Source organism: Micropterus salmoides, unplaced genomic scaffold (genome assembly GCF_014851395.1).
Source record: "Micropterus salmoides isolate LMB-PRFRI ecotype aquatic unplaced genomic scaffold, ASM1485139v1 Ms_hic_scaffold_4, whole genome shotgun sequence".
NCBI lineage: Eukaryota > Metazoa > Chordata > Actinopteri > Centrarchiformes > Centrarchidae > Micropterus > Micropterus salmoides.
The window spans coordinates 16,153,776-16,225,864 of NW_024043372.1; the positions used below are offsets into that span (position 1 = coordinate 16,153,776).

A 72,089-nucleotide genomic window follows, 5' to 3' on the forward strand; every position below is an offset into this window, starting at 1 on the left:
TGAGGTGAAGATTCAATTAGCATCGACTGTGTGCTTTCTAATGAAATTCTGAGCGGCATTATCATCAGATCAAAAGTGTGGAGAGCAAAGACACAACAACTCTGCACTGAAAGAGTAAAAAGGGTAGTTTGTGACCAAGGAAGAAGAGAGACAGTGTGAGATAGTCAGAAAGCGGAGGTGTTCGGGGAGTGCTTGTTTAATTTAATCAAGGAAAAGGTGGGTGGGTTGATTTATGTGTTCAGTTTCAACCTCTAATCTTGATGCACGAATAAATATATTTTTAGCAATAGTGACGCTACCTTGCTTCATTTTTTCCATAAGCTCATATTTTAGGCAAAAAGATAGAAAGTAAATATTATTAGGTAGCTGAGATTATAACAGTGGCACCAGTAATACAGCAGTCAATAGAATGTGAGGAAGCCACCTGGAGGTTTGGATGCAAATGAAACATGTTTGCTCAGATGTGCAATTCTTCCTTTGCTTGCATGATCAAACAATCTGTCAGTCATATTAACTCCCATACAGTAGTTATTTTTCTTTTCAGTTTCGGGGTAAATGTAATCAAAAATTATGTCAGATAGGGATTCTATTATTTTACCAACGTACCAACTCCCTCAAAAGTAGCCCAACATTATCATCTTAAGAATGTTTCACAGCTGGTTTTCATGTTATAATTGAATCCATAACCAACTTCCCTTCAATATATTTTAAATTACATATCTTCACAGAAAGCTTCCCAATCAGAGTGAAATGTAACTTAGTTCATTATAGTGTCCTTGCCGAGTTAGATAGCTAGAATTATGCTGCACAACTTGTGCCCTGCTATTGTGCTTCTAGCTCTAAAGGAAAACATTCACCCAGTAAAAGACAAGACAGTTTAAGAGATTTTAATGTGCTTTTTCATACAGTATATTGTATGCATATCCAGCATAGCATTTCTCATACATATAGCTCTCTCATATCCAGGTTTGAAACGTAGAGCTGAGAGCATGATTAACAGTCAGTCTACCATAACATTACGTCCGCCATACAGTGATGGCACAGCCGTCTCAGAGGCTCCCTTTGTACTCGGAGGGCATAATACTGATTCCGGCTGTTTTCAACTGAATTCTCCAAATGCAAAAAGTAATTACACTGAGAAACAAATATCTAAAAACAGTAGGTGTGCTGAGGTTAAGTACATTATTTACAGAAAAGAAAATCAAATAAAAACAGAAGTTAACAAATACAAAGTTGGAAAATAAGTCAGAGAAATCAGCCATATCCTAACCATCCATAATTCTGATTATACTTTAAATCCATGATTCACAGCAGTTTAGAGGCAAAAAACTGTCCCCTGCTTCTTCATCATAATCAATATGACTATCATTTCCATCATCATTGTTATAATCGTCATCATCGTCATTAACATTGTCTCTTAATTTTTTCTCTTTTCAGTTCAGTCTCACGTACTTATCCAAAGTAAGGGTGCTCACTTTGGAAGTTGTAGTCTGGACACACTTTCTGAACCAGCTTGTAATCGATGCTAAAGAAAGAGATGAAGATGCAGATCACCTTGAAGGGTTTGGCACAGAGCCAGGCAGCATGGGACTGGGTGTGCTCTGTGAAGCAGGTTTGAGATGGATCGTACAGGCAGGGTTTGGGCTTCTTGGATCTGTTGGTTTTCTCATACTCCACCCGACAGTTAAAGGTCTTTGCCTCTTTGGGGTCGACAGTGGACTGCTGGGTCTCCTGGATCTGGACATCCTGCTGGGTGTGGGGGTGCAGCTGCTGCTGCTGGAGGACCTCAAACTCCACCACTTTGGTTGGAGGCACAATACTGACCGACACGTTACCCAGGCTGGATGAGTTGTGGCGGAAGTAAACAGTGAACGTCCCGTTGATGTGGTCCACAATCTTCCCTGTCACCAACAAACTGAACTTCATGGTCTTGACGTTAAAGTAGAAGTCTCCCCAGCCGAAGATCTTCTTAGTCTTCATGGCGGTCTTTAGTGAGGGCTTGCGCTTAGAGCGGTAGCCTGTCTGGTCCAGAAGCAGGGACTGGTTCCGGGCCGAGTCATATGGGTTAAAGAAACTGTAGGTGGGTGGCTTGGATTTCATGGGTGTCTGGTCAATTGAAGTGGAAAAGATACGTGTTTGGTATGGAGGTTTCACCACTCCCCCTGACGTTCCACCCACTGTGCCTTCACCCATGCCATATGGAAGAGTCTTCATCACTGACCCCACTGGGCCCAGGTCTGAGAAGTCCACTTGCTTCTCCAACCCTTGGACCTGCAGAAAAAGGAAACAGAAGAAGAAGAAAACTTTATTGACACAGTCCCAAAGGCTTTTAACTTTGTATTTTCACACATTCTCCAGGAGACTGTCCTCCCAAGAAAGACGACAGCGTCAATCATTTTTACAAATGCCAAAAAACAACATATATTTACGTTCCGGTGACAGAGCCTGAAGGAGTTAAGACTCTTGTTCATCTGGAGCAAAGCAGGAAGTGTGATATTGTTATAGAGGAGGTTGCGGTGGATGGAGTGCATGGAGGGGTCAACAAAACATCAGACATCGGCACAGGAGATCGCTGTTTCTTTCCTATTTCCTACTGACAGTAAACGTTGGTTTCTTTTAACCATGACCACAATTCTTCCCTAACCATAACCAAGTGTTTATTATTGTAACCATGGCGATGAAGGTCCCCTTACCATAACAAAGTATTAATTTTAACCCAAATTATAATCTTCACTGAAACTATCAAAGTCGTTTTTGAGTTTTAATCGGCCTTTCAACACAAACTAAATGTATTACTTCTATTCTTTGTCAAGACTACAGTCAGTCACAACATGTAAAATACAACTCCAATAATATTAAAACAAGCTTGCCATAGTTTATTAAATGGATTTTTTTTAACAGTAGCCATGTTGCCATGACTATTCATTGTTTGGGAAATTTATCAGGTGATGGTACCTGGCGGAAAATTAATGTGAAGGGATCTGGTGGAAATTTGGGCTAGTCGGGTTCCGCCAATTCGGGATTAAAATCCGTCTTAATACATACATCCATGGAGCAGTTAAAGGGTTCTTCCCCTTGCTCAAGGGCACTTAACATAAAATAGTGCAATCCATACAGTAGATGGATTACTGTACCAGCTGCCTTTCAAGCCAGAATACACTACTCTCACTACTAGGAGTTGAACCAACAACCTGCAACCACTTCTTGGTTCTTTACTTCTAAGCAAATCTAATTTATCTACAAATTTAAACTAATTCCAGTCCAATCTTGCAACAATCTAGGCAAAACCTAATATGGAGAAGATAATCCATTATGTCCCATTTCAGTTTACACACATTATCATAATCTTACATGTTGTACAGGTCACCCTTTTGCAGAGATCGTTTTACCTCATATGATTTTTATTTCTACGAGCCTCCAAGTTGTTACATGTTGCCATGTTTCATCTCTTGAATTCAAGAAAACAAAACCATCTATTTTTGTTAACACACTTTAATTTTGTTGTCAGTGTTGCTCCAGAGAGAAAAACAACTCGGCATGTAAGGTAATGGATGTGAGCCTTTGTTAGTTCAGACAGCTTTCTGCCTTTAATCCACAGCCTAGTTGGTTATTCACAGGGCTGATTGACTAGAACTCTTCCTCTGCTCTCTTTCATGTCTCATCAATCACATCACTGCCATGCTCCCATCCTTACGCATATATGTACACACACACACGCACGCACTTTTTAACACTTGAGCACACAGACACATTCGCACATGTGCAAACATCAAGCTTGAAGCTGTCATGAAGTGACAACGAGAAATATTACAACTGTTCAGAGGGGTTACATTTGCTTCCCCCAAGGACACGTTTGGATGGAGTTTTAAAACCATTCTCCTACTAGATAAACAAACCACAAAATAAAAAATATATAAATGAAAACACGATTTCAAAACAAGTACAGGATCAGATCTTTGTGTCTACTCATGCGAGGACAGTTTCTGTCTCCCTTCATTCCTATCCAGGGCAGTGGAACCGACAGGTTTGTGCCAAAGCTCTCCTCATCTTTCATCAATCACCGAACCTAATAATAACTCCATACTGCTATTCGTAGAGGCAACAGTTTAGCGCTCAATACAGCTCCTAATGTATTCAGCCATTCAATTAATGTATCTATGTCGGTTGGCCATTCATTAACATGCCCTCAGAGGTGATTTCTAAATAGATTGACTGAGGGTAAAATAACTGAAAGTTTATTGACCACTGGAGGAATGAATTGCCAAAAAAAGAAAGGTGTTGATAAATGACCAGTGACTGGGATAATGACCCACTGAAGATCATTAACAGACCCCGTCTCCTATTGGTGCCATGACAAGAGGCCTGTGTAGTGGCCTTGTGATTTTTAAGCTGGTGAATTGGTGATGTAAGCTGACTTTGGTGGTGACGGGTAGGAAAAAGTTACAGTTGATGGCAGAAAAACATCAGAATACGGACAGCAACAAACAGTGTGTACAGCGCATACAAGATGGGGACTTCCTATGAATGCGCTGTCAGCAGTGCTGTCAGCTAACTCCATGTGTTGCCATCTGTCAGGCTAACACTCTGCTGGTGCAGTTCTAATCATTTCTCTTGCTGATGGCACAGAGCTCGAACTAGCACCATCATCATAATCCTTAACCATCTTCCGCAGTAACATCACGCTATGAACTGCAACCTAACCTTCAGGGTCAACTGTATGAAGCTCAAAAATGATTGTATGATGGGGTCTGAGGTCAGCGTGAGTCTTTCTGAGGGGGAAAAAGCAACTGTAAAGTCAGCAGCTTTAACAAACATCGATTGAGTGGAAAAAGATAAGTATGGAGAGAGGGCTTCTTCTATGGTACGAAAGTAATAAAATGCCAAGAGAAACCAATAAATAGATGGACTTTCTATTAGCATAAATATGAAATTTCTTGTGCTTGACAGTAAATCCATTTAAAGGGTGAGAATTTGTTATAAGAAATATCAGATTTTTTCTCTTGACATGAAATCTATAAGCTATAGACTTTCTGCAAAACAGCGGATGTTTGCTATAAGGTCATATCAGGCTGCCGTAACCAGCGAAAGATGCTTGAAAACTACAGCTTCATGCTTTTCTTCATCCTTAGCCTCTTTTCAGTTAGGTTACAACACAGTGAGAAGTAACTTGTAGAGCAATAGCCAGAGGGATATTGTCGGGGTGATCAAGAGGTGATGAAGCAAGGTGCGCACAGGTGCAAACACACACACACACACACACACACACACACCCAGTAGACACATTAGATTTTCACACTGAGCAACTCAACTAGAGAGGCTTGTAGGTTAAAGTTGAAAGGAACTTGAACAGTAAATCAAATATGGTCACTAACATTATCACAAGGAATAACAATAATACATATTATGATATAAGCTTTTTGGAGGATGGTATTACCCAAAGCACATTTTAGTCATACATGCTAGGCTTTAACCCCTTGACGGCGAATTCGCATCATACCTCTTCCTTGCAGACTGCAAGCCAAGATAGCACATGGATTCCCCCAGTGCCTGTTGGTGCATATTCGATACGTAGCTAGGAACCTTTTGCAAGCCCTGGTTTCTCATTTATGCCTGTTGTCGCTAATTTGCATCATACCTACACATACCTGAATTTATATCTTTTCTATGTTCTATAGACAAATTAACAATCTTCCCTTAATTTAACATCAGCTTGAAAGCAAATGAAAACACAAATAATTTTTTTTATTTTTTATTATTAAAAGAATTCAGGCGTTAAAGGGTTAATTTACATCAGTTACTTTAACCTAAATTTACTGTAATTCTGGGAAAGCCTAAATTAGCAGGTAAAGCTTTATTTTCTTTTACACTCTGCTAATTTCTGTATAGATTTGACATTAATATGACATCTGGTTTTGGTGTGATCTTTATGTTAAATTTAAAAATGCTGAATATAAGCTATGTGTGAATTATGTGTTCTTCAAGAATGCTTTTCCTCCAATACTAGAGGCTCTGTGAGCTAAATGCTAACATCAGCATATTAACATGGTCACAATGATACTGTTAACATACTGATGTTTAGCAGGCATGTTTACTATGTTCACCAACATTTGCTAATTAGCACTATACATATATACATATATATATACATACTATACATTTATATATATAAAAGTACAGTTGAGGCTGATGGAAATGTCATTAGTTTTGCAACTGTTTTGTCACAAACCAAAGTGCTAGATAAATAAAAAGTTCATGATGGCTCTATATAAAAAGTCTGGGACAAAAGTTATTACAATTCATCCTGAGCGGAACATACAAAATTACATGGCAATCCATCCTATATTTTTGTTGAGACATTTCACTCAAAACCACAAAAGTGAACCTCATGGTGCTACTAGAGGAAAAGTAAGGGAATCCCAAAAGTCATTAGGAATCATCCTCTGTGCACCATGAACGTACTTGTATTAATATACTTTACAGGAAAAATAGATGTAACCTGCCATGCTCCCGTAAAGAAGCTACACAACACCAAGGCTTTACCTTCCTACTCTCCTACTAACACATGAATTAACAGCTCTTTTAACAAACCATCTCAGGAAAATATAACTTTCAACCTATTCAGCCCACTCGAAATTACTTAAAGTAAAGGACAGAGAAAACTTGACTTGTGCGGATGCTATGGGTTCCCTCTTGTGGCTATTTGGGGCTCCCAACCTGCAAAGTTCCCTACATAGTAAAACTTTACACGTGTCAACAAGGAATTAGTGTTTCCTCCATTTAGGAATGATATCCTTGTTTGGCAGGATGCTGGGGGAAATTGCAGCAGAAGATGGAATAAGTATTGTGGTGGACTTATACATATGTATGATACAGACAACTCAATAACAGCACAATCATAGAAAGAACAATCAGATTAGTGAGCTTGGGAAATAGAGGAAGATAGTGAAGAAAATGTTATTAGTGGAAAAGTGAGATGAGAAGAGGACAGAGTAAGGAGAGCTTGTACATTTTCTAGGAATGGAGAACATTAATCATCTTTAACTTCATTTGGAGGTTCATATGAGCAAAAAGCATCTTTAGTTGCTGGTCAGTTGGGAGCCGTATAACCAGGGACGTGCACAGGGGGGTTGCTCTGGTTGCCCGGGCAACTGCCCGTTTGCCTTTCCTGACTCAAGTTGCCCTTCCGAGAAAAAAATAAAAAATAAAAAAATAATCGCGATCGCAAAGCCTCATTCACTTCCATTCAGCAGGGGAAGAGCAAACTCTGTTTAAGTGGCTGCACTGCTGCAGCGCTGCCTGCACGTCAGTCGATTCTGTTCCCTACCGGAATTCCTGTTTCCTTCCTTTATGCAATCATACTACAACAAATCATGCGTAGTTTTGCCCAGTTACCATACGTGATACGTACCAACAGAAGTGAATACGAGCTAGAAGCGCAACTGAATGTACGGGAAGCCAAAAGGTTAAAAAAGGATTGTATTTTTTTCCGAAATCTAAGCGTTTTTTTATTTAATATTTTATTAGAAGCGAGTTTTCCCCATCTGTCAATTCAATCTAGATTATTTATTTTCAAATAAAAAAAAAAAAGGAAAAAAAATAAAAAATAATAATGATTAAAAAAAACAATAAACAATAATATAAGGAACTCTTTTTCTCATATGTATTTTGGTGACATTTATATTGTTAATACATTTTGGATACTGTGTTTAGTGCCTTTTTTCAGGTCAGAGCAACTGCCCTTCAAAATTCCTGTGCACGTCCCTGCGTATAACCTACCAGGAAATACATGCAAGAATGAAATGTAGAGATTGTTCAATGAGGAGATTATCAGTGTAGCTGAGACAGCGAGAGACCATGAGTTACAGAAAAAAGAAGATGAGAAACATGGCAGACAGAAAAGCGTTTAGAGAGATCGACAGATAGACTGTGTGGTGAAGGGCTACACACTAACTTATTAAAGGTCAGATGAGCTCTAGAATTGACTGCTGAAACCTGATATATCACATGCCACCACAATTAAGATCTCTTTTCATCATTAAGGAAGCTTTGGATCAATCATAACACCTCTGTCTACTGTCTACTCTCTCTTTCTTTCACACTCTATTGGGTATCTGATCCTCTGTCTGCAGTCCGCTCACTCCCACATTCACCCATAACTTCCACACCACCTTGATAGCGAGAGTATTCGGAGTAAATGGACATCGCTCACCGGTGCCCCAGCAGCACACATCTGACTCCCTCTCGTTGTCTCCCGCCCTCCCGTCCTTCCCCAGAGGACTGATGAGAAGATGAGGGCTGCTTGTCTCAGAGCTCTCTCCCAGGCTTGTCCCTTTGTTTAATTGGAGTTTTATTAGTGACAATCAATTCATTTCTATCTGTGCTCCAGGCTGCATTGATCTGCTGTCACAGAGAAGAGTCAAATGTACAGTTCCACTCCCACCACACTACAAACCACAGGCTCTGATGCCAGCTGCTGATAGCTAAAAAAAAAAACTTTCCGTATCGACTTCTTTAGTGCTTGTTGTGATTAGAAGCAATGAGTTGGCTTTTTTGTTTGTCTTTTTTGAAATTTTTTATTTTTTATTTATTTACATTTTTCAGGTTTAACTCATATTTAAGTTGTTTAAGTTGTTAAACATCATTGATATTGAGGTATGAGTTGTGAAAAAGACCCTGACATTTCAATGACTTTCATTTCAGCTATTACAGGTATTTGCATAATACTGAGATCCAGATTGCCTTTAAGTGACAAATAGGTGAAAAGGTCTTTATTTTATTTTAAATCTCCATAGGACTTTATCTCTGCTTTCTCTCCATGATGTAGTTATGTTGGCTTTACTGGGCTGTGACATCCAGTGGACGCTGGGACATTTTGGAGGTGATGGTCAGCAGTTCCAAGTCAATGCACTGTTGGAAAACAGTGGATAGGCCTCTTCAGGTTGGGAGAAAGTAGCTGCCCCAAGTGAAGGTGGTCAAGTATCTCGGAGTCTCTGTGACAATTGAAGCTAGAGTGCAAGATCAACAGGTAGACTTGCACCATCCATCCAGTCATGCAGACTGTTGCGGTGAAGACCGAGCACGGCCTGAAGGTGAAGCTCTCAGTTTGCCAGTCAATCTATGTTGCAGCTCCTACCTGCTCATGAGTTCTAAGACTTAATTTCCACTTGATGCATCTTAAGGAGATAACTATGCAATCTCAAAAAAGCTGTGTGTAAAAACATCCAAAAAGCATTTGAGATGGATTAATATCCGATTGCTTAAACCACCGTGTGAGATAGCTGGTGATTGCAATGGTGAGGAAGCAGCGTGAATGAAAGCCTGGAAGGATGATAAAACTCTTGTCGCCCCGACTCCATAAATGTGATTAATCTGTGTGTGATAGTTGTAGCTCACCATCTTAATTGTTACTGTTGCAACTAACTTGCTAAAATGTACAAGTTGTTCTTTTGGAATTAGCAAACAGCTTCAGGTGCAATACCACCACCCTGTGGGCTGGAGTAGGGTCAACCTGTGTCTGCATGTAGGCCACTGTATCCCAGGAAGGATTGCAATTCTGCAACGCCGCAGTGTCTGGTAGACAAAGTGGGGACCCAAAGGCAGACTTCATTTGGCAACCTATAGGCAGGTCTGGAACAGGTAAACAAACAGAATCAAGCAGCGGACATCTGCAGCAGTTAATCCACTCAAGAAAACATGTTTAGGTAGCAGGTAACAGGCAGCAGGTGGGCAGAAATGACTTTAAAGACACTAAGGCAAGACAGAAGACATGACCTAAGAGCAAAATGAAGAACAAGCTGCACTCTAGATAAACTGACGCTGAGGACTGATAAGATGTAGCTGGGCGTGTGATCTCGCTGAGGGGTAAGGACCTAAGACATCCAGAAGGAGCTTGAAGTACAGACGCTGTTACTTGCATTGAAAGGGGCCAGGTGAGGTGTGTTGGGCATTTACAGCTGTTTTAACGTCATAGGCGCCTCCCTGTAGCACCTCGGGGCTGACACATAGGTCTCATCCCAGGGATAACAAATCCCATCTGCCTTATGAACATGACAAGATACCCCTTGTTATATATTGTTATAGGACGTGGGTGAAAAGAAGAATGTCTGGGATACTTTTCCTAGCTTGCTGCCACCACGATCTAGAGCTCAATAAGCGATGAAAATAGATGGATGTGTTTGAACAGAGCAGTCAAAGGACACATTAATAGAAGCTGAAACTGTGTCAATCTGGTTAAAGGACATTTCATAATTTTACAAAGAGCTCGTTGCTGCTGTAATAATGGAACTAATTTGTAAGGCAAATAACATATTTTGGTGCTGGTAGTGTGGTACTGTGGCTCAGGTTCAATTTTACCAAAAGAGACTCCACTCTGTTTTGACAACGATCATATAATAAAAGAAACTTTTCTTCCTTCTCCCCCAAAAAATGGGAGTACTGAAAATGACATTTAATTACAAAAAGCAAAATAAAGCCAGGAGGAAAAAGATAAACCAGTAGGGGGAAAATGGAGAGAGGGAGAGAGAGGAAAAAAGGAGAAAAAGAAAAGGCAGTAAAAGCGATTTCGCAGTCCAGTGGTGTCGCTGGATTATCATGAAAATGAAAGCTACTGAGTCAGGGAGTATCAGGGAGCAAGGAAATGGAGCCGAGACAGATAACACAGTAAAGGAGAAGAAGAAAACGAATAAGAGAACTAGTGTAGAGAAAGCAGAAAGGTCTGTAAGACAATATGAAAAGAAAGTGAAAAGAAAGAAAAGGTAAAAAGACAATATATATACGACACACAGTGAGATTATGAGTGCAATAAGCCAAAAATGAGAATCACTTCACCCCATAGAGAATAATCAGAGGTTTCTTGAGAAGTAATATCTGTAATATTGTTTCGAGAAGACCAGCTCAGCTCTGAAATAATTTTTAGTTAGAGAATGCATGACTTTCCCCCCCATGTATCAGGCAACATCATGAGCAAAAGTTTCACAGAGAAGAATCTGTACTTTCTGTATAGGTTAACATTCTAACATCTTGTAGAAAGAAAGAAAGAAAGAAAGAAAGAAAGAAAGAAAGACAGAAAGAAAGAAAGAAAGAAAGAAAAAAAGAAAGACAGAAAGACAGAAAGATTTATTGAGGTAGTGTATGCCAGTTTAAGTTTTATATGCTGACAATATTGCAAAATATTGCAGATGCCACTGGGCTGAGATGGAAATGAAGACATTCACAGTTGTGGCAGGCAATTGCCGTTGCATTGCTTTTAGCATTTTTATGATTCTTTATGGTTTTATGTTTTGCTGCTCTGGCTCTGTTTCATTAGCATCTTAAATTAATTTTGAGTGTTGAGGAAAAGCTAGATAAACATCGTTGTTACCTATCACTATAACCAGTTAAGCCACAAGAGACAGCTTGTTGAGACAAGCCCAATTGCCCTATAAAAGATAACAGGGGGAAACAACTAGCCAGACTCCATCTGAAGGTAACAAAAAAACCTACCAGCAACTTTAAAACTCACTAATTAACACATATCTTTTTGTTCAATCAGTAAAAACCTAAGAGCAAAACAAAACAAAGTGTGGGTTTTAGATACTGGACTGTTTCTTGGCTGGGTGCAGTAACTTCCTGAAGTCTCTGCAGGATGCCTGCCAACCTCATGGTAACAACAAAAACTAGACTAGCTAGCTGTTTTTCTTTATGCTGGCCTAAGATAACTGGCTGCTGGCTGTAGCCAATGTTATCGATCTTCTCACCTAACTCTCAGCATGTGAGTGTATTTCCTGAAATGTCTAGCTATTCCTTAAAAACACTGAACTAGTAAAGTCCCATAATGCTGCCCAGGGTCTACAGCAGACAGCACAGCTATAGTATGTTGCAATCATGGTCTGAATTCAGAAACATATTGCCATAATCTAACAATCACTTTTACCAATACTCATTAATATCAACGCAGCTTCTTTCTTGTCTTAAACTGTCCCAACTGTCTCAATCTGTTGTAAAATACTCCAGTGCACATTGGGATCGCAGCAGTGGTGGTTCTAGACCAATTTTATTGAGGGGGCCAGACTGGGGCCAGTTGTTTTGTCAGAGGGGCACATTCAATCAGACAAAGGCAAAGTCCAAGCTTTCAAAATGTCCTGTTTAGTATATAATGTAATGTTTTAGTATGTTTCAGTAACTTACAGTTATTTGTTTCAGTAACAGGATCTTTTCAGTAACTTTATATAGTTATATATTATTATATTACATTATACAAAACAAAAATTTCCTGTTAGACCAGTAGGCTACTGTTATCGCTTTTTGTGTATGAAAAGTGCTGTTTAAATGCAATTTCCAGCAATATCCAAAGGCTATCCATGCCATGGAAACATGGATTACAAGGACAAAATATTGTCTACAATGCTGCATTCAGTTTAATTTCGTCACAAGAAGATACATTACTAAGATTACTGTAGACCAGGGCTATTCAATTACAAATTCAATTGGGCTGGATTTTAAAACCAGGACACAGAGACCGGACATTTTCTAAGGAGTTGAGATCTTTATTGATGCTCTTATCAGTCCTATTTATTACTAAATAATCCATCCATCCATCCATCGTCAACCGCTTATCCTGTACAGGGTCGCAGGGTATTACTAAATAATTGCATATATTATTTAATTTTTTTTTTTAACTACATGTTGTTTCTAGAGCAGCAACAGGATTTACAGCAGCAAAGTCACTAATATCTCACTGGAAACAAATTTAACATGTAAGTAAAATAAATATTACATATTCCTGACAACATACTGTGTGAAGTTTAGAAATTATGAACAACTCAGTCCCTCCCTCCCTGTCCTCCTCCTCCCTCTGCTGCTGCTGGTAGAGAGGAGGGCTGGTTTGTCTCAGCCACCAGCTGAGTTTATAATGTGCCATATTTTAATGTATGTGGCAAACTAAGCTGAATAGTTACTAAAGACAGACAGCTTTCAGTTCAGCTTGTTTTTAACATGAAGCTATTAGCTGAACTAGGGCTGTGCTTGTGTAAAACCAAAACACAGCTGCAGTGGATGAGAGACTGAGCAGATTAAAATGTCGCATTTTGCGTATTATGCTTATCAAAAAGGTGTGTTGGTAAAGTAGTGGCTTTTTTACTCACCAAGTTTTTATTGAACCCACGTACTTACACTAACGAGAGGAGTAGTATTCAATGTCGGTAATGTACACTGACCAGCTGGCTGACTTCGCTCCGTGTGTTCACACACGGAGCGAAGTCATGCTAGGCACTGATTCCTTAAAATGTTGGCCGTCTTAGCCTTTGATAGTAAGACTCATATGGGCATCCTATAAAACTGGAAATGAGTCCCGCCTCACACTTTGAAAACCCCTGTGTTAGATTAAGATGATGTGTACCAATGAGGTTATGGTTGCTAACTATGTATGTGTCTCCCTTGGTTGTTATATGAAACAAGTATTACTGCAGAATATCAACCTTGTCCGTGTTAATGACAACACTAATAAACAACTAGAGTATAACTCTATTAAAACAAAACAAAATTTACAAAATAGAACATTTAATTAAAAAAAAGATAATTGGTGCTTGGTGACTTTAATTCTTACAACTTTTAGTATTTACCCTAACCCTATAATATTTAAAAAAAAAAATCAATTCCAAAACAGGACTGAGAAAACAGAGCTAATGTCTCATATCCTGCATACATCTTCTCTAACATTTCTATGCCGAAAAAGGTAGACACGGGCGGCAGTGAATACAAACCGCAGTATGCTTTATCTATAAAGTCATTAGAAGATTTTGCTCTCAGGAGCCTGACTTCAGTGGCCATAGATCAACTGTGTGCAGTAGTCCTCCCTTGTTTCTCATATCTTACTGATCACATCAGATCAGCATGCCGCAGTGTTGCTGGGTGGGCAGACTTCCCACATGTCTCCAGTGATGCTGTGGCACCTGATCAATCACTCGAGGCAACTCTTTGGGGACCCATCGGAGAGGCGGGGAGGGACGCAGGAGCGGGAAGGCATTGGTGGAGTGAGGGTGTCTCCTTTGCATGCAGGATGGCAGGCAATGCATCAAAAGATGACAGCTATCCCATTCTTTCTTAAATAAGAGTGGTGAGACTCTTGCTGGCTGTGCTTTAATCATTCATCTAAATAACTGTTCCAGAAGTCTGCTACTGAAGGGGGCCCCAGCGCCAGGAAGGCTGCCATGGGCGTGGGGGAATATGAAAACTGACGTTGCGCTCCTGGATTTCTCATTTGTAAATGTGTAAACATATATTTGACTCAGATTGCAAAAGCAAAAAAGCTCTTGTCCTCATCACCCACAACCCCCCCCCCCCCCCCTCTCTCTCATAGATTTATGTATTGAAAGACTTTGAAATTCATCGAGGTTAGACTAAGCAAGAAAGGAGGAGGTGAAGGGTACTCTGGCAGCTACTACGGCTCTGGCAGCATGAGCGACGTGTTGAGCAGCTAAGTGACAGTGATTGATGCCCTCTGTGTTTCGCAACTTATCAAGCGCGTATACACGCTCACTCTGCAAACAGATAAACAGCAGAAACATTCGAGATAAATAAAGAATCAAATAAACACGAGGGACTGGCAAAGTAAAAAAAACAACTATCTGCATAATGAATAGAAGAGATGTAAAGGAGGAGGGAGAAGAGAGGCAGAAATTCCCAGCGGGTGAAACTGAGCCTTGGAGACGTCAGTTTGGGAGGGATACAGGGACACATGGGCCTGTGACGACTCCGACAAGTCACCCAGGCGGCAAAATAAAGCCCGGCTTCCTCAGATTTGTTTCCAGTACTCATCAGTAGGAGAGCTGGATGACGGATGGACTGGCACTGGGCGCAACACGAGCGTGTCAAAGTTACTCACCATAATAAAGACCTGTTCTTTTTCCCCCCATTCGCTTTCCTTTTTTTCCAGCCACCTGCAATCCCACTGCTTACAACCCATTTCATTTCATTTTGTTTGTGTCTTCCTTCACCCCCAATTCCTCCACTCTTCCTTTGCTCCATGATCTGTTTCCCATCCCTCCATTTTCCCCTTTCTTCCTTTATTTCCTCTTTCTTGTATCCTTCCATGTCTTTATCCTTCCAACCATCCATGACTATAACATGACTAGAATAATGACTAGCTCTGGATTTTTCCTTCCTTTATTCTTTCCTCATTCTTCATCCTTCCTTTTCTCCATCCTTCTATCGGTCTAACAAACCCATTCATGACATAAGTAGGAATTGTGACCTCACCCTGACACTTCATCCCTTCTCAAATATTCTATCTCATCTGTCCTACAACCCTCTATTATTGCTTGTTTCTTCCTTTATTTGCCCTTACTCGTGTCCTTCCAGTATCCATCCTTCCACCCAACCATGACAAACATTGTGATTAACTCCTGATGCTTCCTTCTCTAAGTCATCCCTCATTCTCTCTCCACCTCTCCATCCTTTCTTCCTTTAATTCCTCCTTTTATATCATACCATTCATCATGACTAGAACTGTACCTTGTTTCATACCTTCTTCCTGAAAACTTTGATTACCCATCATTGTTTCTTCCTTGACGTTCTCCATTGCTGCCATTATGTCGTCCTTCCTTGCGTCTTCTCCATCCTTCTATCCCTCTATCCATCCACGACTACTACAATTGGGATTAGCTCCTGATGCTTCTGCCCCTAATTCAAAAGCTAGCTCCTAATAATTTCCATCCTTTCCTTAATTTCTTCCAACCATCTCCCTTAATTCATCTCTCAGTTATTTCTCTCTTCATTTATTTTCTCATCCCATCCTTCCTTCCTTTATCTCCTCCTATCTTCTAACGCTCAAGAGTTCTCCCTCCTGTTATTCATCCATGACTCGACTACAGCTTGTTTCTGATTGTTTCTTCCTTATTAACTTTGTTCCATCTTTACTTCCGCCCTTCATTTTTGCATCCTTCTTTGCTTTATTTCCTCTTTCCTTTCACCCACACACCACACATGACTATGACATGACTACAGTTACAAAAACCTTTCATTCCCAAATGTCTTTTGTCCCTCATCTCTCCCCCATCCCTGTCTACCTTCATGTTCTCATCTTTTAATTTTTCCTTCACCTATTTCCACTTTCCTTATTTTCCCGCATGCATCCATCCATCTGTCCCTCCACCCATCCATGTTCACATTGCCAGAACTGTGACTAGTCCCTGATAATTCCTCACGTAATTTCTTCAATCCCTTGTCCTTAATTTGATCCCTTCATTCTTCCTTCCCACTTTCTTTCATCCTACTGCCAGAGCCCAAGCCTCCCAGTCTCTCTCCCCGGTTTGTCGACTTTTGGGATGTAATAGTTTGATTAGACAAAGATGAAAAGACTAAGAATGCACTCTGTGCACTCCAATGTCGAGTGGGGATGAGTGGGGCTGAGTGGGGCTGAGTGGAGGCAAAGCTCAAACCTGCGTGGGGATACATGGGGATCCAGCTTAGGGCAGACTTTCCTCACCGGGACTGATGGCTGAGTTAATTGGAGAGAAAACAGTGGGAGGTGCCAATGAATAAAACCCCTCAGAGATGCTGGCAGCAGGGCACGGCGACATTCCCCTGTTCACTTCAAGGTTATGCACACACACGCACACGAAAACACACACCTGCTACTGAGGCTAAAAACCACAAGCCTCTTGCAGTAGTATTTGCATAGAAAGCACAAGCTCCGGCATGAATTTATTCTGTGAGTAATTTGATTAAAAGGAACTGAAAATGACACGATAGATAAGATAGAAGAAGATAAGACAAAACATTCGTGCACACAATGTATAGCAAGTTTTCTCCTCTCCTGCCTTTTGGATGCCTTTGCCAGTGTATAAATCACCCGGCTTCAAGGACGCAGCATCGGGACCCCTAACTGGGATCTTTCACATCCACCATCTGGACGCAGAAAACCAGAGTGCTGACCAGCGGCCCTGCTCTCATTCTGTTCCTCAGGACGAACCACAAGATAGGGGGTGGGGGGTGTATACTGTAGACAGAAAAGTAATCAATCCAGTGACTGCTTAATGTGTGCTGGACTTCATAGAAAATCCTCTCTGGAGATGAAGAAGAGTCACAGAGACCGGAAATGATATTTTGAGGGGAAAGAGAGAGAGAGAGAGAGAGAGAGAGAAGCTGTCAGCCTCTTTGCTCATCCAGAACTATCCAAAGTATTCATTCATATACTCCTCACACACCTCCCTCTCTCTTTCCGCTCGCCCTCCTCCAGAGACGGCATCCTTCCATCACACTCCGAGACCCAATATCAAAGTAGATATCTTTCCACAGACAATTGTCTCCACTGCGGTTATTTGTGTCATGCTATCCACTAGTGTAAGTAGGCCTCTATCTCTACTGAGGACAGCAGTATTCCTCTCTCTGTCCCTCTCTACCTGATAGGACAGTCGCTTTGTTTTAGCTCAGGTCATTTCACCTGCAGGGTGCTGCCCAGTGGCTGATCGCTTGGTCACTGTCAACACCCAGATGTGCACACATATACACACACACACACACACACGTATATGTGCACACATGGACATCATCCTTGAACGCAGATGCCCTCATGCACACGTTCAAAAATCTATGCATTCTATGGAGAGATGCTCAGAAGACTCACACACATATGTGGTGATAATGCTGAAGCCTTTTCTTTAAATGTTGAAACCAATGAATTAAATATCTGACAATGAAGTTACTTTATCATGGTGATAAAAGATTTTTTTTTATTACGAACAATCTGCAGGTTATTGTCTTGATTAAACGTTCTACAAAATGTTCAAAATGCCTGTCACTATTTCTTGAAACACAAGGTGAAGCCATCAAAGTGCTTGTTTTTACTGACCAACAGTGCATAACCTAAAGATATTTAGGTTCCAGAGTAACAGCAAATCATTGATTGATGATTTTTTATCTTTTAATCGACTGATCATTTCAACTCAAGATGAAAATATCCTGATATTCCAGTGAGGCCATAACGCAGTCTTGGTAACTGATTCACAACATTGTCCAGAGATATATAAGGTAATTTGTTTCTATAACTTTTTTCTCGCTTTGGTTTTTGTTTCGGTTCTGATAACATTAGCTGCTATTGATATCTTACAGTTTAACAAATCTGAATGTGACATATCGGGAGATAGTAATCTGTTCTTAATTTCTTATTAACAGATAAACATAAACATGTAATTTTAATATTAATCCCTTATTACACAGGAAAACAGTGTGCGTGCACAGCTACAGCAAGCAGGCAGAACGCAGAAGTCAATCGGGGAACTGTGATGGAACTTTGCAACAGACAATTTGAACAATATTTTTACTGTTCACCTTACTTTTGAGATAAAAACTGTGTAATCATCTCCCCAGTTTTATGGCTTAGATCAAATTAATCTAATCTAATCTCAGACTTCAGATAGACGTATAAATTTGTCTGTTTCACAAAGCTGTCTAGTTCTTAAATGTCTCAGTCAGGACTAGTTTGCTAGGACTTCTGGGTAAATTAGGACATTTTTTTAAACTAAAAAACATGGCTGACTCAGCGCCATTCACTCTAGAAAACTGTGTGTTAAAACACTTCTAGTAGCAAAACATTTCAGCACAGTTCAGACCTGTAGCAGAGCTCAGATGCTGTGGCTTCTTAATGTGACGGGGCTTAATTAGTACTGCATTGCATTTTTTTGTCTCAGGACAGTTTCCTTGGACAAATGAAATTGACTGAAGAGGTCCCCCATGCTTTATATTTCCAACGGGTTACTGAGGTCTATAAAAACGTTCTCCCTTCTCATTGCTCGCCCCACAGCACTGTTAACAAACCACGAATTATGAGCCGTGGTTTCCTCTTTTGTTGTTTTGTCTTTTGCTGTCAATGATTGTTACCATGGAAACATCAGTCTTAGTTCTGAGTTAGCCCAGGGGTAGGGTGGCTAATTTACTAAGCTTAAAATATGTCAGCCTTTATTTTTGTGAAACTATCTAACTCGCATTAGACTATTCTAAAAGCAAAATTAAGACTGGCCTAACACTATAGACCAGTCTCTAATATCTTTGTGAAACTGGCCCCTGAGCACTTGTTTCTTGACTTCTTCATTTGCTACAGGGGAAAAAACTCCCAATAGCAAACGATGGCAAAACCTACAAAAATGACATGCATGTTGTAATTAATCCAAATTTATTCTTTAAATGGATCACTTTGTATAAAAAAAGATATGGTAAAATCTGACGATTGACAATTTGTTATCATCTCATTGCCACCAACCGTGTATGATTTCTGCAAAAACAGTTTTCTGAGGTACTGAAAATCTATTGCAGAAGATTTGTATAAAGGAAAATTGTGGCGCTGTGACTGTATGAAAGCTACATTTGTGTTGACGACCTGCTCTCATTCACACTGCTTGTGTTGATTCTACAGCGATTAAAGGCTCTGGACAGACCAAGACTTGTAACTAATAGTCCAGCAGGATCTGTGGTTCAATTACTGTGTGGGGCAGCTCTCCTCTGTCCCTGGGCTAGATGCTTTACTGGAATAGCTTCAGTAAACAAACGCAAACACAGAAGCATGCGCCAGAGCCCACGCACACACACGCGCACATCCTTTATAAATGTGATGTCACTGACCAAAGGATATCAACACTGATACATTTCTCTCCATCGTTTTTTCCTTAAAGATATGTCCAGAAGAAACGTATTGGAAGATTGGATATTGGCACTATCTAAATGAATGTTTTCAGGCCCCTGGGGAGGCAAGGTTCACTGCACCGCCTGGGCGTTTAAAAACCAGGGGACAGCTGATGAAAAGCTTGGCTGAAGCAGTTTATCCACAATGAGAGAGAAAACACAGGAAATGAATAGTGACCTATGAAGTCAATTTCAGCTCTTTCACATAACTCTTTTGACAGTTAGTGGATGGGAATATTAACCAGTTTTAGCTGAATGCATTCTTTCACTCGGCTGGCAACCAGTCTTTTGTAAGTTTGAATCCAAAGCATCTTCAGCAAACAAACTTGATTTACTGAAAGATCTCAGTGCTGTTCTGTGAAGAACAGCCTCAGTTTGGACAATATGTGCTTAAAATATCAACAAAACCAGCTCAGCCTTGGCATTCACATCATTTGTGAATGCAACAAAAGCATGACTAGAAATCTCTTGAGCTCCCCCACAGGTCCTACCAGACCTACAGCGACAAAACTGAACTAACTAACACATGTGCGCACACACAAACACCCGCATGGCGTAAACACAACACGAGTCCAAGGATCTGGCTTGTTTCCAGAGCAGATGGGTGGGTTGGGTTGGGTTCGGGAGTGGGTGGGCTTGGTGGGTGGGGGGGTGCAGGAGAGCGTCAATCTGTCATTTCTAACAAGCCAGGAGACTTGGAGCCAGGGCAGGTCACACACTCTTCGTCCTTAAGCAGACGTCACATTCCAACTGTGGCATTCCTGCTAATTAGAACACAAATTAATGATCCAAGCAAGTGAGACAGGCTGACTCTCCCTCCATCCAGTCAACATTTAGCCTCCCTCCCGGTTGCATCTTCATCTGCATAGGCTTCTCATTCTTATTCCTTTTCTCTTTTGTTTTGTGTTTTTAAAAAGCCCTTTTTCTCTTCCTCTGTTTATGCACTTTCTCGTCCTCCACGGCAGGTGATAGAAACACTCTGGGAATGTTGTGAAAACACAACCTGTTTCTAATGCAATTAAGAAAAAAAGTAATTTGCATACTCAGGTTTTGTTCTAATCTGACTACATAGGTAGGCAATCTCAGTATCCTCTTTTAAATCTTTTTTTGCTATATAAACAAAGTTATTATTATTATAGGAATCCATGTTGTAGGTGGAGGTAAACAAGATACCATTTGTAACAGACTGCTGTTATCAGCTCCAGCAACAATATGAGACTCTGATAAAGAACATGAAGTAAAAGCCACAAGCCTCTCTTCCATGTAATAAATTCCACTTTTATAAATCTCCATTAAATTGCTGGCATGCTGATAAAGGACCAACCAGGGAAACCTAATGACTGAACGGTCTGCCTACATGGGGTCGGTGGCGAGCCACCACTCCACATATCTCTTAACAATTTTAATTAGCTACTCCATACAGCACTTTGACATCTAGAATGGGAAGGTCAGACAGAAGCCATAATGTTATGTTAATGTTATTTCCCCCCCCAGTTCTCTGTGTTTGACTAGTGCTTTGACATTGAATAACTTCCACATTCATAAAGACTACCTTTAACATATCTGCTTTCACTAGTAGTGTAAATGTGTTCAGTGGAACTCTGCATAATGGCATCAGTTTTTGACAGGATGGAACATAAATTGGCAGCTGGATCTGTCTAAACATTTGGAGGAAGTTTTCATGTTGCTACAATGCGAGAAGAAAAATACTATAAGTATAGCTAGCCAGGTAGTTAAATCACAACTTGCTCTGTCTCTTTGAAAATCCAGCATGCTTTGTCTTTATTATTTTTCCATTAGTATGATATAGAAATTATCAGAGCATACCTTTGCGAAAGAATGAAAATCCAGGTGAGTAACTTGCAGAACAAGTGCTGGTAGTTCCTTTCAGAGCCGCACTGCTGAATAAATTGCTTGTTCTGTGATTGTATCTGTTATTCTTTCAGGGAGAACAGTGATACATTCTGGGACAAAGTCACAGAAAACCACAACAACAACAAACTCAATCTGGCAGTGCTCCTCCGCGGTCCAGGACACCTTGCCTACCATGAATCAGTGGAGGGCTGACCTTGAGTGCTAGGCATTAAGGTCAGGACACATCATTAGTCCTGCTTCCCCACTGCAAAGCTAAGAATAGGAACACGAACACCATCACTCACACATCATCTCCATATATCATTCCCTTCGTGCTTTGTTCTTTCTCTAATTCATTATTTTTGGTCAGGGTTTTCTGGAAAGACTAAAACAATGAAACATCCTACAGTAGTACAGTAGTCCTGTGTGGGATTAAATGAGCAGTAGAAGAGCTCTGAATTAAGCATCACTAAATTATGAGCATTATCCACAATGTCAAATCAAACTGGAACATGTGTCTAATGTGTCTCCTTTCGTCACATCAACTAAAATAAAATAATCACTTTCCCTGTTCTGTCATTCTCTCTCAGGTTGCCTCTTTCAGATAATATTACAGGTGTATTTTTCTAGCATTCATTGGTCATGTTGCTTTGTGCACCACACACCAATTGTTACTGTTAGATTGTCTCTACATGCCAGGTCTTTTTACAAAAAATGTCAGGAACCGAAGTACAGTAGCTTCGTTTTATTCAAATAAATAAGTGCACCCCGCTTGTTTGAGTAAAGTGCTCTGGAAAACAACACCTTACATGACGGAGAAAGAGCATGTTTTTTTAAACACCTACAAATCACCTGCTGGTAACAGCCCACACCCTCCATCTCTAGTTTCCTTCTCTTCAGTCCCAGTTGGGGCTCTGGCTCACAATCAATACCTTTCACTGCTAAGCCAATCTGCAATAATAAAGGCATTACAGACAGGGAAAAATAACACCAATCTTATTAAATATAGGAGATGGTTTCTTCGCTTCTGTGTCTTCCTGTCTCGCGTTGCCTAGGTGAACAACATTGGACAGATCGCAGCGGTTGCCTTGATCCCTAAATGTTCTGGGATGATCAGCGGGCTCAGGATCAGGGCCGGTATTGTGGGTTACAGGTACAGTTTGGAGCTTAACATTCTGCTCAACTCTCCTACCAGCCATGTATATTTCACAGGATTGTCTTTTATATTCAGTCTGTGGCTCAGTGGAGCACTCATCTTTATTTCATTTTGTGGCATTTTTTTTAATTTTGTGAGTTTTTTTTAGCACCCTCCTCCTCCTACACTCCCTCCATCCTTCCTGACAACCCCCTCTGCTGACTGAATCAGTAATAACATTATGGAGCTTGCACTTTAAGCTTTCAGCAAAGCAAACACTAACTTCTTCTGTAGCAGTCTGATTTCTACCCTTACTGCATCATGCTTGAAAAGGGAAATATTCACACTGTCAAAAAAACACCTATGCTCAGTTTTTCTCCCCACAATGAGCAAAAACAACCATCTAGCAAACTCACTTCTTTAATTTATCATCAATGTAATTTAGAAATTACACTTTATTAGTAAATTGTGATATTTCAATGTGATATTTCATTTAAAGCCAGTTTACCAAAATCACATAGTTTTGGTTTCATTTGCTCAGGTTTTGAGATTTCTGCTGCTGAGATGTCCCTCCACCAATAAACGGACTTTTGTTTATTGTGTTCAAAGCATCAAAAAACAATCTTTTCAGAAACAGTGTTCTAGGTTCTATTGAGTACCATTATAAAAAGAGTCCTGAAAATGACTACTATAATAACACTATTTGCATGGTTTGATACCATTAAAGGTATAATATTATTTGGGAAAATATATGTAGTATACATGCCAAAAGGTGAATATCTGGAGTGGTGAAGGACCAGATACTTTACCTTTGTAGAAGAAGCAAAATCACTCTGTACAAATACTCCATTACAAGTAAAGGTCCTGCATTTAAAACTCAAATTAGGTAAAAGTATTGACAAAATATACCAAGTCCATTAAAGGTACTAGATAACCTTGTTCACAGTGCTAATGTTACATATTATAATATCGAGTGATCATTTTGGATGCATTTTAATGTTAGCTAATTCTAGTTATTCTACTGTTGGGTACTTTACTGTTTAACAATGCTGCATATTTTATACACTCATTATAGATTTTTAAAATATGAATATGAAGCTGTCAAATAAATGTAGTGGTAGTACAACATTTCTCTCTTACAAGTATAAAAAAGCAAATAAAAGACTCTAGTGAAGCACATATACCTCAGAATTGTACACAACTTGAGTAAATGTTACTTTCTACCACAGGTTAAGAGTGACAGTAGAGTAACGAGCAATGACAACCATATTGTTTTGTCTCCCCTTTTAATCCTAAACACATGAATCTAAAACATTCTGTTGGGTCTCCAGCGACTTCTGAATGACTAGTGAGGACGACAGAGCTTTTCAGATGGTCTCATTTCAGTTGGCTTTGGCATTACAGTTTGTCTGTGGTCTTGGTAAAGCGGCTGCAAGGCCCACCGGACTATCCCCTACCACTAGCTGGTAATTGAAAGCTAAACTGAAATCTAGGATTCTTGATAGTGCCAGAATGATTACAAATCCACACACAAGTCAGTTTACTATAAAAGAGCTAACATCACACACATACTGTGTGTTCAAGCTGATCCATTCATCACCCCCCCCAAAATTTGGAGAATTCTGCAAAATAAAAGGCAGCGTGGATTATTTTTTCTACCGCTGTTGGTCCACCTCAACCTTTTCTCTTCGATGTTAAAAAAGGACACTAGTAAATCGTCCAAATGTTAACAAACGACTAGCTTTTCTCCATTTTTAAAACACAGATTTTGGTTCTGAGTCCTGATTGAGCGAAACTCCTTGTCAGCTGTTAAGACGCCGAAACAACACATCACAAACAACCCTCATTTGTACTAAAGCAGTATTGCTGGGCAGAGAAAACCTTTAGTAGTATTGGCAATTTATTTCAGAAGCATTTTTTGTTGTATTTCTTGAAATGCTCTTTACATTCCAACAACATTGAAAAGGGTGGCGATAGAACAGTGGGTAAGACACGTGCCTTTGGTGTTAGAGACCAGGGTTCGATTCCCTCTGTGACCCATGCATCCACCGTTGTCTCCCTGAGCAAGACACTTAACCCATTGTTGCTCCAGAGGCGTGCGACATCAGACATGTTTAGCAACTTTAAGTCGCTTTGGATAAAAGCATCAGCTAAATGAATAAAATATAATGTAATGTAATGAATCAAATGCTCTGACACAAAAATGAAAAGAATCTGGTACGTGGGGCTGTTGCAGCCCTGTAATGAACATTCAGTCTGAATTCTTGCCTACCTACTGTACTTGATTGTCAACTTGCCTTACTACCTGCCTTCTTGCACGCACTCTGTCCGTGCTCTCACTGCACATGAACATGTGTTTTGGGAGGGAGGCCTGAAGGGAGTGGATGCTTTTCAGTCGGATACTTTCCACATCTAGCTGTCTCTTGCTGGTTTCTCCAACGTTGCCCACCTTTAAGTTGTAAAAGGAAATCACAGCCTCTTGTGACATACTGCTTTCAGTTATTTTGCATTTTATACCATAACAAAAAAGAAAAAACTATGGAAAAAGAAAAGTAGAGTTCTTCTACCAAATTCTACTATTCTACTATTTTAGAATGTATCCTACATACTGTATGTCATACAGTATTTCTGAATAAAAAACTATGAATAACTTCACTAATAAGTCACACTACTTTTTCTACAAAACAAATAAAGACTTGTTCTGAGGGCTCGGGGCACATAACATCAACAAACCGAACTTTGAAAAAAAAAGCAAATGGCTGAATTTAAATGAATGACAAACATCACTGATAAAAATGTCAGCCGAGCCAGTTGCTGCATAATGATAGTGAAACCACCTGTGATGACAAGGTAATTTTATTATCACAGAACACTACAGGATATTTTCTCTCACATCTTCTTTAACACAAATGAATGATAAAATAAAAATTGATTGAAAAATGTATCGTTAAGGGTGTGTGTATGTATAGTTAATTAAAGAGACAGTTTTGGTTTTTTGAAGTGAGGTTATACGAGGTTCTTACTCCTTCAAAAAACTCAAACTACCCCTTTAAGCTCAAAAGTATCATAGAGAGTTTACAGAAAACAGGATTTTAACACTAACTATATTGCTAAATTATGACAGCAATATTTAATAATTAGCATTCCTTAAGAAATCCTACAAAATTAAATACATGTAGTTCAAAAATGACTAAAGCACAAAGGTTTCGTAGTACAGTCCCTCAAGAACAAGCCGATTAATTTCTTTAACAGGGTAAAAACAAAATAATACATTTACTTTGTTGTTGATTTTGTTTCCACATACTGACGTTGACATTCCCGTGTGTTATGGTCATCTCAAACATCATATCTACTTCATTAACTTGATTAAGATTGCATATTTTACATGCACCATAAATGCATTGTACAGTTCTGTCATTCAATTACCTACATGCCCTAAAAGTGAAAGAAAAAAAAATCTCATGCAAATGTGTAGCACAAATCCACAGCTGCATGTACATGTAGAAAAACATCTGAGATTAAGGATTGACATCTCTGTATCTAACATGACATTCAGTCTGATCTATAAAACAATTATGAAATTATTTGGCAACAGATTGTAATCTCCAATGCTACAATGAAAAATGAGACGCTTGGGTTTGATATCTCAATGAAGAACAGGAATGAAATCATTAACTGAACCATTTGGCAACAAAATCCAATCTTTGCTACATCAGATGTGGTAAATGAAAATGGGAAGATGGGTTGATATCTCAACAAAGAACATTTGTTGTCACAGATGAAAATCAATTCTTACCAAAATAGAAATCATTGTAGAGGCAATATGTATAAAGACACCAGAGGTGTTTGAGCAAGACCCTAGAAATGTTTACATATTAGATACATACAAAGCCTTTTGTAATCTACGTCCTACAAAAGATAATAACTAGAGCAGGTAGTGTATCTGCTTTAAAAATGCTAAAAATCGTGGGGGAGGAATGTGAATTACAGAATTGATGGGTGATACTGGTGGAAGTACTGACCTTGTGGATTAAACATCTGAGAAAATTACAGAAAACATTTATCAGCAAAATTCATTTGTAAATCTCATGTTAATCTCTGTTTAGTGGATGTGGCAATCTCCAAATAATGCACATCCAGTTAAATACAAATTGCTTGCGTGATGCGATTTCGTATGATGTGATGAACCTTGAGGCACACAATAAAGTAGGAGAAAAATTTGTGCACACATAATTTTTTGATATTGCTCTAAGGTTAAGTCCTCAAGTCTATCTCAAGAATGATGTTCAGCTAGTAAACTACGCCATAAATTGTGGGTGAGTCGCTCTTAAAGCGAGGGTTTACTCATTCAAGGTCTACACAGGGATTTTTGATAACAGACTACTGCACAGGTACATATATACTGTGATATGTACTTTTTTTAATTTTTTTTTTTTTACTTTTGGCAGTTCCATTTTACAAGGCAACAGGGTAGTCAATCTCACACTGATATCTTTTTTAATCTCTTTCTTTCTGTCCTTGTGTGTGCATGTGTTTGATTTATGTGGCTCAGCAGGCCATCAGGACACAGTGCTGGCCTCTCAATACTCTGCTGTCTGATGTAGCAAGACATGTGAGATCACACTGGCCTCCTTATCTAAAGTACAAGAAAACATCCAACCACACAGAGTGATAGAGAAAAAATGTAAAGGAAATGAATACCTAGAGAACAAGAAGAGTCGGGATAAAGTTGAAGACTTGAGAAGTTAGTAGTAGAGGTGGTGAGGGACAGAAAGTGCTATAGTTTCCTATTTAGCACTGAACATGGAGTGCAGAAAAATTTAAATGCTGACCAGATGGTGGCCCTAGATACAAATTTAAGGGAACACCAAAATCGTTACAATTCATCTTAAGCGGAATGTCTGTACCAAATTTCACATCACTCCATCCAAGAGTTATTTCATGGAATTTAATGGCAAACCGTCCAGTTATTGTTGAGATATTCAATCTGCACCAAAGAGGTGGACCAACTGACATGCCACACCTAGAGCCTCCCTGCTAGCGTGGCCAGTGTCCATGTTTGACTGGGGAATGGAGAGACAATATCAACAAACATGCATTAGCTATAGCTAACAAGCTAAGGGCGAACAGTGTTTTGCTAGCAATGGTACTGAAGAATAAGGACAACAGCATTTAGCATCTAAACTGACCCATATTGACAGTTGCGGTTACGTTTTTAAGCTGTTCAATGCGCTACAGCGGACTAGCTAATAAGCTATCTAACTGTTCAACCCGTTCGGCAAGGCAAGATATGTCTCTATGCTCGTGAGCGAACAATGGCAAATACATAGGAAAGCTTTGTGAGTTGTGGTTCAAAGTCTGACTCTTTTGTGTTGTGTTTATCAGTGTTTGTCGACACCTACTGAAGTTAATAATCTTTAAGTGTTTTTGATAATTTACTGAATGGGGCTTTAAAGTTCTGTCACCCCCCACAAGTATTGTTTTTTTGGGGAATGGTTGATTGCTTGATCCCTAGGATTGGTTGTTGTTTCACGTAGACAAAGTAATAACTGCCTTCTAACTGAATGGATGTGCAAACAGTCATAAAACCCAAAATATTCAATTTAAATCGTTTCCTTTCTGGGAGTGGTCAGATATCTTTCTGAACAAATAACACAGGGCATGTAATTTACAGAGAAAATCTTTATTCTGTGGCAGAACGGACTGAAAAGTCTGCTATAAAAAAAGAGCATGAAAGAAATAACTTGTATAGTTCCTGTAGTGTTAACAGGCTCACAGAGCTTGCAAATGAACTTGATTCATTCAAGCGATCACTGTTCATCCCTAAACTGTTAGTTGAACTTCATGCAGTCAGTCAAGCAACATATTTAACTACAGCTGACATGCACTGACAGTTTACGGTTATACCATTGCCAACTTCACCTCCCAAAGTCATGAGTAGAGGAAGAAGAGTTTGATCAGCATTCCCCGGGTTGGTCCTTCAGGGGTTACACTGTTCTGCTGCTGCCCTCTTTGCCTACGCTGTATTACATTGTTCACACTCTCCTTACCCGAACATACAGAAGCACAGCCCTCCGCAGTGTGATGTCCGGCCTCTCGCTGGTAGAACATACGTGTCCGTTTCTCCGTCTGTCTCTCTGTCTGTCACTTCCTAGTCCTCATTTTCTCTCTGTCTCCTTCTCTAGGTGCCAAATTATGTCACTGTCACTGACTGGTCATGTCGCTACATGCAGATTGGGGTCTGGTCCAAGTGTTTACCGAGGGGAGGGTGACATCTGGTGAGCAAAGTGCACTGAGGCTTCAGGAAACTGGTTCCATCTGTGGTTTTCTGACCACAACCCACAGAGAGGAAGCAATTTTTGTTGGGATATGGGTATGTGTGATCCAGCTGTGACTCAGAATGAAAGACAAGGACGGCAGTTCCATCTTTATTAAGGCCACATTTTGAATTTGCGTCGTAACCTGAAGTTTCATCCACTCGATTTGATTCAAAAGTGTTGAGTTCTTGTTAGCTAGCTAGTTCTGGCAAATAAAGGTTTTTAAAGGGAAAGGAAATTTATTTTAAGATACATTTCTGCGGTGACCCTGTGATTTTGGTGGATTGTGATTACCACTTAAAAAATGTGCCTAAATCTCACAAACTCCATTGTTGCCATGATATTATAATCTTAAAACATTCACTGAGAATCAAGTCTTGACTGTGGACTAATGACTGACCTAAGAGAAGTTGTTTCGGTTATGAAGACAAGTAGAGCTTGTATTTTGAAGAGTATTTTGAAGCAGAACCGATCACCACCTACCTGCTCCCAGCTTCTGAATCTACAGTAGGCTTTAATCTTAAATCAAATATGATTTAGTGACTCCATTGCCTATATTTATAATTACCAAAGATTATCCAGAAGACAGTTTTGTTAAATAACAAGTCATATAGACGTTTTCTGCCCCGGCCCCCCTCACATAAACTTTTTTCAGTGCCTCACAAAATTACCACTATGCCTGTAAGAAAAACTAAATTGGCCTTTACCTCACCGTCAAGGAGTTATTGTCACTGTTGGCTTAAAAGTTGAAATGGAAGGTGGATCAAATCATCAGCTGACTATGCCTCTGACTCAAGCAAACACAAGCCTTGTCAGAAGGTAGTGAGCGAACAAAGTTTTCTACACATAATAGTAACTTCCTCACAGACTGCTTCAGCCCTTCAATACATAATTTACTTGTTCAGAATCTGTAATAACATCAGTGGCATAAAGTGGTAACATGCATGTCAAAGTTATCTAACACACGCTGACAGTTAAGCCTCCGCATGATGATCTGATCTTCCTATTTGCTTACAGCCTCAAGTTCAGTTTGCTCTACACTCTCTCCTTCCTAAGCCCTGACCTAGACTCCCTCCCCAGCAACCTCCTCTGGGCCAACTTGGACCACGTTAAAGGAGGGAAAGTCTACCCTCGCCGCCTACGCACACACCATTCCTTCCCTCTTGCCATCAATCTCCCCAGACCCCCCGCCCGCTTCTTCATTGCTCTGGCTAATTAACTAAAAACCAAGCAGAGATTTTATATAATTCAGCATCAAGAACTGCCATGTCTTGATCCAGAAACACCCAGAGAGAAACATGGGGAATCGAGCCAGAACCACCAGGAGAGGAAAAGGAAGACTAAAACGCAAATGTCGTCTCCACCAGCACAAGCTATCAGAGCACAAGGAGCTGGAAGCTGAAACTGTGAAATTCTCCTCACATATTTTGTTTCTTCCAGGGCTACATTTTAATCAGACACACTGGTAAAGTAGTTGCAGGCCAGGCATGACCAGTATCAAGGTGGGGGAGCCGGGGAGAGAGGAGGAAGTGGAAAGAGCATGAAAGAGGAGAAATGGGGCGATGCAGGGCAAGATAGAGGCTCGATTGTGAAGGTTTTGACAGGCAGGTGGCAGGTGAGAGAGGTGTGAGATGAAAGACAGTGAGAGAGAAAGACAATGAAATAGACTGAGAGAGCTGTGAGGGATCTGTGACCAAGTGGTTCTGCGGAGTGCTCGCTTCTCCACTGAAATCTCATGACCACTCTACATTAAGCTCGAGTCCAGGAAACGATAGATAAGGAAAGTTTTGACGTTGGAAAACAGTCCGCAGGGAGCAAATCCAAAAAAAGAGAACAGCTTGTACGAGCATATTGTCCTGCTTTCATCTCAATAATGCATCCTATGTAGCTTCTGAAATCCTGAAAGGACAAACAAGACTCCTTTATTGGATTCTTCTTTCAAAAAAAAACCCACCAACAACATCAAATCCTTGAGATTCTTGCATGTCCAACGGATCTCCGCATGATGTTTTATTTATTAAGATAGTGTTATTGTAGAGGTTCATCACATACTGAGGCTAACCAGAAGGGTCATCCCTCTAGCTGGGTTACCTATGTATGTGTTTTTTTCCCCTCTCACCCTGCCTCAGTTCTTCAATAAATTCAATGCATCTCTAAATTAATGCATTACAAGACCCGCTGGAGATATTAAAAAAATGATAAAAACTAATCCCTCCTCCACAGTCCCATCTGTGGCAGGGTCCTCACACTGAGCTGACCCTGAGCATTTTCTGCCGTCTGCACCGTGAGTTATGATATTTGGTGTTGCTCGGATTACACTTTAATATTTCATTACATGCACAAAATCCTTTTCCATATATCTCCCCCAGGTGTGTCACTATTAATCATGAGATGTTGTGAAAACCCAAGGCTGTCTAATACCTTCTAACTATGTGCGTTACACACATATACAAATATTGTGTGCATGCATGGAACAAAAGGTGCACCTTCAGTATATGCAGAGGTAATTACAAATTGCACACATAAACAGCCGCACACCAACACACACATACACAACATGTCATTTTCGGCAACAATTCAGCGCTCAGTGTGAGCCCGTGCTCAGTTCACATGCCTGTCTCTCGCATCAGTACACACACGTGAAGGCATCAGAATACACACTGCTATATCAAAGAGCAAAAGTATGAAGCACAGCGTGTGCTTTCACCAAGGGGGAGCTGAGACCAGGCACCACTGTGACCACAGGCAGCGGCGTTATGCCATAACTGGTGGCCCCCGCCGAGAGCTGAGCTACTCAGCATGCATGTATGAAACAAACACAGTGCCCATCATCAGGAGCCAAGCGTCCATTCTGATGTGACTTATTTCTGCTCCACACAGCCAGGAAAAAGAGAGAGACGGGGGGGGGGGGGGGGGGGATTTACACACTGCTCACATCACGAAGATGACTGGGGACCTCTCAAAGTGGAGCAACACCAGTAGAGCAAACCAAAGTAGGGCTGACCACTTCACGTCCAGAGTCTCCCTCTGCTGCTTTATTTATTAAGTCATGCAAAAGAGGACAACAACAAAACTCCAGCAGAGATTCAGAAAAACTAATGGTTGAATACATTACTAAAGAAAAACAAAAAACACTGCCTATAAAAAAAGATGTACTGTTTTGATTGACAAATTTTTGTAGCCAACATTGAGAAATATAAGCATGTTTTTCTACAAAACCCTGATTTAACAAAAGACTTCAAAGTTTTCAAATATTAAATGTTGTCTAACAAGACTATAAGAGGCTCTACAGGAGCTGTGCCAGGGCCTCTTAGACTTCACTTAGAGTGGTGCGTTGTACTAAATGCTAACGTCAGGATGCTCACATTGACAGTGCTAACTTGCTGATGTTTAGCAGTTGGCAACATGCTAACATTTGCTAATTAGCACTCTACACAAAGTACAACTGAGGCTGAAGGGAATGTGTTTTTTTAATTTAATTTGCAGGTAAATATTCATAAACCAAAGTGCTTGAAACTATTTTGATCTGAGGATGGAGTAAGATGAAAAGTTAAGGGATCACAAAAATGATTAATTCATCCTGAGGGGGGCATGAATGTGTTTTTATGACAGTTCACCTGGTAATTGTCAAGACATTTTACTCAAACCCAAATATGTTAACCTCATGTTAGTGAAGCTAAAGTCAGGGGATCACCAAAGTCAGTAGGATTCTTCTTCTGGGGACCATGAATGTCTCTACGAAATTTCAGGTCAATCCATGCTCCAGTTGTTGAGTTATTCTGGTTTGGACCAAATGGTGGACCGACCGACCGACACTGTCATCCATAGAGCCATGCAGCTATGCTGCTTTACCATGGCGAAAAACAAAGATGCATGCCTAAATAAAATACTGTCTGAAATTGGAAAAACATGTTTTTAAATAAGGAAGTATCTGTTCCAACAATTACTAAACAAAGACTACAAATCTGAATAGACATCCACTGATAACTGTTGTAAAACTGATTTAATTAAGAAACTCAAATACTCAAAACAATGGACTCAAAGATGTTGGTCTCAATCAACATTTAAAAAGTGAGAATGGATGAAGTTGTGGAGCTCCCCCCTGCCCCTGCCTCTGTTCAGGATAGGGTGCAGTGATGGACGTCTGCCCTCTTAGCAGACAGTGTTACAGTGCCATCACACACCCAGCTGTAATGTCCCTTCATTGGCTTCAGCTAAATGTTCATTTTCTCCCCTCTGCCATCATGGCTTGAAAACCTCAGTGGTAATTGCTGTGTAATAGATAAGCTCTTCGTCACACCTTAGACATGACAACATGAACAGTCAGGAACTTGTGTGCCCTGCATTTTCAAATTGTACCTCTTGGTTGTATACGTGAGTTTATGCCTGTGCTTGGGGATAATTCATTTTATCATAGCTCCATTCTATGCATTCACGTCTATGTCACATATCTTTGTGGCAAACAGATTACGAGTAATATTTTCAAATTGATTTCTTTCAGCCGTTATCGTCTCCTCAGACATTCCCTATTTTTGCCCCCCACAACTCCTCTCAGGGAGCAATTTTCCACAGTCGCTCCATAAGGCTTGGTGAGTCATACACAGTGCTATTGTAATAATGGTAGCGCATCCATTGAGGTAGGCGGGGATGCATTAAAATGCTGTGTGAGTATGTGTTCTGCAGTGTGGGTAGCGCTCTGAGTTCAAGACAGATCAGGTGTGGTGATCTTGACCTGGACCTCCATATGTGCTTTGCCTGCTCTGCCTTCATCCCCCTTTCCTTCACTCAGGTAGAGAGGTCAGACAGACAGACAGACAGAGCAAACAAAGGATGCAGAAAAAAACAGAGAGTCAGTTTGAAGGCCTGCGCAGAAAAATGATAGAAAAGGACCGTGATAACAAAACTAGAACAACGAGAAACATGGAGTTCCACAGAGTTCGACTTCCTGTTTGGGCTCCATGATCCCACCAAAAATCTCCATCAGCGCCACTTCCTCCTTCACCGCACAAGCTGGCAGTAACATCGAGAGATGTGTCGGGGGCTGGGTGGCGGATCAGGCCATGAGAAGTGAGGCCCTCTTGGGGTTGAGGCAACAGCTGTCCGCAGGCCCTCTTATCCAGATTGTCCTGGCAGTGAAACCAGGGTTGCACGGTATGATGTGGAGCCCAGTGTTCTGCTTCTTTCTCTGTCCTGCCGTGTTTTCACTGAAGCTCAAGAACTAATTTTTCCAACAACAGGTCAGGGATATTTTGTGCTTATGTTTTCCCTAATGTGTTTGTCTCCACAGTGCTCGACAGAATTAAGAACAACCAGTCAGACCGACCTTTGACTGTACTGTGCATGCATTTTGACATGTCGTCAACTCAGCTGCTGCCTGTGCTCAGTTCATTCATTAAGTGGCTGAAACTTCCAGCGTATTCTTATTATTGTTCCATTCAGACATTATATTTTAAAGTTGGAGTTCACCATCTGCAAGTCTTTCAGCAGTGGTGGAAAGTAACCAAGTGCATTTCAGCAAGTGCTGTACCCACTTGCATTTTACTGTATGCTACTTTATTCTTCTACTCCACTACATTTTACAAACAATATTGTACTTTTCAATCCACTAAGTTTATTTGACAGCTATAGTAACTAGCTACTTTACAGACTGTACAGATTGTTTAACTTATAAAATACGATGCATTGTTTACTATTAAACTACCCCATTATATATAAAGTAGTACAAAATGAGCTTCTCCATGAGTGTGCAACTTCAAACGAATACTTGTACTTTTGTTTTCTGATTATACTTTTGGACATATGAATAGGTATTATTCTGAATTACATTTATTTGTAACGGAATATTTCCACACTCGGGTATTACTACTTGCACTAAAGTTAAGGATCAAAATACTGTAATTATACTTTGACATGTCAGGGAGTGTGCGGAACATTTTTTTCTAAGTTAAAAGGAAATCGTTTTAAGAAAGAGAGAGCCGTAACTTTTTAAGAAGTGAAACCTAAGGTTAAGCCTCCCACCCCAATCCAATAATTTTGACACAGTCCCCAAGTGCTACACAATTTATTCACCTTATTAATTTATTTAACGTGACTTGTCTTTTGAAAGGTATTTTGGGGTGGTGATAGTGCAGTGGATAAGACTATACCTTTGGTGTGAGAGACCCGAGTTCAATCCCCCACTGTGACCCATCCACCATTGTGTCCCTGAGCAAGACACTTAACCCCTAGTTGCTCCAGAGGCTTGCAACCTCTGACATGTATAGCGATAGTAAGTCTCTTTGGATAAAAGCGTCGGATAAATGTAAATGAAAGATATTAACTTTATCCACATCGTGATATGACAGACTTGACATTACGCAACAGAGTTTATGGCTTTAATGCAAAATATAAGCCCATAAATTGCCCAAACAACACGAAAAAAAGTAATTTGACATTGAGATATTCTGATAAGCCTTTGTATACCTGGAATGGTATTATATGAAAGACATTTTGCTTACCATTTTATATTAACTTGAGCTTTCTGGAACAGCACAAGAGCGTTTTATTCAAGTTGTTTGCTTCTGCTTCTCTGATTTCCATATTTTTATTTCCAACATAAAAGCTTCTACCAATTGCCAACGTTATTTGCAGTTATGTGAAAGCCCACCATCTGGCATTCACAAACCTAGTCGATCCAAACCAAAGCAAGATTCTTCTGACAGCTGGAGGCTAGTTTGTAAAATTAAACAGAAACATTGACTTTATTTTTCACAAAATCCTGTCCTGTCTTTCTTACTGTGAATACCTTGTTATATTTTTAAAAAATCAGTAATTTAAAAGTAACGATGAATCACAGCCAAGTTGAATGGAGAGCAAATACCTCAAAAGATAATTAGAGCACTGTAAAACATTCAGGTGATGTTGAGTAAGAGTAAGTGGCAGACTGCAGATATTTATGAAGTGACCGGGCCTTCATGGTCAGTAGCTTATTCATATTGCTTGTATTTTTAGCCATGCGAGCCGTGTGACACTATGGATGCTGTCTGTCGGTCGGTCAGTTGATCTATTGGCAGATTGCCATGACTTTTTGTACAGATCTTCATGTCACCCAGTCGTTGAATCATCGTGACATTGGAGATCCTCTGACCCTTCCTGTAGTGCCACTAGCTGGTTGAAATTTTAATTTGTCAGATACTTTTATCAAAAACTGTTAAAACGAATTTACTTTTCATACAATTCTAAACATGAATTGTTTGACGTTTACCTCAACAAATACCAACTGATTAATCATATTTTTAAAAGGTGGACACAGGACCTTAGTCACCTTATTGCTGCTATGATTGTTTCTGTCATTTTTATAGACAAAGATATCAAATGGCCAAAATGATCTCAGATGAACAAGAAAAGCTCCCATGTGCATATCACAACCGACGTAATGTCATAATCTGAGTTGATCTAATCTGTACTGATTTAATATATAGAGGACCACTTTTAATTACCAAGAAAAAAAAGCAAAAAGGTGTTTTATTAGATCTGTAATGTTTGTGGAAATCATGATTGAAATTCTAGGTTAGACCTTTATATTTTGCTGGACGTTTACAAAAGTGTTTAGATCACCAATGAAGATGAGTATACTACTTCAATAAAACAGTGTCATGACAGTGACTGTGGACCTGTATTTTTGACTTGTTTCATCACCATGGACCTAAAAGGTGTAACACTTGATTATACTGGAAACAGCTTTGGTGTGCCTGTAAAGTGTGACAGCATCCAAAATGTAGCACAAAAAGACATATTTCGGGTGGGTCAGTGGGCCCAGACTGGGCCTAAATTTTAAATTTTGGTCTTTATTTTAAGATGTTTCAATACATAACCCTAAAATTAGTTCCAAAGCCAGTTGCATATGTGACAGAGAAAACACCACCAAAGCCCCTTTTCCCAGCTGCTTCCTGTCTGCCCGAAGGAGTGTGATGTGTCTCAGCATTTAAACTTGAGACACATCTGCTCTGCTCCAGACTGGCTTAGAAAGGAGGTGGTTATAGAAGCTGAAATGAGAAGAAGATCTGGAATTTGGCAAATGAGTTAATGTGTCATGTTTATTTTCAAGAGTGCATGAAAAGTCCACTCCTTCATTTTCCTCACCATACCCTCATATACGTGTGTTTCTCACACACAAAGCCTGTGCTTTTTAAAAATTAATGAATGTACTTTGGACATGAATATGATCCTATACTCAGGATTCACTATCCTCTTGTCTTTCTCCCAGCTACAAGCTCTGGTTATTAGCAGTTAGGCTCCACAGAGAAGAGTGGTGGGTTGTAGATGATACGAGGCCAGAATACATTTTGTTCACCTTACATGTTGTTTCCTCTCCACTGAAAGTGACAGAAAATACAAAACCCTTGAAATTAATTAAGCCTGAGAACTGTTGCGTTACACTGTTTGAATGCAAATTCCCATGCTGTGGGGACGGTACAAGGCCATCACATGAAACACAAACAACACAAAAAATGGGACTTATGCAGTAAAATGTCTAAGTACCAGGTAATGTGCATGCCTCTAAAAACGTACTGCAGCTCATTTTGTGTGGCAGCTACCTCAGAGAGAGAGAATCGTTGGTGGAATGTAACTAAGCTCATTTACAATTGTACTGTGCTCAAGTACGAATTTAAGTATTTAGCATTAATTTAGTATTTCCATTTAATGCTGTTTTATACTTCTGCTTGCCTCCATGTCAGAGGGAAATGGTGTACTTTTTAATCCACAACAATACAATTTCAGATTTCACACATCAGTTTATAAAATATGATATACTGTCATAGATTAAACAACCCAAATGTATATAAAATTTAAATGAACTTTTTCATATGAATGTATCAGTGAAAATAATCTAATATATAATAGAGTAATGCTCACAGGGGTAAGTCTTCTACATTATTAATCCTTTTTCTTTTGAAATTTTATGTACATTTTGCCAATCATACTTAACTAATAGTTTAATGCAGGAATTTAACTTGTAGTAGAGTATTTTCACAGTGTGGCATTGCTACTTTTACTCAAGTAAAGGATCTAAATACTCCCAACACTGGTGTGGATTCATTCTGAAATCACAATTGAGATTAATTAAAAAATAGTGATAAAACTATTACTATGCATGAATAGTAGCTGAGTCTCTGACCCAGGAACACATTTAACATCCGCATATCAAACATGAACAGGTGGCCCCAACAGGAAGAGAAGAGAACCAAACACCCGCAACAGGCCCGTTAGGCAGTGAGAGCAGCAGCAGCTCCTGAATATGTTCTGGGTTTCTCTTCCTTTGTGCCTTAAAAATAATACCATCGCCTTATCAATAATTTCAGACATAATGCTCCCTTCCTTGGAACTTCAGGTGCAGTCAAGCTGTCAGTCAAACAGTGTGCGCACATGTTGTTTGTAATTGAGTTTTGGCACCATAGTATTCATTTTTGTGTCTGCTGTTTGTCTCCATTATTATAACAGGATCTAGAAATAGCAGAATAGTTGTGGGGTTATGAGACAGTTTTATACATATCAAACTTGGTCTTTAAAATTACAAAAAGCAATTATGTTTAAGTTTGCGGTCCTACATATCCTCATGCTTGTACAATTATTTTACATTAGTCTAAAATTTATGACATCATCATACAGTAAAATTAAATTCCCCTCTCCTTAAGGCTGATACAAAGCCTGAGGTGGAACTGTTCACTGCACCACGCAAGTGATAGCTCATTTTAAAAGTAATGGGTTGTCAAAATGGGGCATAGGGCTGTTGAAAGGGGAGAAAACAAATTAAATAAAAATGGATCGTTGCTTAACCTTAAGCAAACCATGTTAGAATCCATAAAAAAACTGCATGAATCTGTGCCATTTTTTTTAGGTTAAAGAACGCTTTGATCTCTGGGAACAATTTCAGAGGCAGTAGATATAACAGTAATGTGATTGCTTCTGTCATCATGATTCAACAGATTACATATCTAATCGGTTTGCGAACAGAGAATATAATTTGCACAGATTACAGACCACTCCTGCTTGTTGAAACTGGGCCGGTTTACAGTTGAGATGATCCATGGACGTACGGATGAACAAAAAGACAATGAGTGGGAGGGGAACCCACCAACCACCTTGTTAAATCCGTGGTGGGAAAAAAAATCTGATCCCGCTATTGTGATGGCTCAGTTTTTTGCCACAATGGCGTGAATAAGTGCATAACATGTGAGCACGAACATGAGGCATGCAAGCACACACAGTTGTACTTCTCACACACATTTTTACCAGGACAAAGACTGTACTGAAATGCAAAGATATGCAGAATATATGAGACATGATTGCAAAGGAAGTGGGACTATATGTAATGAAATTAAAGTGGCTCCGTTGCTGTAATATCCCTGGGGTATATAGCTAGTTGTTTTATGGGGGGAGATAAGAGGATTTTGTCAGGTTGAGATGGCGACTAATGCTATTGTTCCTACTGGGAGCATAGAACAGCAAAGAAGCTTTTCACACATCTTTTCTTCTTTTGTAGTGCTGTTAGTGTAGATATCGTTTCAAAGCACAAGGTGGAAAAAATTACAATATTGCAGCATTGGACATCATATGCAGGAAAAGCAATTTCTTTCATTCTTTTTTTTTATCCAAATCTGAGAACCCGCCCACAAAATGTTCTCATCCAAGTATGTAAACACACATTTGTTTTTAAAAAGCACATATGGAAAACAATCGATAAAATAAATTTTACATTTTTAATGCAGTCAGAAAATATGAATGATAGAGTTTGAAGATATTATGCAAGGATTCTCGTCCTTTCTCACTTTGCCTCTCTGTCTCCACCTCTTCTCTCACTTATGCTCTTACATATGTACTTGAACAGGCCTCTAAGTTACTGTAAATGGTTACTAAGGGTGGGTTTTGCTCAAAGAGACCATGGTATTAAGTTAGACAGTTGACTGATGTTATCTTTCATTCCTTCTCCTCCGCTGATTTCTGTTTCACCGTCTCCTCTCTTCTCTCTTTCCTCCCCTCTGTGCGAATGTTTCACCTGCCTTTACTTCTTCACCGCCTCCTTTACCTCTTCACTTATTAATCCCTCAAGCTAATAGTGCTCCCAAGGATGTACCTTGTCATATTATGTCTGCCAAATCACTGTGTCATCTACACCCCACTGAAAACAAACAAGACTCTTGTCCCCACTTACTCCTCGAAAAAAAATAAAGATCTAACACAATTTCAAATGGCACATTAAAGCATGATCTAAATACTGTACTTGGACCCGAGCTGCACTCTCATGCAGAAAAGGCATAGCAGTTCCACTTTGGAGCAGGAACGATTTGCATTCAATCTTCAAAAGAAGCGTAGGTGTTATTACCTGTCACAATACAACCTAACCCCAATCTGCCAGGAGCCAACAGGATGTTTTTAAAAACTCACACACTAAACACTACCCCCTGCGACTACTACCCTCCGCCACCATGTCTTTGTGTTTGGAGAAAATGCTGGTTACTGTGGGCCAGCAAGCAAATCTGTTAGCAGTGAAGGTCCCCCACCCATCCGCCCCCTCAGCTCTTTACAGTCCTAACACTACGGTTTGTCACTTGAATCAAGTGATGTTCCTCTGCTAATAAGGTTTGTTTTACACTTTCAGGGCTGCTTTTTAAGCCTCATAAAAATGGCAGATTAAAGAGCATTTTCAAACCTCAACAAGATTTACAACTGTATTTGAAGATCCAGTAAGTGGTTTTTAATGAAACTCTGTGTGGGGTGAAATGATCCATAATGGAAGAGGAGGAGAAGATAGAGGAAAGGAACAGGGAGGAGGTGGAAAATGAAGGAGTCCAACGTGAGGAAGAGGGAGGAGAGGAGGATCATGGTGAAAGGTCATGTTTTTATTCTCTTTCATTTCTTGCTGAGGCCAAAGACATGCTGAGTACAGATGGTGTGTATCTGCTGGGACAGACAGCCTCCTATTGTATTCTGTTGTATTGTATTCTGTTATGTGTGGATGTTTGTATATAATAACTACATTACTGCTGTCACTGTATAAAGCAGGAAAACACTCACCAATATAATGCGCAAGCAGCCAAAGATGAGTGCGCGCGCACATCCACGCACGCACGCATTTAACCACACATAATCAGCAGCTGCAGCAGTATCAGAGCCAAACTAGGCGTACAAACTCTTTGCCACAGCGATGCCGAGATAATAAAGCAAGCCACGGGCGTGTTTAACATCTGAAGAAAATTAGAGGAAGTTGCTGGAAGCGCCAATAGATAAATAGATAACGGGGTCTGCTTAACTGGGAGTAAAGGGGAAAACGCTCAGACAGCAGAAATCTGCGCGTTTGGAGATCGGGCAAAAGTCGCCGTTTCTTCAAACTAACAAAACAAAATGAAGCATAGAAATTGGGTTTGTTTGCAGTATAAAAACGTGTTGTGAACATATAAAGACAACTTTATATCAAGTTCCAGAGAACAAAGATTCCTGGAGACGCCGCAGACAGGCTACAGTTGAAATACGGCACATTCAAAAGAAACTATAAAATCTCCAGGTCCCGCTGCCTCTGAGCTGAATAAAAATCTTTTTGTGAGCCGACTAAAACGTTACTGCATCTGGGTTTTTCAGGTTGTGATTTCCAGGAAACTGACCTTCAAAAAAAGGCAAGTGTTTCCAAACGCAAACAACCCACACCTCTGTAGCTGGATATAAACAAGGTTTTTCTTCTCAGGACGATAATAAACTCACCTTCTGCAGGATCCACTGGCAGAGGAGGACTATGGTCCAACCGAGAACCTGCATGTCACCTTCCTTATAGCGGACCACCCTGAAAAACTACACGTCTCCTCGGCTGAACATATAAAGACACGCCGCGGAATCCAAGCAATCCCAACAGGCAGACGACAAGCAAAAAGTACTAGGAAAGCAGAAAAACACGCGTAAAGTTGTGTGTTTGCTCAGTCAGTGTCACGTCGGCTTCTGCCGGCAAACTTTGAGCGGTGGCTTCAGTTTCTCTGGTCCGCCTCATGTGGCACATCCATGGTGTTTTTCTCCGCTCATGCTGGACGTTTGCTGGAAGTTTGCGCGTCGATGAAGTCAGTTTGGAGGGCGGAAGCGAAGAGGGGGTTTCAATGAATATCATCAGCGTTTCTTGTGTTTTGGGAGACTGACTAGTTGATGTAGAGAGATAAGATCTCTCCCTCTCTCTCTCTTCCTCGCTCTGTCCACGCGCGCGTCACGGCGCACAGCAGCTCCTGCTTATTGGCAACCACACTGACCACAAACTGCATGTATAATAGCCTATTTTGTCTTGTCAATGTTTAGATAATGAGGTGACTGTAGTCTTAATTAATCAGACATGACGCCAAGAAGTATCTTTCAGATTGCTTAAAGTTAGTATTGTGTGACCAGATAAAGTAAGTGGCTGTTTTAAAATATAACTTCTAGATGTTAACTTTCTCAAAGAAGTATTTAATTCATTCATACTAGAGTATTAACTATACTAGCAATTGTTTTTATAACTGATCATTATTAATATACACATTGTAAGTGATATTTCATGCAAAAATGCCAAACATTTCCTGGTTCCAGCTTTTCTTTGTCATATATGATAGTAAATTTAATATATTTGGGTTTGTACTGGTGGTTGGACAAATTGAATTGGCAGATCATCAATTATGGCCAATAGTTGCTGTTTTATACCACCTCTCATTTGACATTTCATCATGAATTCTAGTTCAGTCTGTATAATTTATAAGATACTAACTAAATAATAACTAATTATATAATAATACAACTATTTTTGGAAAATAAATTAAATGAATCAGTCCTGTGGCTTTGCAATTTACAGGTATTGTAATTTTCATTCTATTAGCATTCAGGGAGACAAACAAAAAAACAGACAGACAGATAGAGGACCTACAGAACCAGCTTTTTGAAACATAGACACTATAACAAACTAATTATTGAACAAGCATAAAGACACCACAGATACCAGCTCTGAGATTTAATGTATGTTGTTGCAGTTTAAACTTTGATACACACCAGCAAATGCAAAACAATCATCATCTTACACAAAAACATGAACCTTGACGGCTTCATTTAAGTTACTGTGTGTGATCGAGGCCAACTGCACAAGCTGGCCAGACTATAAATTCCCAGAAAAACAATTTTGAAATATTAATGTTGCATGGATATATTGGGGCAGCGTGGCCCCACATCTCTCCCTGATGGCCAGTCCCAGCTGCTGCCTGCCGGATTGTGGACCTTTAAAATGAACTGATCTGGGATGCACAGTGTTTGCTCGCCTATCTCGCGAGTTTGTCTGTGTGGAGATCAGCATGTCTGTCTGCTGGATTGTTAGTGTGTCTGTCTGTGTAGGAATTATACAATGCTGTCCATCAGTCATACATATCTGACTGGCCGACCTCTCTTCTGTATGAGCATAATGTCTGTCTCGACTTTCTGTCTGTGTATGATGAAGTATGTCCCTTCTGTCTGTCTGAATGACTGACTGGCCAGCCAACTGTCTATTTGTTTTTCTCAATAGCTCTTTGTCTACCTGTCTGTTTTACTGTTCATCTTTTTGTCTGTGGCTTTTCCAAATATTTACAGCATGTATACAGTATTCAGTACAGCATATTTAATTACTTTTCACTCTCTCTCTCTCTCTCTCAACACAATTTCACCCTGAACCCAAAGTCCACAGATCAAAAAGACATTCCAGCACATTCTTCTTCAGGTATCCAACATCCTAGCTCACCTGCGGCATGTCCTCATTCTTCTAGTCTCACATTGACAAAGCCTGTGTTTTGGGAAATGCTGGACAAAGTGCACATCATGTTGATGGGCTCAGAGGTGGTGAAGTTTGGCTGTCCTGCAAGACCCTGTCACAGATGGAGGGGAGTGTCCGTGTAAAATGAGCAGCTTTGTGGTTATGTATGACTATATTATATCTTGTATATTACCAATCTGTTATCACTTTTTCAAATGCAGGCCTTTTCTCTGTGGCTCTCATCAGTGTGAGAATGACACAGCACTGCCTCCCTGCGAGGCAAAGAGTCATTGCATGCAGATGCAAACTGTGCCAAGAAGACCGAGAGAACAGTGGGCACTGAGTTTTCACAAGGAAGGGAATAGAGCAGCATACTGATAATTACAGTATGACATACAGTAAGTCCGTAATTTCTAATGACATACCTGTCATAGCAAAATGTAAAGTTGTATATAAATGTATAATTTACATCATTTGGCAACTAATGCAAGAGATCAACTATACAGGAAGTGAACAAAATGTTGTGCTACAGTGAAATATCACATTTCCATTTTTAACGTAGGTGTGTAAGGATTCAGAGAACTATACAACAGAATATACCAATCATATCTGGATATTATACTTATACTGTTTCATTTGCAATAATAAATATATTTTAAGAGAAACATAATGACATACAAATTATGTTTTTTAATTAGTATAATGATGAAACATTTTAATGTAATTCTGTTTCTGCCTAGTCGCAAAATCTTCATACTGACTGAATCTGCAAACATTCACTGACAAGGTATTTAATTTTTCCCCCCTACAATATACGCTCGTGCAGTACAACATCTGCGACTAGCTACTGAAACATGTTTGTAATGGTTGTTTTTAGGACTTCAAAAGCACTTCCTTTAAGTTTCGGGAAAGATCACGGTCTTGGTTAAATGTTGAAAAAGTCAACAGCGCCTTGAAGCATGACACGTTTGCAGTATGAGGCTATATCTAATTAAAACCATGATCTTTCCCAAGCCGTAACCAAAGTGATTTAAAATCAAACCATACGTGTCAAAGTTGCCCACCATCCAACCAACCACCTACATACATACGGCTCTGGATGTAATTTAAAGGAGATTGGTTTGGAACAAAACTATGTTTTGACAATTATAAAGTATAAAGTTCTTAATCAAAGACCACTGGAATAAGTCACTCTTTTGGTTTCTTTCAGTCTTACAGTTGCTGTATATCAGTGGGTTACACTCATTGCTGCATCTTCAGTAGACCATGAAACCTTCTCAAAGAATGTGGCCATTTCCCATTTCCATCACTGCCCTCCCTTCAATCTACTGTCTGTGATTTGTGTGGCCACAGCACACTCTGTCCTCCTGTTTCCCCTGATTTTTTTTCCCACCGTCAGAGAGGGGTTGCTGGTGTGAGTGCAATTTCTGATCCACATTGGAAGTGGCAGGTGAATTTCGCCCAGCTGCTCCCCTTCTCTGTTCCACTTAGCAGCGACGCTCCTGCTCTGAGTCACTCGGTCGCTGCATGGTTATCGTAAATGAATGAACATGCTCTGAGCGAGAGCAGAGTGCATCTACTTTCACAAATATCATCCTCACATCATTATTCTTCTTTTTCCTCCCCAGGTGTCAGGAGAAAGTTTTTAACATCTCCAAAACTGCACACTTAGAGGCTGCTCGTGTTCATCATCTTCATGTTTGCAAATAAATTAGATGTAGTATCATTAAAGACAATAAATTACAGCAAGACTAAATGCCTGTAGAAGTCACATATTTAACCACTAACCAGCCTCAATGCACTTTTCCTTTAATGCCCTTTGATGGATTAAGAGAAAAGCAGGTAGAGGTGGAGGAGAAAGTGGTAAAGAAGGGTAAGTGAGGAAGACAACAATGTGAGTATGATGGAGGAGGAAGAAGCAGCTGGTGGAAACAGGAGAATCAGCAAATGAGGAAAAGTAGAAAGGGGATGGGCAGGACTAATGGAAGGTGGTGGCACAGGAAGGGAAAATGGTAAAGTTGGAGCAACAAGGAGGAGTAGCTGATGGAGGGGCAGAGGGAGAGAGGAAGTGATGAAAAAGGATGTGGTTCTGGAGAAAGCTGGGTTTATACTTTGTCGGCAGTCCCACTGTAGATATCTACGGACAAGGTTTTTATGTATGAGTCAGTGTCATGATTCACCTAGAATCCCTGCAACACTAGACAGATGTTTAGTACATGATCAGGCTGTATTGTGCTTTAATGACATACTTTGGCCCTATTTACACTTATCATTTCAAGATAGAATCAGACAAACGCACTGGCTTTCTGTTTGATTGCATGTGCTGAAATTGCTGGAGCCGCTTTTTCGTGTTGCTGTGGCGAGACAGGAAGAACAACTGCTAATATCAGTGTAATTTTCATGTCTTTTACGTTGTTGTTATTATAGGGGACAGACCCTGTGGAGTTTATTTCCACAGCTTACAGATGCATTTAAGTCTTTTAACTTTTAAAATCTGTCCAGAAAGCTTCTCAAACCGTCTTCCGATATGGTTTGAACAATCGATCAATTTCAGTCAGTCTTGAATGCTTCTTGATTTAAGCTTTTTTGATATCTGATAGCTACCGGATTCACCCAGGATGCATCAACTGACTAGCCTACATGTAATGGGGTTTTTGTGATATACAGTACTATATGTTCAGTACTTTTAGAAGTGGAATTACATCGACTGAATAATTTCTGTGTTCATTTTCTTCAGTTCATTGCAATAGAGAGTTATGCTCATGGTGAGGAGAAGGCTTGCAGTGGAAATGGCTTTGCTGGACTTGGGTTACTGAAAAGGAGACAATGTTCTTCAACTAGCTTCACGTCATCTTCATTGCAAACATTCTCTGCTGGAATCAGAAAATTGTGGGTGAAGTCGCCCAAGCTGACCATTCACACTTCTTATGATCTCCACATGGTATCTCTGTAGCCGCCATAGCCCTGACAGTGTAGCCTACGGCATAGCTGCAGAAGCCATGCCGTTACCCCTTAATGCACTTTATAAATCCACTTAAATGTGGTGGAACAGTAGGGCGATGGGCTCAAAGCAGAGGTGGTGGGGGAGTAAAAGAGGAAGGGACAAGAGAAGTTATGACGAGGTCGACCTGGAACACTACTTATTACAATACATCAAGCCAATCTCAGTGCCTACTAAAACATGCTCACACATGCCAAAAAAACATTGCGTCTATGGAGGTGTGCACTTGTTAATGGGTAATGTAAACACACTGAAGAAGTAGATGATTATGCAAAATTATATACAATTGCAGAGCTGGAAAACACTCATCCCATCTTGAGTCTACAGAATAAAGTTCCTTATTTAATCAGTAAGACAAAACATTGATTGAGAAGGGTTGCAATCATGCCCGCATTGACAAAAATATAATTAGCTATGCATATGACATTTGTTTTAAAAAGCTGGAATCTTTCATGCTAAAAACAGACAGCTGTACAGTCATTGCAAACATGACAGCAAAAAGAGTGTGAAAAAAAAAAGTCGATATTAATAACAGGTTTCTGAGGTACTCTGGTACATACACTATTGCACTGCTGAGGCACACATACACACACACCTGCTAACACACACATTGAAGCACCAATCCTGGGGTGTCTACCTCTGAGGTTAAGGAACACAATGACAAGAGGTCACCTGGCAGTAATGGAGCCTTTTGTGTGTGGAAATAGTCATTTCCCTGTGTAGTCTCGGGGTATCACAGCAGTGATATGAAACCCTGTCATTTTGTTTTCCTTTATATCGATTTCAGAAAGGCGAATGTGTGGAAAGGAGAGATGGTGAGAGAGGCATAGGAGAAGTGCATGAGTGCTGTGCTTGTTGCGGGTGTTAGGACTATACCATTGTCATTCAAATGTTTTGTTGCAGGAAGGGAATTTGAGAGGAGAATGGGAGATGAGCGCTAATGGGGAGCAAAGGGAGAAGTGGTATAATTGGATTTGATTACGTCTGTCTGTCAGAACAGGACAGGACATAATACGCGGCTGGAATTATTTTGACAGTGTCACAATGTGGATGACACTTTGTGAAGTTGCTCCGAAGTGAAGAATGAGAATTGTCGAGTGAGATCTGTAACACCGCTATCTCTAGGGATGGTAATGGGTGCCTGTCTGTTGGTCGGTCCGCCTCTTTGATCCGGACAGAAATATCTCAACAACTATGGGTTGGATTGCCATGAACTTTTTTACAGATTCATGGTGACTTCTAATGACTTTGGTGGTGATACCTGTAAAACTAATGACACCAGCCTCAGCTGTGCTATTTGTTATTCAGCAAATGATAGCATGCTAATATGCTAAACTAAGATGCTGAACATGGTAAAAAATTATACCTGCTAAATAGAAGCATGTTGAAACAATGCAAGGGGCTGTATTGGTGGGAGCATGTTTCAGGTACAGGTGAGACATGAAATACCATTCAGGAAGTCCGGATTGAGTAATAGATCCACGAGTTTGAAGGCTTATCAGACAGCAAAACACTGCACTACCATCTGTCATGCTCTGAGACAGGATATGATATAGAAAATTATCATGCCAGCAATAGTCTTTTGTTGTGATGATCTCATGGTAAACAGTAGAAATGCAATTTGTGTATTCCACAGCACCTTGCCAGATGACGTCTGGTCATTGGTCTGACAAAAGTTGAGCCTGGTTCAGCTTTTTTGCAAGACGATTGCCGCCCCCTGCATTGCCACCTCTGCTGCGTCACCGGACTGACCTAATTCGAATGAATGAGGGGGCTGAGTTTTTTCATGCAGAGCTAAAGCTGGTCTGAATGTGTCCTTAGTCTTGTTAAATTTGAGTTAGTGATAAATGCCTGTACAGTACATCTAGCTGTGACTACAACTTTGAAAATCTTTGCATCTTATGTCAGTTGTTTGAATATTGCTGTGACCCACGATCATTTTCTTCTGACAGGTAGCAAAATTTGTTTTCTGAATTTACCTTATTTACCAATCATTCCATCAGAGGTTATAAAAAAGGCCTCAGGATGGACATGAATAATGAAGGCTGATGCATGGACTACAGATAAGACTTGGATACGAGCTTGGAACTGGTCGATTCTAGCCCGGAGGCATGGGTGAATGCGTCTAATGTTGAAAGACCCTAAACACTGTGTGGCCTAAGGTTACATCACTGATGTATCCAAATGCATCAGATGACGTGAGACGTACAACATCGAACTCACCCGACAACATACATGAAATCCATCTAGTCACATTGAGGCTCAGACAAATAAATCTGAAAATTTCTTTTATCAAACATAATCAAATTACCCAGTTTGACTCTGCCACACATGGCAGTTTCTGCAGAGCCTGTATTTGATTTGTACTTTTTTTTGTGCATCTTTTTCTTTTGCCGAATAAAATACAAAATGGTAACTCTATGAATGGCTGGTGCCCTTATAATGGATTGTCTTTACTTCCAACACACTTAACACACAACATAGAGAAATGTACAGCATTAGTCCTGGGACCCAGTGCAGCACACTTTACAACATACATGCTGCAATTTGCAATATGAGATAATTTTTCTCCTCATTTTGACACATTTCACTAATTAAACAAAAGGCCATAATTGTAAAACACAAAATTGTGTTTGTGTGTGATTCCTGCGTGACAGTGTTTAAAAATTGCTTTTGTGAAACAGGCCCCAGTCACCCAACTTTAGTCCTGACAGTCGCAAAAAAGGCAACATGTACGTATTATTAGATCACATATTCATGTCACTGTTCACTTGACTGTCACAATGAGAAAACTATATAGATTAACCAATAGCTGGCTATTATCTATATTAACTGCAAATGTATTCACATGTTATAATGTTATAATAGGTATTAATGATATCAGGGAAAACAGCGATTTGATGTGTGAGTTTTAAAGGAAATATTAGGCTGAGCTCTAAAGGGGCCAGATCATCTATGCCCAAAGCTGCAAAATTATTTGTCAAAGGTAATAGAAAACATGACATGCTTCAAACACAAACTGCACAGTTAAGTCCGAGACATGTCCTTTAAGGAATTGACCAGCAATTGATTTGGCTCAGTTGTTTGAAGGAAGAATCCGAGCAGAACCAAGGATTATGTGGGGAGAATAAATCCCCCTTTAACAAACAAATACTGTAATTGAATATAAAGTTAAATCAACGGTAGGAGCATTGCTGCTGCCATCAGCAGATATGAGAAGTCTCAGGTTATATTACCCACACGGTACATCTGTATGATTTTAATTAGACGTTACTAGTCATCTGGTAACAGCCAAAGAACGAGCCATGTGATACTGACACATGAATTATGTCAATCAAGGGTGACTTCAGTGCTCTGCCTGAAGTAACACTACGATCCATACAATGAACAGTGAGAACAACAAATAGAGTCATTTTTCATAAACTATGTTATTTGGCCTCCACATTCACATGCAGTATAGTACATTTTCAGTCCCTTTGTTTATCTGCTAACCTTCTCACAAAGGCTCATTTCTATGAGTGAGAGCACCCCTACCCTCAGTGCTCTACCACATACAAACACAAACACACAAATGCACAAAACACAGAAAGCATAAACACACAAATAACCAGAGATGCAGTCTACTGGAGCCTGTTGCATTGCTGTTTCTAGGGTGTTGTTATATCAGTAACCATTGAAGATAAAAGTGCCTTTAAGCAACAACGGTTATAAATTACCAAAAATAATCTGGCAGCCAGGAAGCATACAGAGCCTGTCAGCACTCTGCAACTCCCCATCTGTCACACACACACACACACACACACACACACACACACACACACACACACACACTGTACTTTAGCAGCAGCAGCAGCATGCATCTGCTACCACCTCCTCTAGCCCCCCTTCATCCCCACCTTATTAAGATTCATATCCCCGAAAGGTGACTTCTTAGTCGGGCACAGTGACAACCCCTCACCCCCCATCACCCTGCCCCACAAGCTGCCTGGAGGTATAGGTGCAGTGACAGGTAGCTCTTCACTCCCCTGGGCCCTGGGCAGGGGTGCATAGGTGGAGGTGCATGTACCTGTGTGTGTGTGTGTGCGAAGTTCTGGGTGGTAAAAGTGAGGAGGAGCAGGATTATCAAGTCAAAGATGCCCCCTGTAGATAAGAAGTCTCTGGGGAAGAGTGTCTGTCTGAGGGCGCTGTGAACTGAAGCCTCTCTTTCCCTCTCTCTCGTCCTCTAACTACCTGCATTGCTCTTGCTCTCTTTCTGTCTGTTTATCTGTCTGTCTGTCTGTCCGTCTGTTTTCTCTCCAGGCTTATCTACCTCTCACCTCCTACGGCTTTTCATTCTCTTTATCCTCTCATTCCCCTCCTCCTCTCTCTGTGGCACTCCTAACTCTGAGCACTCCCTCTGCACTCCAACAAATGAATCTAGTCACTTGACTCCTGATCCGCCATGCTGTTAAAGCAAATACTCAGCTCCCCACAGCTGCCATATGGGGGGAGCAAAGATTGCACTTATTCTTGTTCCCCTATGATTGTACAATTTTGTAAGAGGCTGAAAGTTCCCTCTTTGTTTGTCTTCCCCAGGAGCTTAGCTGCCATTGTGTTTGCTCTTTCAAAAAGTCAAGTCAACTAACACCTAATTCGTTTGAATGAATTTTAACGCAACCCATGTAGATTAGCGTAATGGAATTAATTCAAACATGTCATTACAGTTAGACAGTCAGGTGATAAGTGACAGCACCTATACCAAAGGAGCATCATTAGTTTATTTAAATATTTAACAATGACTATGCTCTATGTATTATTAAAAAATAACTTTGAACTTATAGAAATGTTGCATCTGAAAACAAGCCTCTATAAACAAGACACAATAGTGCAAATATGAGCTATATATCACTATACAAAGGCACTTTGGAGGAATGTATCTTTCCATTGTAGGCGCCAATTCCTCGGGACTAGAGAGCCTGGGAATGGTGCAGAGAGCTGATGTTTTCAGGGACATTCAGAGGAGGAGAAGGCCAGGCTGAGAGACTTAAGATACTGTAAGGTTCTGGTTGGTGGCACCCATCAGGTGAGGTGTATAATGAGGCGGTCCGAGGAGACAGGCATGGCTAATACCTTCACACCAGGCTGATTAGTGTGAACCTCCCTAAGGCTGCCAGCCAGAAGCAGGTCTAGGTGCCAACTTGGCCCTCATTATTACTCTTCAAATAGGAAGGAAAGAGACTATATTTTTTAAACCTTTTTTTGCACAATCTAAATGCACTACTTATACACTACAGAGCTGCAGAGATAATGTTAATGATGTCAGTATAACAAACAACCATCATAAGGATCCCGAAGAATTATTTTTCTAATAACCTACTGAGGGAGACATTTTTCAGGGTAAAAATCAACTTGTCAGTGCTCTCTGGTGGACAGACATTGTAATGTTTTTAATAAAACAATAAATAAATAACTAATCAATTCTTTTTTGGGGCATTTCTTTTGAGGATAATATTTTTCTATTGTATAGTCTCAGTTTTCTTTAAGATGCATTGAATAGTGAAAAGGTATTGTAACAGAGTGTCTTGGGTTCAACAAACTTCTGAATTTAAACATTGGTATTTATTTAGAACATTTTGTTGTAACGAGACACACAAAACAAAACCCTGCTCTACCTCACCACTCCAGTCCAAAACAAAGAAGACTCAGTTGTCCCTCATTGCACCCTTACAGTCAACATGGCAATGAAGGTAACAAAAACTGGTATTTATATTCATCTCATATCTTGCCCAACTTTGGTGGATCATAAAATATAGAGTATGGAATTAATCAGCAAAGGCCAAAATGTGGCCTACAGCAGACAAACTTTTTTTTAGCACAGCAGAAATGCCTTTAGCTATGACATATTGTAAATTGGTGAATTCTGCTGGAAAGATAAAGTCTAATTACTTTACAATAAGCTCAGTCAATAACTTAGGTTTTTCAAAAAGTGTGAATCACTGCAACTACGAGAGTTCCTTGAGCATACAGTCATAAATGTGCACAAAAGATATTTTGTTAGGCTGATGGGTCCTGTAGTATGCGAGACAAGCTGCAAACAGATACACACATGCACATGATGAACTACATGATAATTGATATGATAACATTTCATCAATGATAATAAGACAATTGGAAAGTGAAACAAACTCAAATTAAGAATTTGTATAACAATAGTTGGTCACACTGTCTTCTAGTAGAACTAATCAACAGCTTCAGAACAGTTGCTTTGACCTCTGGATAACAGCAAACTGGCTGAAAGGTCCACATGATAACAACTTCTGTATAAAGGGTCCTTGGCTGCCAATGCATTGTGGTTGAAGGGGGAAAAACACACCCACTGCGCATTTGCAACAGAAAATGCAACTAACGATGGTTACAACAAAGGCTTTGAGCCCTCAAACCCTCATATGGCACAAGCAATTAAATGTGTTTGCAAGCCACGAATGGAAGGCCTTTGACTGGACATTTTCTTTTTGAACTGTACAGCATACAGAAAGACCAAAGAAAGGCATTTAGCTGCAGTTATGACTAAAATCTTATTATTGTTCCTCTTTTAAAGTTGATGGCTACAGCCACCTGTCAGCTCCCACCTGAAACAATGTAGTCAATGCAGTGTACATGCAGTAAACCATATCACTGGCAGGGCTTCACACTGCAAGGATCATGAATTTATTATGATCGACCTAAGATGGAAGCTCGCTCAAAATGTCAAAAGCATTGGCAACCAACAGTACAGCCTTTCTACAGAGTGAGAAATTACATACAGAGACACCACCAACCACAACAAACATTCCCCCGCAGCATGCACGCAGTTCATTAGCATGCATTGTCTAAAGTGGCATGCAATGCTCAGGTCCTGTCATTTATTTTGAGATGTGGATGGAGTACAGCAGGAGATGGCAGGTAAGCAGGGATGGGTTGTGGCTCTTAATGAGCTCCTTGGTGCATTCCCATCAGTACAGGTCTGGGTTCCCCTTACATGGCATCCTGAGTGCTTGTTAAGAGGCACTCCCTTTATAAAACAATCATATACCAGCAATTATCACCTCCCTGTTTCTCTGTCTGTATTTCTATATTATATATTATCTGTCACGCCTTCTGTTTCTCTCTGCCCCAGCGTTATTCTGGTTTCTCTTACCCCAATCACACGAGCCCCTCTCCTTACTATCTCCTCCCTACATCCACATCACCATTTTTTTCAGTATTCAGATTGGCAGTGGTGGCTTTCCATGGGGAGCAGATCCAGAGTCTGACATGTTTAAGTGGGATTAGAATGACAGGAAGGGAAGAAGGGAAGAGAGCAGGCTGAAATGCAGCAAGATGTATATACAGTATGCATCTCTACTGCTGAGAGGTGGTAAGAGATAGTGCCATTCATATGTCACGATTTATATTCAGCCTCAAACTTTTGTGCAAATCCCCACATCTGTCAAGTGTACGGAATAACATTACTGAGTTCTGTCCCTGTAATCTTTTTTGTACACTTTTTGTACTTCTACCTGTAAACTCTGTGTTGAAAATTTGTACATTAATGTCCGTGCTTGCGGCTTCAGGGCTTCAAGGTGTATGGACGGTGGAAGATTGCAGATGAAGATTTTGAGTTGTTGGAAGGTACATTTGACTGCTGTGCTGGTCCTATTGTAGGTCTACTAGCACTTTTATAAAAGAAGACTATTCTCTAGTCCGACCTGTTCTCATTCCCAGCTCCACATATATGGACGCTTTGTCAACACCCTTGGTGTCGCTTTTTGATGCCCTGGGTACCCTTTAGCATTGTTTTTGCTTGTGTAGAGCTGCGCTGTCAAGTCAGCAATAATACATATGTAACATATGCTTTAATTGCTTTAACTTTAATCAGACTATAACCATTGTCACATACAAATAGGATTGCAGAGAGCAGCTCCCCGACCTTCCACAGGCCTCTGTGGAAAGCATGAAGCAGGGAGAGCACACCTCTCTGCCCTTCCACATGCCTACATGGAAAAGCCATAAGGTAGGGAGAGCGCCTCCCTGCCCATCCATGTGTATACATGGAAAGCCCGAGTCAGAGAGCCGCAGTAAAGAACCCCATACAGAAAAGAGCAGGTGTGAGGATGATAAAAATGCTGTAATCCTGAATACATTGAATGGGTTGATATAGGTTGGGTTGATATAAGTTAAAAAAATGTCCATAAAAAGGAGAAGTTAAAACTGCTAAGTTAAAATGCTTTAAATTATTGTACTGTTTGGTTAAAAAACTGATAATTCATTTCTTTATAAAACAGGAGAAAGTTAAAAATACACTTATAATCTGTAGATCAATAATCCATTGCTTTTTGGGTAAAAGAGGCTAAAAAGATCAATAGGATAAAAAGACGATCTGTGTTTAAAATGCTGTCTTATTTAACTTCTATAACTTTTGGGGGAAATGCACCTTAAATATGCAGTGCTTGCTTGTTTACATACGTTTCACTTTCTTTTTCCAGTATGTTTTAAGTACCAGTTTATGATTGGAGGATCTGTTTACGATTGCTAATGCCTCGTTCAGCCTGCGTACGGAACGTGTGGCTTACGTTCGTCCATTACAACATTGGACTTGACTGAAGCTACATCGTGTCCGTATCGTACTTTCTATTTCCCTTTTAACAGGTAAGAATAAGGGTTTCATTATGTTTCAATGATTTATATATGTGGTTAATACTGTAAGGAACATGCGGGGAGTAAATGTTAATGACTGTGGTAATTTATGTACGTGAATTTAGCAGGCTAAACGAGAAGTGTTGCTCCAGTGTAGCCTGTATGCTAGCTGTGTCATGTGGACCGAGTTTAAAGCGTGTGTATTCGTTTTATATCATAGGGATAAGGTTAAAGTGCTATTGTTGCAGTTTAAGAAAAATTAGTGTTTAATGTGAAGAGGCAAGATACTTTATATGTTTAAGTGCAACACTACAACAGAGGTAAAAATGTTAAGTGTATTCTGAATAAATAATAACTATAAAATAGCAGTATTTAGAATTACATATTACTACATATACTATTTTTGGTAAATGCATTACAACATTGGACTTGACTGAAGCTACATCGTGTCCGTGTCGTACTTTTTATTTCCCCTTTCACAGGGCATAACACAGGTATGCAATTTACATGTTTGATCAGATACTAGATGGGCACTGAAGCACGGTGTTAAACGGGCCTGGGGCTGAAGACCGTATTGTTTATTATCAGGATGCAGCCTGCTGCTCTGTGTCGCCTCCTGCAGAGATAGGTCGTGGACACACTGAAGTGAAGGTAACTCCAAGCCACTGCAGTATGTGCAACAAAACCTCAAGAGTAAAAGACAAGTTGTCGATACATCCATTAAACGAGCATAACATGTAGACGGGGTTAATTGATCCGCTCTGACCACTTCTCTCATCCTCTATTGTTATTAAAAGCACACCACGTTAACACTAGCTTGGCAAAACTAGATGTACAATAAGCTAAATGAAACCTGTCTAACTGTTAAGCTTAGATTTCCATATAGCTTCAATCTGCACATTGTTACCTGCAGTGAATCACGCAGAGACATAAGGAAGGAGGACAGGAGCTAGCTGCCTAAACAGCGTCTGTGTGGATCTATCCGTGCACAGCGACATGAATCCCGGAGTGTGACAGTGCGGCGGCGCATGTTAGCATGTTTGATTCTTTTCCCGCCAAATTAATTCCCCGATATGCTTTCGATAATGAGATATGCCCAATCAGGCAATACTTATCTTATCGATAATTATTGTGCATCCCCATTAGATACAGTCTGAAAGATGGAGCTGGGGTGGCGGTGGGTTATGAGCTTTTGCATAGGAAGCAGCGAGGGCGGGCAGGTAGGCTACGGCAGCTTAAACAGGCGCCTTGTCTGGAATTTGCCAATGAATGCTAAGAGAGGAATCAGCTGAGCTGTCAGCTGATGTGCTGCTGAAGATGGCTGCTATCACTGATATGCTGGAATGAGTGGAGCTTGACTTCGTTGCCTGCCTAAACTAACGCTATTCTTGATTTATCATACCATGTACATTTGCTTGTCTTTGTATTATATTCTACTGTATTAGCCTGATTAAAAATATATATTATATATTTATATCAAGTTTTTTAAGCCAGCCTCAATTGGCCATTCAGTGAACTACAGTTTTTGGTATTTCTGTGTTGGTTTTATTTTTCAGCAATGTAGCTGTTGGGTTGTATCTAATCTAAGAGTATTTGAAGCTAGCTCAAGGTTGATGCTATGGGTATCCCACATTAAAATATGACCAATATAAATAGTTTATTAAAATGCATAAATAAGTTAACTTGTTAAAATGTACACACATAAGAATCTATTTGGAGTTGGACTTCGAGGGATATTCCTCTGCTGTGTGTGGAGGACGACGACACACACACACACACACTCACACAAACACTTGATACAACATGGCAGAGACACTCAAAAGTCTTTGAGCTAGAGTCCAGGTCAAGTCACTCGTGGTTATAATGAATGTTGTGTCACCTGCTGCGTTCAAACCAGGCTGTTTATAAAACTGCTTCGCTATAAGGGATTCTGTAACTGTAACCTGTTTTTTCTGCAATGCAATTAATGACAGCTTATTAACTACTATAAGTTAACACAACCCGCTGACTCTCAAACCCAGTGTAACGTTGACTGAATTGAACTGTAATGTTAAATGATCAACACAATAAACCTGTAACCTGTTTGCAGCCAGCATTAATAAATATCCTGATGGCAGCCAGCGTAAATGACGTAAATGATTACGTTAATCGACCACCACAAGTATGGCAAGCAAACAAACATTCTTTTAATAACGAACGACAGTCTAACTCCGACTGTCCTTTGTTATGAAAAGATGAATGAGGTCGTAGCTAAATCAAAAAGCAAGTTAAAGTTAGATGGCCAATGCTGAGCTTAACATGTTTACTAACTTCAGGTTACTAACCCAGTTTGCGTTCAGCGCTTCTTTTGTTTGGGCCTTGTTGTATGAAGTTTTAAAGCCACAGTTTATGATGAATGGCACAGCAGCTGCCAGTGTTTGTTGTCCTCTCGCATGTGTGGCCATGCACAGCAGATACGTAGGATGTGTTACGTTGGCAGGTTATAGGTAACGCAGGGAGGGGAATAACTAAAATCCCTGAAAATAAACATTGTTCACGAGTCCCTGACGAGTCCAAGTCAAGTCCGAAGTCTTTTGAGGACGAGAGAGAGAAGAAAATGGAAGAGTGAGTTTTACTTACTGTTGTTCTCCATAGGACTGTAACTGGTTCTGATATTTGTCATAATAATTGTCTATGTTAAACCTTCAGAAAACTGCCGGCTTTTGTATTTAAAGTACCTGGCCTCTGGTTTAATGTTGTATTGTTGCCTCCACTCCATCTGAACCTAGAAATGGTCCAGTAGCGTAAATAGAGTTGTATTAGAGTACACGAGTGCTACATATGGTAGTTTGGAAAGTGAGAACTTTGCTTTTGTCTTATTTGCCACAAAAGGTCCTATATTTCAAGCTGTGTCCTTTTTACACAGGAGTAGGCTGGCTATTATAAGCTGTGGCATCAACTCAGATGTGTGAGGATGTTTCTCGGAGAGCAAGGGGGTGACCATTAACAAGTTTTTGGATGAAACGTGTTAATGCAGCCCAGCTTTCTCTGTGTGACACTGAAAAGCATCTCAACACCATTAATGTGAAACTTTAGGGACTAACAAGATTATCATAAAAGTGCCTGACAGCAAAAGATTTCCAAATAAAACTGCTTCTGGGAGAAAGCCACAATTTTGCTCACTCTGACTTGTGCTTAAGTCCGGTTGATGTGTGCTCACTATGACAAACAAGCTTATGAGGAGCGTTTTGAGAACAGCTACATCCACAGAGCTAATACACTCAAATAAAGAATTTAACATGAGTTACTTTTCTTTTAATCTATGCAAATTCATTTGCATGTTTGCATGTTTTTAACAGCAGGAATACACACAGACAACACAAAATCTAATCTTCTAATTCCTCATGACACAGTGCCATCCACTGTTGTTCTATATTTCTGTTAAAGGAAATTTAACATTTTCATAAGCAAACAACCCTGTCTTTACTGAAAGTCAACAACTGAACAACTTTCGGGTTCTCTCTATTCATTATGTGGCCACAGCTGAGTCAGAAATTCACTTAAAATGAATGAAGTAGTAGTAAAGTAAGAGCAAATAGATCAGACTGAGGGATATTCACATTTGTAAGGCAAGTCATATGCTCCGTATTTGTATAGCGCCTTTCTAGTCTTTTCGACCACTCATAGCGCTTTTACACTACATTCACACACATTTATACACTGAGCCTAAGTGCTCAAACAGAAACTAACATTCACACACATTCATACACTGGCGGAACAGCCACCAGAGGCAATTCGGGGTTCAGTATCTTGCCCTATTATATTATACTACATGCTTACTTACTATATTTGTCCAATCTTTATTGTGTGTGCTTTGGTATTTTTGTGTGTGTGTGTGTGTGTGTGTGTGTGTATATATATATATATATATATATATATATATATTTGCCACACAGCAAATTGAATGTTAAGCAATGTTGCCCCCTTTTTAATCTTTTATTCAATTAAGAGCTTTTAACTGTATTAAAGAAATACAAATTTGATTAAAATGCTATAAGAACGTTTATGTTGGTGGATGTAATATTTTATTTAATAGTTTTGAAACCTGACTGATTTAAGCTTTATGGTTGATTATTAAAGAAACCATTTTCATGATCAACTGCTTTGACCTGCCTCCTATTCAACACTGCCCACATGGCTTTCAAGATTCTAAGACTCTTGTGATGCCACAACTTCCTCTTCAAATTTGGTTCAATCCAGTCAGTGCAGAAATGAAATTTTGAAAACATTTTTGCAGTGGTTCAGTGTAGCATACATGTAATCAAGCCAAAATCAGGCAAAAACTCCAAGGTCCCGTAAGGTGGCCTGAAAAGATCTGAGGGGATAAACCAGAGCAAACCCAATTACAGGCTTTGTACACTATACATGTAACAGAAAAATCTTATCGTAATCACTTATTTGTGAACAAACATTCAGACCTTCCTCCAAATGACACAACAAGGGTTATATACTGTACACATGGACTCCACAGAGACATTCGGCAAACTTAACCACTCAATATAATCTAACCAACTTCAAGTGTTTAGAAGAATTATAACAAATTCAAACAAAAGAGAAATTAAAGAATTCGGGATTCAAATACACATTCTTGCATCTTCCTATTTGCTTCCTCAACTTCCCGCGGGCTGAGGCTAAAAGGCAATTTTCCCAGGCTTCAGGCCTTTTGCCACAGGGGCTCGGCAAGATAGAAACTAAGAGCATTACTTTCAAATTAAAGGACCATGTCTGCACTAAATTGTCTGCACCCGAATCAGAAAACAAACTGTCATTTATTGAATAAAGTGTGTGCTAACACAAAAGATTGTGTGTGGTGTGTATTCGGAAAATGTGTGTAAAATGTTATAAAATAAAAAAATACTCATACTAATGACTAGCAGCTGATGTGGCTGCCATAAACATAAAAGTGGATTTGATTTAGATTTCAATATGTGCCTGTAACTCTCTTTATCTCTATTAGAGGAAGAGAAAGCAGGAGAGAGAGAGACAGAAAAAACAGAAAGGAGCAGCGAGACAGAGGGGTCTCCACCATGCACAGAGCTGATCTGTGTGTATATATTGTGACATTTCCAAGTGGTCTCCGATGTGGGGATGGCACACCTGTTTAATGAGCCACTAATGGTGGCACTAATTGAGGTGGGCTAATTTCATGTCATCATGAACTCGTCATGTACAGCACCAAAGGAATTGCATATATGGCGCAGGAAATATTCTGTGATTGAACCGAGGCTTGTCTGATCCCCTATCACCTCACTGAATCACACAAGCCTCTCTGAGCCCTTGGATTTGAAATGCAGAATTCTTTCGATTACCATCCAACAACTTAAAGTTTCATTAAAACTCACATTCGGAATGAGAAGACATGCTTAACATGATCACAGCACTACTCAACCGAGCAGCCACTCCTTAGCTGACTAAATAAACAGGCTTTTTACGATGATTTCTTTTCTTCTTTTTTTTTTCTGTTGCTGCAGCCGCACAGCCGTAATGAGCAGTGTTTTAAAGTTTGGCTGAAGGTTTCAGTGGCGTGGTCTGAAGGATTGTGAGGCAGCGGACAGTGGAGAGTTGCAGCTAAGGAGAAGATACAATCCTCTCACACCCTCAGGGCTTTTCCATTATCCCACTCTTTCTGGATCATATAACACAGGGTTGTGTGTGTGTGTGTGTGTGTGTGTGTGTGTGTATGTGCAGCCAACTTGTGTTTGGCTGTGATTGCGTGCACACTTGTACTGTATATGGATGTGTGCGTGTTCACATTATTCTCACAAAGTGCCCGTTCATTTTTTGTTCTTACCTCCTCTTCTCTCCTGTCCTTTTAAAGCTTTCTTTTCATTACTGTTAATATCTGGTTTGTTCTACCAACTAGGGACAATGACAGGCGTGTGCTATTTGATATTAATTTGCCAAATGCCCCAGGTCTTGACTTTGTGGGAGAAGGGGAGCAGGAGAGGAGCACAAGAGCAGTCAGGTGAAAGAAGCAAGATAAAGAGAACCATTTCATTTATTGTCTGATGCCACAGTTGTTTCTCTTTTTACTCTGCATCCAGACAATCACGCACTGTTAGGCACAGAGGAAGACAAACAGGTTCATAGATGTGCATACTAACAGGATAGGCTCACATTTTTTCAGGTCCACCTAATTACAAAATAACCATATGTACATTTGCTGCTGTTATTGCTGGGGGAGCGTATCTATGCCTCCTCCAGTCCATACTAGTGAAAAGATTCCTTACTAATGTGATTCAAATGTATGAGATGGGAGGGAAACTGTAATGACAGCATCAGCATCATCTGTCAGAAGCAAAGAAGGAAGTAGTAGTAAAAATATTACAGTGCCACAAATTTCACAGTGGGAGAAAGTTGGGGTATATGGATGAGTCAACAAAATGGCAGACTTTTACACGGGAGGTGTATCCTTAACCAAGCGGTTATTACTATAACCATGACTACAAACGTCCCCTAAACGTAGAGAGGTTTAAATGTTAAACAAAACTACAACCATTCCCAAAACCTACCCTACTTGTTGTTGTGCCTAAACCATTGTCTGACATTAGCATCAGGTCAGAATTAGAGGGTATTCTATAGGGCATGGACAAATTATGACCTAATGTGTTTTTAGAAATGAAATTTGTGTCAAGAGAGTATTTCATACTAAAATGATGGTAGATATACACTTGAGCTTCAGCTGAACTTTAGTAAGCATTTTTACACAGAACAGGGATTTCCCCGCCTCATCTCTTACATTGGAATCAAATTAGAAAAGAATCATGTCATAGCTCATTTGGACATGAAAATCGATCACAGTCACCAGTAACTCTTCAAATGTACACATGGGAATTTTGTATTAAGGTAGACTTAAAAACGTGAACCTATGCTTTAATATCCTATTCCAGTATTTATGGAGAGAATAGGAGAAGCATTTGCATTTCTCCTCTCACCAATGCCGCTCCCACACTATATTACATCATCTCCACATGCATGCAGCTTGCATGGATTCCTGCAGGGCCCTGAACAGTTGGTGGACTGTCCGAGGCACTACTCTACCTCTAAACCTCCCTCAGTGCGGTCAAACCCTGTGTACTTTACGTGTGTGTTGATAGACACTGTGTGTCAGCGCCTGTGTCCTGGGTCAGCGTACGCCTTCTTTCTCTTACCCACCGTACAGCTGCGAGACAGTCTGCAGCCTCACAAAGCAACGGAGTAATGAGTCCCATGACAGTCCGGTGGAATAGGCTCTGAATAGGTAATGATGGAGTCTGAAGGTGTTGGAAACACTGGCTGTGTCTGATGGGGGGTTATAATGTAGTCTTGAAGCATTCTTCCCACTACTTGTCAGGGAGAGTTGTGCTGGCACAATACTTGCCATCTAAAATTTATTATATAACGTCACATGCCTGTGTTGGAATTGTGTTCCCCATGCACTGCCCATCGAATCATATTCGGGTCCCTGTTCCTGGTTAATGGTCTATACATATAGGACTCCCCCCATATTTATGCTATACATGCTACTGGGCCCAAAACAGGGAGGTGTACAGAAAGACAGATTGCCACAATGACGCTTGATATTCAGATGTGGTGGAGCCCATATAACAACTAACACCCTGGCTGGACGGACGAACCTTGGAACTTCAGCTGACAGTTCCTGTGTTACATTCAAATGACTTGTGTTAATGTGCTTCTCTTTGCAGCTCCAATGATGCATCTTGTTGTGTTTATGTGCATGTGTGTCACACATGACATTGTGTGCCTTTCTATCCACCTGTCTGTATGTTTTTCTATCTGTACTCATGTATTTATGTATTTATGCTCGGAGAGAGGCCGCCTAGTAGTGCCTAAGGCATAATTAAAGCCCGAGAGTCGAAGCAGCGGAAAAGTTCTGGGAGGTGAATCAGAAACAGCAGCACCTGGCAGACACTGATAGACAGGAGTGGACAGTCATCGCTGTACCTTCCAGCTCCGGAGGGGGTAACGGACCCATAATGCTCTATTCCTCCATCTCATCTACAGCACTAGACAGAAAGATAGGCCACACATTCCAATTTATGGCTTATCTCATCGTTCGTCTGTCTCGTTTTCTGCCCTTGAGATTTCACCCCTGTCATCCAACTAGTAATCAGAGTTTGGAGTTACATTTATTACTCTACAGTCACATGTCTGTGATTAGGTGCTCAGTGCAACTGCTGTGAACTCCCGGCTTGCTGTTCCTTGCATTTTAACTTTGTTACCTTTGGATTACTTTGCCTCCACATCTATAAGCAATTTCCGTACCTATCGATTAAACAAATGTTACAATGTACTTCATTATTACATGAAATCCTAGACAAAATGTCACCTTGGTGATACATTGAGAGAGGTGGGCTGGAAAGAAAACACAATTATTGGATACACAATTGTGCTCAGCTCATAAATTCTTACTCAGGCAATGTAGCTTGTTTATGCACTCTAAAAAATATAGTTTTTAAAAGGAACATGTTGAATTGTTGTACTTTCAAAAATAAATCCCAGGTGAAGTTGCAAATTATTGCCCGTTTTCGAATGATTGTAAAGTTATTTTTAATTAATTAATTAATTAATTAATTATCAAACTTTTATGTATCTATGTATGTAATCACAGCTACGGGCTTCTTTATTTAGTCACGTTCCTCACGCACAGAAACATGCCACTCTTTACTCTTCAAGTCGAACACCTGCTGCAGCAGGAAATGCTGCGCAGAGGTGCTGAGCAGATGGTTGTTTATCATCAGGAAATATCTCCAACCAAGTGCCTCCTTCTTAAACCACCATGTCTCAGTTTTATTTCCTCAAGTATTAAATGTATTATTAAAACACTTCCTAGATGCACCTTGCTTCTTCTCTACATTAATTTCTGTGGAGGGTCACAAGCTTCTCATGAGAGTTTAATCAGGACACCGACATAGACCAGCGAGAAACCTGAACAGCACAATGAGGTTTTTCAGCTATGTCAGCATGATCAACAAAAGGTATGGCAAGTGAGGGAAAGCAGAAGGAGAGAAAGATGGTGAAGGAATGCATAAAAAACTACTAAGAGCCTGTCAGCAATAAATCTTATGACTCCTTACCAAATCGAGTGGCAGCAGAATGGTTGTAGGGGGGTTTACCCCTTCCTCCCCATCAGTTAAAAGCCTGTCTGGTATGGTGGGATAGGTGTGGGTGGTAGTGAGGCTGTGTCCGAGTGCGTTTGTGTGCATGCAGGTCAATACACACATGCATGTGTAGTGTTTCTGTCCGTCTTAGGTGAGGTTGCGAGGGCCAGCTGGTAAGGGGATGAAGATTGGCCCCCCAACCCACTGTGCAGGGACCCATCCAGTCACCTCAGGCTATTGATCAAGGATAACAGAAGCAGGGAGCTCACTAACTGGACAAATTCACTGTGCAAGGTCTTTACACCACAGTAAGCAGCAGTGCAGAAGTTGCGACTTGCTTATGGGCTCATGCATACACTCTGATGCTCTCTCTGTAACTGTCTCCAGATGTCTTTTTCATACACCCGCATATGTGTGGTTGTATAAAAAAGATATCACACACACACACACACACACACACACACACACACACACTTTACACTCAGTCCCTCAGTCTGAGTTTGAGCATACAGACATTTTTCACTGTCAGGAACCTGCTTGAGGAAAAACACCAACGGTAAGGTCTGCTGATTTCAGCAGGATTAGAATTTAAACATCATACCTGCATGGCAGTGTTACTGTGGTAGCCTCTTTACTCTGCTCGATAAAGTCATCCATAAAAATGTAATTATTCTTTTTCTGGGTCCTGGCAGCTGATGTTAGGCTCTAGTGGTGAAGACATCAAAAGGGCAGTGGAGCCCAAATCCCCACAGTCCTCTTACTGACTGGGGAAAACCACATTGACCCTGTTACACGTGTAGATAAGACATAGGTCAAGTACAAGCAGCAACAGCTGAATGGAGACGTCAATGTGAACATGCGTTAACATACACCTCCTCTGTGGCCGCTTAATGCTACATGTGCCACAAATAAAAAAAAAATGCTTCACTGTTTCAGTCATTCCAGGCACCAAAACATGGCTGGGTGAACAGTCAGTATTATTGTTTATGTATCCTCAGTGGATCTGTGTCATGATAATAATGCTCCATAATCATAAAGGGTTATCGTCTTACACAATTCTGTCGTACAAAAGGATTCTTTACAGATGCTTCTTAAAAATGTAATTACAAATTAGACACAAAATAAGTTGTTGTATTTTTTATTAGATTGTTGATTTCTCTGATGTAATGTAAAATACTGATGAACAAATTGCATTCAGAATCAGTTTATTTGTTTTATATTTGATTTTTGTATACATTTGCCATATAGTAATATAGGAAACATTTGTATTAATAAGATGTTATCATAACTATTTAACAAATGCTATAAATAGAACATTAATGAAATATTTATTTCAAACATATAATGCTTGACGGATTTCTTCTAAACAAACAAAAGTTATGTTAATGTTATGTTACATTCAGTGTTATTCACCAGAACTCAGTGTGTCTATCTTTGAGGTCTTACAAACCTGTTGAGTACATTCCTCAAGTATTTTAAATCCATCATTGTTTACATAACTCTTAACTAGCTTGCACTAGCCCTGCCTTTGCACTGCAGGATGTTGGTGTGTGACTGCCACCCGTAGATCACTGTAGTAATATGACACTACTGGTGGGACTGTATGTTGTGTCATCTGCATGCATGCATGTGCATTCTTGTGCACATGCATGCGTGCAGATGACAAACAAAACGGGGACCCACTTTAAAAAGATAAAAAAGATTAAAGATTAAAGGCCTTTAAAAAGATCCCTTCAGACAAGCTGCTCTATACATCTCTGATCCATTGTCAAAGATCCCATCTAGACATGTTTTAAGACATGTAAAAAAATACTTTGCTTTGAATAATAATCTGTGTCTAGTATGGTTATACATAAAAAAGTTAAATTACGTAGTTATAAATTATATTACTTCTCCCTCATTAATAAATCCAGAATATATTAACATTCTAATTTCAAACTCAAATTTTTATTTCAAACATTTAACTACTGGTGTCTCCTTCACTGAAAAGGCCATTCTCTGCTTCCCCCCTCTCTGCAGCAATGCCACAGCACAACTCTTGTTAGTTGAACCTTAATGCATGAGTGTTGACCTTCCTATGAGGATATGAGGGAAAGAGGAGCCAGAGAAATTACCCCGATGTCTCCTGTGGATTTTCCCAGTCACAGTCTTAATCATCCTGTTTATCTCTGGTTGGTCAAGGTAGAAGTACTTTCGCAGTTGTCGTTCCTCAGTGGGTTATGCTCCTCTGCTGAGTTTGACTTGATTACTTGATTTGAACCTCTTCATTGTGAGGAAAAAAGAAAACCCTGCAGACTCACTTACACGTGCCCTTTTCTGGGCCCACTGTCTGAGGACAGTTCTTTTTCCTTAACCTTTATCCAGTGAAATGTGAGGTTAGAGGAGTGGCTGCAGGCATGTGCATCCATAATGTCACAGTGGAGTTGAGTATAGCACTGATGCAGTGAGAAAGCCATAAACAGGACTGTTATCTTTGTAATTGGTGTTAAATAATTAAAAACAATTTCTAATTCGAACTTTTCCCACTTTCACTTTTCTATCTTTGGATTTTAGACTGTTGGTTTGACACATTTAGAAAATGTCACCTTGTTCTCTGGGAAATTGTGACAGGCAATGTTTACTATTCTCTAGTTTTACAGACTAAGTGAATAATTGAAAAACATAATTGATAGATTACCTAATGACTGAAACTAAATGTTAGTCACAGTTCTACAAAAAATCAACACATAACCAGTGCTGTAAAATAGCTTAAACAACATGAACATTATTCATGACAGGAGGATTTATTGCAGGACTGTTGTATTAGACTGCATTGGTTTTAGCTAGGCATAACTAATAAACTAGCATCTAAGTTTATTTTTCATGATATAGTGAGTGCAACGGTTTCATAACCTCATACATTACGAGTCCTTCTGCAATAAGACAGAGTACAGAGCTCCTCACACTAACTAAATAATGTCTGTATTTACCACATTTTCTGACTTGCAGTGTTCCATATCTATAATGTTTGTTTTTCATAACCATAAAGATGCATGCGCGCATACCGTCTCCGAAATTTGTGTTTTTTTCCCCGAGACACATTAACTACTCACCTAGCAGGCAAGTATACAGCCACAGCTATAATAGAGGCTTATCATTTGGAGGCAATTTCACACCATTCCGCCCCTAATTGAACAGTCTGTTTGTTACACTTCCATTTTCCCCTCTCCGCCCTCTCGGCGAGCCTGTGGGACAGGCCTGAGAAATGACACTCTCTGCGTCTCATTGAGCATCCTCAAGCTCAAACAAAGCTCACAGAGCTGCACACGGGGGGCAACGCATGGCTGCCTTGACTCATTGCTTTTGCTTTGTCTGCTTGTGAAGGAACGTGGCAGACAAAAGGAGGGACAGGAAGAGGGAGGGTATGGCTGGGATTGGCTTGGGGAGAATCTTTTTACATTGGTTGTCAAGGCCGTTTTGCTCTACGCACTTTTGTTGAAATTTGTGTGGGGGCACTAAAAAAAACAACAAACAAAATAATATAATTGATGACACGTGTACCATCCACCCACTTTCCTTCTGTTTGCCTTGCTAAAGGTCAATATCTCTATTATTTAAGAAAGATGCTCCCAAATGTATTAATTCTGTGTAGGATGATGAGCCTGTGGTTGGTGGCCCCTTGTTCGTTAACCCTCATTAATATCCTTCAAATTGGGAGACGGCTGAATGTTCATCAGCTTGAGAGGAGAGAGGCAGGAAGTCACAAAAATACTTAATTGGGCTACTGATTGGCCAGTGCTAACTGAAGCAGAGCACAAGGAGGCACGAAAAGAAACATGGCTATTGATGATGGGAACCGTACAACACTTCTGTAAAGTGTGAGATGTTGTTCCAATTAAAGGACTGAGGATCTGTCTTTCTGTTTGCCTCTTGCTCTCCCTACATCTCTTGTCTTGTTAATTACTGGTGGGAGTTTTGAACAATCTGCTTCTGAAAACAAACTATCTGCTATTTTCTTTTTTTAAAAGATACATCAGATTTATTGGATAAATGCTTTTGGTGCTTGTGTAAAGGGGAGGGAGGGAGATGAAAATGCACAAATGTTTGTTAAACCCGGAAACGTGGGGGTATGACTGAAAGGTGATGATGCTGATTATGAGAAGGGGAGGAGGTTCTTTTGTTCACAACTGCAACAAGTTGTCTCTCTAAAAATTACTCTGCCCCAATGCAGAAAGTCATGTTTCTCACACATCCCCATCATTTCTGAGGTTCCAGATCAAATATAGTGAGACAAAAAGACAACCTAGCTTGTAATTATAATAATTTGTCATTTAGCTGACGCCTTTACACAAAGTAACTTACAATTACTACATATGTCAGAGGTCACATGCCTCTGACATATGTCAGCAAGGCAATTCAAAGTACTTTACATTAAACCTAAAAGCAACAAAGGGAAATTGAAAAAGAAAGACATTAAAATATAATTTTAATAGAAAATAAAAACAGGATATTAAAAAAACAGGCTTAAACAGGACAGTAAAAGTTACAGTGCAGTGTACAAACAGGGTTAAAAGAGTTAAAAACTGGCTGAGGGGTTGAGTTACAATTATTTTTTGTCTTAAAGAGAATAAACAGAGAAGTATCTACTCTCTCTAGCTAGTCTGTACACAGGTCTATTGCAATATTTGAGTCCACTGAGTTTGGTTAAGTCTGAGGCTATGCGCTGCAAACCCAACTTATCAGCTGGAAACCCCAAAAATCCTCAGACACTACAGAGAAACCAGGATATGTCTGTCCGCAGGCCACTTTGATCCAGTTATACTCTGGACCCACTTGCGCACTTTAAAGCCACCGCCGGGCTATCGGACAGGTTTATGTGTCACAGTAGGAATCGAACCAGGGTCTCTCACAGCAAAGGCATGTGTCTTATCCACCTCACCACTGCCACCCTGTTCAAATAGTATTCAAAAACAGCTGGACAGAAAACACTGCAGCTAACTCACTAAAATGTATTTAAGTTTCATACGAACCACAATCAAAGTTTTCAGTCACAGACAATGAATTACATCTGGAACTTAAAAGCTACAGTAGGTCCCGTTCAAATGTTTTTCACCAAAAGACTCCTCAGATAGTCTTCTTAGCCTAAGAAAACTCTTTCAAACCTCACTATCTCAAAAATGTATTGCCATGAGCCTACGGGACAGCCTGCTAGCTCACCTGGGAGAGAGTGTACCATTAAGGCTGAGTCCTTACCACAGCTGTCTGGGTTAAATTCCAACCTGGCCCTTTGCTAAATTGTTCAACATTTTTTATGTTAACAAAAAAAATGTTAACTTTTAAATTAGACCCTGGTTCGCCAGCACAAAAGCACACTGCCAATTTTCTGCATTTAATACACATCACAGTGTGTGACTGTGCAGATGATAAAAACTGTTGGAACAACACGACCACTCACGTCCCTAGAAAGTAAAAAAGACATTTTCCTAGCAGTGCTACAAGTCTATTTTTATGCCTGTTAGCAGTACAATATCGTCGTTTGACAGTGCGAAGACGGTGCCAATTATAAAGAAGTCCTTATGGCTAATGTCACAATAAGCTGGATGAAGATAAAAGTTAGACCTTAAGATTTGATGATGAGAACACAGCTTGGATGGAAATGTACAAGCATAGAGGCATATGTATGCTTTATCACTTTTAATTCTGCTGCCTCTGCCTCTCCATATGTATCTATGTTCAGTGCTAACCTGAAGAAACATACCAACTTAAACTGGCCCTTTTGAAACCTACACAGGACCTTTCCAACAACCTAACAGTTCTTATAATAATCCTGTCAACCTCTTTACCCCAAGATGTCCCATTCCTCCCTTCCTCCTTCCATCCAACCCACCCACATTTTGACCTCACCCCTTTCCTTTTCGTTTCCCTCCATCTCTTAGTCTCTCCATTTCCTTCAACCCCTCCCTCTCTTCTTTCCTCCTCAGTCCATCACATCCCCCTCCCCTTGTTTCTGAGGCTGTCTGGCAGATGATGAAGTGCACATATTGAGAGACTCTGGTTCCCATCTTCACTTCCCTTTATCTCCCCCGTTTGGAGTGTCAGTGTTATTAATGCAGGCCCAGGGTCCACAAAAGGGAGAGAGACACACAGACACAGAGAGAGAATAGGAGCGAGAGAGAGAGAAGAGGGACAAGAGAAAGACAGAGAGGTGGCACATGGACTTCAGCAGTAAATACACAAGTAGGAATAAGTAAGAGAGAAGGAAGAGGTGTGTCATGGTGTGATTTATTACATGGGTTTCATTAGACAGCAAACAAAAGGTCATGGAACCTTAAGGTGGGCCTTGGCGAATAATGGAAAATGCAAACAGTCGTAAGTATTCTTAGATACAATTAACCTTTTCCTTCTCTCAGTGCTCCTCTCTCCCTCTCTCTTTTTCTTTCTCTCAGTCTGCAGACTCGGTGCTGCAGGTTTCACTGGCTGGTGCTGTCAGCAGCTGCGGCTCCCTGACACTTATTAAGCTGTAATCTTACAGTTTTTCAGTGTCTAGCAACTCTTTTCATTTCTTCAATTCCGTCTCTCAAACAACACTGTCAGGCGACCTGTGTTTTGCTGTGGAATATTTTTCTCATGCTAATTTACAGCCAAAAATTAGAGGCTGTCCATTCTTTCAGCACAACGAGACCAATTTCAGTACTCCTGTAAAGTCTCTTGGGAGGTGTAGCATGTACATTTGCCACATTCAGACGTTATTATTCTGTGGTCTATTAAGTAAGTTTGTATTTCCACTCAAATGTCAAACTCAGCCCAGTGGCATGCTGCTGCAGTGACTATGAGCCTCTTGTTTTTGGGTAACTCAACATGAAACATCATATAACTGGAAAGTACAACTTTTAACTTTAAAACATTAAACTAAAACTTGTGTGTTTTCATTTGATGTTTTCACCTAAGAGTAGTGAGTACAAATAATTTTCTTAAGTTAAACAAAAGTAACCAAAACCTACACTAAATTAGACAACTCATTTGAATCACTCATAGTTATACAATCTTTAAAAAGTCAGTGTAACTTCAGTAAGTGGTTCTTCTCCTTCATTTATTTTCAAGTCAGGCACATGTTCTCTTTATCAGACCTTAACTGAAGTGCTTTAACGGGCTAAGTACTACTGCTTAAACATACAATTATTCCTTCTTTCCTCATGCAAAATAATGTGCTGAACATGTGATTTATTTGATGTTTAATCATAGGAATGACTGAAGTCTACTTAACGCATTTGAACCCACTGCTAGAGAACTATTTGCCTTTGCTCTAACTTCACTTTCAAACTATTCTACCTGAGTGAACGGCCAATCTACCAAGACCTTGAAGTTAGGAATGCAAGATGGTGTCCTCCTCACTATCCCATCGTCCCCGGAGGCCGAGTAGTGAGTTAAAGGCCTCACAATACATCAACTGGAAAAGTCACACGCCTCCACAAACAGTTACAGGACGAAAAAACCTCAAGGCAGTAAACAGGCTGGGGGACATGTACTGGTGCCAGTCAGAGATAATAATTCAGCCAGTATTTGTATTTCTTATGAAATAACCTGGTGTTAAATACATGGGCACTTTATTTATTTA

General features: G+C 40.1%; 1 protein-coding gene and 1 long non-coding RNA gene across 2 annotated transcripts; one reads left to right on the forward strand and one right to left on the reverse strand.

Annotated features, from left to right (window-relative positions):
- Positions 1 to 871: 871 nt before the first annotated feature.
- LOC119885403 (neurexophilin-2) lies at positions 872 to 42,345 on the reverse strand. The gene is made up of 2 exons (XM_038695428.1): positions 41,695 to 42,345; positions 872 to 2,271 (listed from the first exon to the last, which is right to left on the reverse strand). Exons 1-2 carry the CDS (start codon positions 41,746 to 41,748, stop codon positions 1,453 to 1,455), a joined length of 873 nt encoding a protein of 290 aa, XP_038551356.1. The 5' UTR covers positions 41,749 to 42,345; the 3' UTR covers positions 872 to 1,452.
- Positions 42,346 to 43,644: 1,299 nt separating this feature from the next.
- On the forward strand, positions 43,645 to 45,449 carry LOC119886998. The gene is made up of 4 exons (XR_005441581.1): positions 43,645 to 43,687; positions 43,942 to 44,118; positions 44,461 to 44,507; positions 45,349 to 45,449. It is a non-coding gene; the product is annotated as an uncharacterized LOC119886998 (long non-coding RNA).
- The last annotated feature ends 26,640 nt before the right edge of the window (positions 45,450 to 72,089 follow it).

What these genes read in the sequence shown, in the direction of transcription:
- LOC119885403 (XM_038695428.1), bottom strand. Translation starts at nt 41,748, where the DNA reads ATGCAGGTTCTCGGTTGGACCATAGTCCTCCTCTGCCAGTGGATCCTG. An exon ending in GCCAGTGGATCCTGCAGAAG is followed by an intron (nt 2,272 to 41,694) that starts GTGAGTTTATTA and finishes CTTTTTCTGCAG; the next exon opens with GTCCAAGGGTTGGAGAAGCA.